The sequence below is a fragment of the Moschus berezovskii genome, chromosome 7 (assembly GCF_049115385.1).
Source record: "Moschus berezovskii isolate FMDL1 chromosome 7, NW_MosBer_1.0, whole genome shotgun sequence".
NCBI classification, from domain to species: domain Eukaryota; kingdom Metazoa; phylum Chordata; class Mammalia; order Artiodactyla; family Moschidae; genus Moschus; species Moschus berezovskii.
Window position 1 is genome coordinate 109,031,051 of NC_142466.1, and position 72,089 is coordinate 109,103,139.

Consider the following 72,089-nt stretch of genomic DNA (forward strand, 5'->3'; position numbering starts at 1 on the left):
ATGGACAGGGAAGCCTGGAGTGCTGCAGTCCATGGGCCACAAAGAGTCGGACATGACTGAGCGACTGAACTGAACTAAAACTCTTGAAAACAGAATTTCTTCAGGTCTCCCTAAAAGTATTGTGCCAGTCTCTAGTTCATTAGGGTAGCTGAGTTATGTCCAAGGTATACTACCAAAAGCAATACTAAGGCCCAGAATTCATCTTATTCCAGCACTGAGCTTGGGTATTTCCTCGCCGAGATATTGACAAAGAGTAGAAAAATCAGAGTTAACTCTGAGTTCTTCAGCTAGACTGACTACTGCAGAGCTCTGATTCAGAAGCAACTCCTCACCACAGGGATGTCTAGCTGCCGTCCGGCTGGCTTTAGTTCAGATTCAGTGGGAGAGTCGAAACGCGCTAGGAGAAGAGTGTTTATCTGCCCAGGAAAAGCGTTCCTAAGACGGGCCTCCGAGGGCGCAGTCCGCTGAGAAGCCGCATCTCAGCCCTCCAGGTCCCTAATTCGTATCTCAGACGGCCACCCCCCTGGCAAAGGAATTCTCCGAGGCGGCGGGAGACGTCCATAGGCCGGGAAAAGGCGTACTTGGCTGCTGACGCGCCCAGTACCTCTAGACGCGCAGGCTGGAGACCGATTGTCACCGTAGAGACCCCGCGGGAGGGGCGGGGCGGAGTTGTTTCTCACGGCGCTTGCGCGCAGCGCAGGTTTCCAGAGGGCAGGCTGAGGAGAGAAGGAAAACCCGCGCCGCGCGCCACCGAGGCCCACTGCGTGCGCAGGCGCACTCAGCCGCCTCCGCCGCTTGGAGCGCCCAGCACCTCCCGCAGAGTTCGGGGGGCGGGGCCTGGGGCGGGACTAAATGCTGGGGAAAAGTCAGCCTCTCTGTGCTCGCTCGTTGAGTCCGTCGTCGCCACTGACTTCGATCTGCCGCAATCATGTTGCCCAACACCGGGTAAGGGTACTTTGGCGCCATCGGGGAGGAAACCGGGCCCGGCGGAGTGGATAGCTTGGGTGGCCTGACCCGGCGGTGGGAGGTTTAATGATACTGCTCGGAGCGATCCGGAACGCTGGTTCGCCCTGGATGCAGTGTTCCTCTAACCTGCGGTCACTTGTGAAAAGTAGCGCAGAGGTGTGTACTTCAGGGTGGTAGTCGTGTTAAAATCTCATAGATAAAGAATCTGGAGTGAGTATCCCCCCGCCTCTAGGGCGGGTCCCAACTTTGGGTTTAGAGATACAGCTGCGGGTCTTGCTGGAGGCCGCGAGTTCTGGGTGAAAGGTCACCGAAACTCCTGTGCACTTAATGAGTCCCCCACTTGTTCAGAACTCTCAATTCTGGAAGGAGAAAATAAGGGGTATTTAAAAAGGGATTTCAAGTTATTAACAAACTAAGCTAACCTTAAAGGATGAGTGTCTTTTGGGGAGGCTTTTTTCTTTTACTTTGAGATGATACTGGGTTGTGCTAAAATACACATAAGGTTTGCCATCGTCACCATTTTTAAGTGTACAGTTAAGTAGTGTTAAGTATGTTTGCACTGTTGAGCAACCAGTTTCCAGAACTTTTTCGACTTGAGAAGCAAACTCTGTACCCTCCCCCCCCATCTCATTCTTTTTTCCATTGATGTACTGTATGGATATTTTGAGCTGAGTGACATGTTCGTTCTGAAGTTAGCTTGAAACATGGCCAAAAGACTTAAACAGCTCAAAAGGGTGAGTTTCCTTATTCTTAACTTTCAATCCCTACTTACTCTCTGGTGAGTTTCCAAAGATACTCTGTGTATTTATAAACATATTTGGGTACACAATCCATAAACACGTACAAACACACTCCCCACTTTACAAAATAGTAGCAAAGCCCCGTTTTGGGTCTTGCTCTTTTTACCTGTCATTTAATATGTCTTGGGACATATTTTCAGTACATTTAGATCTTTCTCACTTTTAATGTTCTATTTAATCTACCCCCAACACTGGATACCAGATCACTTCTAGTTTTTTGATACTCCATCTTTGCTGCCGTGATTATCCTTGTTTTCACCTGTTTTGCACATATTTGAGTGTATCCACATGATAAATTCTTGGCAGTGAAGTTGCTGGAGCAAAGAGTGTAAGCATTTCAAGTTTGATAGCTAATACCAAAAGCCCTCCAGAGAGGCTGCACACTAAAAAGAATTAATGCGATTTCCTAACCCAACACATTGGTAAACAGCAAAATGTCTGATAATAGAAATACTTGTTTTGATAATAAAAATCTAACTAGAGAAAAAAATGACACCTCATTATAGTTAAAATCTGCACCAGCGAGTGAGGAAGCAGATCTTTTTATATGTTTAAAGCAGCAGTTCTTGTTGAGGAGTAATTTTGACTCCCATAGGACATTAGGCAATATCTGGGAACACATTTTATTGTCACAATTGAGTGGGGTGCTACTGGCGTCTAATGAGGGGTCCGGGGATGCTGGCAAACGTCTTATAAGGCACAGGAGAGCCCCCTACATTAAAGAATTATCTTGTCGAAAATGTCAATAGTGTACAGATTGAGAAATCCTGGTTTAAAACCATCTGTGTATCTTTTCTTTTGCCTGTTTTACAGTTAGACTTTTGATTGATCTCTGAGATCTCTGTACTGAAAAGTAATTTGTTCTACATCATACATGTTAGAAATTTTTTCTCAGTGTTTTTTCATTGCATCTTGAGTTTGATTATACTATTTGTTTATTATGTAGAACCATGTGGATTTATTGAATCAGTTATCAATGATAATCAAGTTATCTTTTAAGACTGTTGTGTTTTTGTGACAAAGCTGTAAAAGGCCATCTTAAATTTTTTTTTTCAATTTGTAAGTATTCAAATTAAATTGGAATTTTTGTGGGCTTTCCCCCACCCCCAACTCAGATTTCAGCATAGGAAGTGAGTTAGGAAACCCACTTCATTTTGGTTCAAATGGCTGGCTGTACAGTTGTTTCTACACCATTGACTGACTAGTTATTTTTTCTTTCTGTTAGAAATTCCACCTCTGAATTCTTGTATGTATACGGATCTTTTTTATTCTATTACTTTGGTCTATCTGTTCATGTACCAGTGCTAAATTATGTTAATTACTCTAATTTTATAAATTGTTTTAGTATCTTGGAAGGCTAGTTCCTGCCTCATCTGGATTTTTTTTTTTTCAGAATTTTCTTTGTTACTTTCAGATGTTTATTTTCTGAAACAATTTTAAGTAAATGAACTTTAACTTGTATAGTGTTTTTTTGAAGTGATTGCTTTTTTTCTTTAAATAGTTAAAGATTCATCACATTTACCATGATTTTGAGGTACTAGGAAATTTTGGTAAATTGTAGTGCTAACTCTGCATTAGCAAGTTTTAGTCATCTACCAGTAGTAATGAGGAATTTGGAATCTTTTTGCTTTCTCACCTTCTATACTCTGGTTCTGATGCTTTAGAAATGGAGGTATAGACCCAGTGGTTTTCAGGTTAAGAGGAAAGAGGACTTTGCCCTTGTTTCTGCCAGTGCCTGAGACCTTGAGCGTGAAAATGCCCTTCATCCTACTGAGAATCAATCCAAGTGGACCAAAGGCAAAGGAGTAGAGCTTTTTTTTTTCTCATAAATTTATTTTATTAAAATATAGCTCATTTACAATGTTTTATTAATTCCTGCTGTATGACAAAGTGAGTCAATTATACATATCTATGTGTGTGTTAGTTGCTCAGTTATGTCCGACTCTTTGCAACCCCATAGACTGTAGCCCACCAGGCTCTTCTGTCCATGGAATTCTTCAGGCAAGAATACTAGAGTGTATTCAGTAACCATTCCCTTCTCCAGGGGATCTTCCTGACTCAGGGATTTAACCCAAGTATCCTGCATTGTAGACAGATTCTTTACCATCTGAGCCACCAGGGAAACCCACAAACATGTATATGTATATATATATAAATCGATAGCTTACGGTGAATGATGTCAGATTCCTGATCTCTGAAGAAGAAGAGTTAGCTTTGGTACCAGGGACCAGGCTTGATTATTCAAGAGCTTTTGTGTAGCGGGGTTTTATTAAAGTAAGAAAAGAGACAGAGAAAGCTTCTGACATAGACATCAGAAGGGGTTGGAGAATGCTTCTCTTTGCTAGTGTTAGCAAGGGAGTTATATACTTTTAAAATTAGTTATTACAGTAAATCAAAAGAATGTCTCAAGGTTGTAAAATTTTTACCAGACCCACTCCTACAATTTACATTTTAGGATAACGGATTAGAATTTAACAATAGAAAGATCCTACCAGGCCCACTCCCATAATATACATTCTAAAATATCGGGGTTAATCGGGAGGTTTTCAGGAAGGAGAAACTGTCCTCAAGCAGAATACATTGTTGTTATATAATCCCTAATACAAAGTTGAAACCGAGTTGTTTGTTGTGTTATCATCAGTTCCGGGCTTAAAGAAAAAAAAAAACATTTTATGTGATTAAGAAATGTAGAGGAAAAAAAAGTTTGTCCTTTCCTCCTCCTCGAGAACCCCAGACCCCTCTCTCCTCGGGGACCCCCAGACTTCTTCTCAACCTGCCTAGGAATTGACTCAAAACTGTAATGGAAAAGGATATGAACATTCTTTTTCATTTTCTTTTCCATTATGGTTTATCACAGGATATTGAATAAAATTCCCTGTGCTACACAGTAGGCCTTGTTGTTTATCCTTCCTATGTGTAATAGTTTGCATCTGCTATGGATAGGGCTTTTTAAAGCAATAATTGGGACATTTTCATCTAAATACTTACATTTAAAAATCACTTTAACACTATGTATACTACCTTTTTCCACAGTTTATTGTGATCCTCACAGTCAAAGGCTTAGGCCTTTGAAAGATTCTGAAAGAGATGGGAGTACCAGACCACCTGACCTGCCTGTTGAGAAACCTATATGCAGGTCAGGAAGCAACAGTTAGAACTGGACATGGAACAACAGACTGGTTCCAAATAGGAAAAGGAGTACGTCAAGGCTGTAGATTGTCACTCTGCTTATTTGACTTATATGCAGAGTACATTGTGAGAAACGCTGGGCTGGAAGAAGCACAAGCTGGAATCAAGATTGCCGGGAGAAATATCAATAACCTCAGATATGAAGATGACACCACCCTTATGGCAGAAAGTGAAGAGGAACTCAAAAGCCTCTTGATGAAAGTGAAAGAGGAGAGTGAAAAGGTTGGCTTGAAGCTCAACATTCAGAAAACTAAGATCATGGCATCTGGCCCCATCACTTCATGGGAAATAGATGGGGAAACATTGTCAGACTTTATATTTTTGGGCTCCAAAATCACTGCAGATGGTGATTGCAGCCATGAAATTAAAAGACGCTTACTCCTTGGAAGGAATGTTATGACCAACCTAGATAGCATATTAAAAAGCAGAGACATTACTTTGTCAACAAAGGTCTGTCTAGTCAAGGCTATAGTTTTTCCAGTGGTCGTGTATGGATATGAGAGTTGGACTGTGAAGAAAGCTGATCGCCGAAGAATTGATGCTTTTGAACTGTGGTGCTGGAGAAGACTCTTGAGAGTCCCTTGGACTGCTAGGAGATCCAACCAGTCCATTCTAAAGGAGATCAATCCTGGGTGTTCATCGGAAGGACTGATGCTAAAGCTGAAACTCCAATACTTTGGCCACCTCATGCGAAGAGTTGACTCACTGGAAAAGACTCTGATGCTGGGAGGGATTGGGGGCAGGAGGAGAAGGGGATGACAGAGGTTGAAATGGCTGGATGGCATCACCGACTCGATGGACATGGGTTTGATTGAACTCCGGGAGCTGGTGATGGACAGGGAGGCCTGGCGTGCTGCGATTCATGGGGTTGCAAAGAGTTGGACACGACTGAGCGACTGAACCGAACTAAACTGAACTGATACTACCTTTTGTATAAAAAGGAAGGGAAAATTATACACACACACAGGATATATTTTATATATGTGTGTGTGTCTGCATATTTTAAAAAAAGAAATATAATAAGGGTAGGTAGAAATTAAGCTATCTATAGGCAAAGGATTGAACTTCTTTAAATATACACATTTATAAGGTTTTGACTTTTTTATTGGCCACACAATGCAGCTTGTGGGACCTTAGTTCCCCCAACCAGGGATTGAACCCAGGCCCTTGACAGTGAAAGCACAGGAGTCCTAAGCACTGGACCACCAGGGAATTTCCAGATTTGACTTTTAAATCAAGTATAGGTTTTATAGCATCCCTCATCAAAGAAGAGGGGAAAGGTGATAAACTAAAGTGGACTGCCATCATAAACAGAGGACCTTAACTGTATGTCAAACTTTTCACATAAATATACATAGAAAAATAATTCAAATAATTTTAACATAGTAATTTGTATACCTTTAGAGACATCTGCTCTAAGGACAAGAGAGTACAAAGAAATCTTGAACTTTACTTGGTAGATTTATTATTGATAGTCGTATTAGTATAGTAATTTGAATACTGGTGCGTCTTACAGTATTAATAAATATTAATATACCACCTATTGTTGGTCTGATTCTTTAGCAGAAGAACCAGTGATCCTTACCCTCCCCTCTGCCATGTGTGAGAGTGTGTTCCTGGAGTCTTTTTGTCTTCTCTAACCTGTCTTTCCTTGATAGCTCAGTTGGTAAAGAATCCACCTACAATGCAGGTTCAATTCCTGGGTCAGGAAGATCTGCTGGAGAAAGCATAGGTTACCCACTCCAGTATTCTTGGGCTTCGCTGGTGGCTCCCTTGATTCCTCCCTGGTAAAGAATCTGCCTGCCAATGCAGGAGATGTAGGTTCATCCCTGGGTCAGGAAGATCCCCTGGAGTAGAAAACGGCAACCCACTCCAGTATTCTTGCCTGGAAAACCCCATGGACTGAGGAGTCTGGTGCGTTGAAGTCTATGGGGATGTAAGAGAGTCAGATATGACTTAGCAACTAAAACAACAAACAGCAGCAACAAGAATGAAATTCTTTTTTGAGGGGAAGAAAGAATGTGTTTATTTCCTGCTGCTGCTGCTAAGTCACTTCAGTCGTGTCCGACTCTGTGTGACCCCATAGACGGAAGCCCACCAAGCTGCCCCGTCCCTGGGATTCTCCAGGCAAGAACACTGGAGTGGGTTGCCATTTCCTTCTCCAATGTGTGAAAGTGAAAAGTGAAAGTGAAGTCGCTCAGTCGTGTCCGACCCTTAGCGACCCCACAGGCTGCAACCCAAAATCCATGGGATTTTCCAGGCAAGAGTACTGGAGTGGCTTGCATTTCCTAGGGTTGCCATAACAAAATACCACCGATTGAGTGGCTTCAAATGGAAATTTATTTAAGTTCTGAAGACTTGAAGTCTGAAGTCCAGATGTTAGCAGTGCCCTAGCAGTGTTAGTGTTCCCTCTGAAATTATGAGTAGAACCCTGACTTGCCTCTCCCTAGCTTCTGGTGATCATCGGCAGTCCTTGGCATTCTTAGCTGGTAGCTGCTTTACTCCGCTCTCCACCTCTGTCATCACATGGTGTCCTCCCTGCGTGTCTGTCTTTATGTAGTCTTTCCTCCTCTTATAAAGGCACAGTCATACTGAATTAAGGATCCACCCTACTCTCAAGACGGTAAAGCGTCTGCCCGCAATGCGGGAGACCCAGGTTTGATCCCTGGGTTGGGAAGATCCCCTGGAGAAGGAAATGGCAACCCACTCCGGTACTCTTGCCTAGAAACTTCCATGGATGGAGGAACCTGGTGGGCTACAGTCCATGGGGTCGCAAAGAGTTGAAAACGACTGAGCGACTTCACTTTCTTTTCTTTCTACTCCTGTATGACCTCATTGTAACTAATTACATCTGCAGCAACCCTGTTTCCAAGTAAGGTCTCATTTTGGGGATGCTGGAGGTTGCTGCTGCTAAGTCACTTCAGTCGTGTCCAACTCTGTGTGGCCCCATAGACAGAAGCCCACCAGGCTCCCCCGTCCCTGGGATTCTCCAGGCAAGAACACTGGAGTGGGTTGCCATTTCCTTCTCCAATGTGTGAAAGTGAAGAGTGAAAGTGAAGTCGCTCAGTTGTGTCCGACCCTTAGCGACCCCACAGACTGCAGCCTACCAGGCTCCTCCATCCATGGGATTTTCCAGTCAAGAGTACTGGAGTGGTTAGGACTTCAAAATATCCTAACACTTTGGTAGATAAAATTAAATCGATAACAGGGAGGTACAATTGTATTTTGGTTAATACAGTTGAATTTGTAATAGGGAAATAGTGTTTGCTGAATTGGGGTTCAAAATTGATCATACGTGTTCATACACATATGTGTTCGTCTGTGAAAACTTTTCTTAGCTCCCACACTGTACACAAACAGATGGAGGTTCGGATTTAGCCCCTGGCTTAGACATAGATAAGTAGGTATTGCTGCTGCTGCTAAGTCGCTTCAGTTGTGTCCGACTCTGTGCAACCCCATAGACAGCAGCCCACCAGGCTCCCTCCTCCCTGGGATTCTCCAGGCAAGAACACTGGAGTGGGTTGCCATTTCCTTCTCCAATACGTGAACGTGAAAAGTGAAAGTGAGGTCGCTCAGTCCTATTCGACTGAGTGACCCCATGGACTGCAGCCTACCAGGCTCCTCCGTCCATGGGATTTTCTAGGCGAGAGTACTGGAGTGGCTTGCCATTGCCTTCTCCGAAGTAGGTATTAGGAATAATAATAAAAAAGCAAGAAAATTAGTAATAATATTTAATGTAGTTGTTACTTTGTCGGTCAGGAGGAAGAAGAAGGATAGAGAGGAGTACAGAGGTGGCTTCTAGGGTACTGATGATATTCTATTTCTTGGTATGCATTTTATTTTGATCTTTAAGCTTTACACATTATATATTTTTTGTATTTTGTGTTGTTTTTTTTTTTACTAAAATAGTTGCCACCTCTTGCTCACTTTCCACTCCTCTTCCTATTAAACCGTTTATTTCTTATTTTGAAGCCCTTCTCCCACTTTTACCTCTGAACTTGCTTCTAAAGTGTAGTCTTTCTGATCTTGGCAAAAGCCTTACATTCCTTTGTTAGCAAGCCTGCTTGTCTGTTACCTTCTCTCTGGTTATTGCCCCTTTTTCTGTTTGTCATTGTCCCTTTGCGGCCCTCTCTTCAGCCTTCTCCTTTATGTGCTTTTAGAAAGTAAACAGGAAAGTGGGATTCCCACTCTGACTTAATACAGATTTTCTTCTCATCTAACACCTAAAGAAGTAGAAAGTTAAAAGTGGGTGGTTGGATATATTATAAAAAAGTGAATGGGCACAGAGAACTTTCCTCACATTTGGATCAGAGAATCTTTGAACAACACCCAGAGTTCTTTGCCAGCTTTCTATGTGTGTTTGTTTAACATCATTATTGAGATGTAATTCACGCACCACACGATTTACCCATTTAAAGTATACAATTAAGTGGTATAGTCACAGAGTTGTGTACACTTTAACTTGTTTACACAGTCAACTTTAAAATATTTTTGTCGTCCAAGAAAGAAACCCCATACCCCTCCTTCTCCCACCCCCAGTCCTGGGCAGCCACTAGTCTGTGTGTGTCTATAGGTTTGCCTCTTCTGGACATTTCGTATAAATGGAATCATCCAGTATGAAGGCCTTTGTGACTGGCTTCTTTCACTGAGCATGTTTTCAAAGTTCATCCATGTGGCACAGATCAATACTTCATTCCCTTTTATTGCTGAATATATCCCTTTGTATGTATTGATATATAACACATTTTCAGTTCAGTTCAGTTCAGTCACTCAGTCGTGTTCGACTCTTTGCGACCTCATGGACTGCAGCACTCCAGGCTTCCCTGTCCATCACCAACTTGCAGAGCTTGCTCAAACTCATGTCCATTGGGTTGGTGATGCCATCCAACCATCTCATTCTCTGTCACCCCCTTCTCCTCCTCCCTTCAATCTTTCCCAGCATCAGGGTCTTTTCCAGTGAGTCAGTTCTTTGCATCAGGTGGCCAAAGTATTAAGAGTTTCAGCTTCAGCATCAGTCCTTCCAATGAATATCCAGCACTGATCTCCTTTAGGATGGACTGGTTTGATCTTCTTGCAGTCCAAGGGATTCTCAAGAGTCTTCTCCGACACCACAGTTCAAAAGCATCAATTCTTCAGCACTCAGCTTTCTTTATAGTCCAACTCCCACACCTATACATGGCTACTGGAAAAACCATAGCTCTGACTAGACAGACCTTTGTTGGCAGAGTAATATCTCAGCTTCTTAATATGGTGTCTAAGTTGGTCATAGGTTTTCTTCCAAGGAGCAAGCATCTTTTAATTTCATGGCTGCAGTCACCATCAGTGATTTTGGAGCCCCCCAAAATGAAGTCTGTCACTGTTTCCATTGTTTCCCCATCTATCTTCCATGAAGTGATGGGACTGGAAGTTGTGATCTTAGTTTTCTGAATGTTGAGTTTTAAGACAACTTTTTCACTCTCCTCTTTCACTTTTCATCAAGTGGTCCTATAGTTCTTCGCTTTCTGCCATAAGAGTGGTGTCATCTGCATATCTGAGGTTATTGATATTTCTCCCAGCATTCTTGATTCCAGCTTGTCCTTCATCCAGCCCAGCATTTCTCATGATGTACTCTGCATATAAGTTAAATAAGCAGGGTGACAATGTCGAGCCTTGAGGTACTCTTTCTCGATTTGGAACCAGTCTGTTGTTCCATGTCTAGCTCTAACTATTGCTTCTTGACCTGCATACAGATTTCTCAGGAGGCAGGTAAGATGGTCTGATATTCCCATCTCTTTAAGAATTTTCCACAGTCTGTTGTGATCCACACAGACAAAGGCTTTGGTGTAGTCAATAAAGCAAAAGTAGATGTTTTTCTGGAACTCTCTTCCTTTTTTGATGGTCCATCGGATGTTGGCAATTTGATCTCTGGCTCCTCTGTCTTTTCTAAATCCAGGTTGAACGTCTGGAATTTCATAGTTCACATACTATTGAAGCCTGGCTTGGAGAATTTTGAGCATTACTTTGCTAGCATGTGAGATGAGTGCAATTGTGCAGTAGTTTGAACATTCTTTGGCATTGCCTTTCTTTGGGATTGGATTGAAAACTGACCTCTTCCAGTCCTGTGCCCACTGCTGAGTTTTCCAAACTTGCTGGCATATTGAGTGCAGCACTTTCACAGCATCATCTTTTAGGATTTGAAATAGCTCAACTGGAATTCCATCGCCTCCAGTAGCTTTGTTTGTAGTGATGCTTCCTAAGGCCCACTTGACTTCACATTCCAGGGTATCTGGCTCTAGGTGAATGATCACACCATCGTGGTTATGTGGGTCATGAAGATCTTTTTTGTACAGTTCTTCTGTGTATTGTTGCCACCTCTTCTTAATAACTTATGCTTCTGTTAGGTCCATACCATTTCTGTCCTTTGTTGTGCCCATCTTTGCATGAAATGTTTCCTTGGTATCTCTAATTTTCTTGAAGAGATCTCTAATCTTTCCCATTCTATTGTTTTCCTCTATTTCTTTGCTCTGACCACTGGGGAAGGCTCTCTTATCTCTCTTTGCTATTATTTGGAACTCTGCATTTAGATGGTATATCTTTCTTTTTCTGCTTTGCCTTTAGCATCTCTTCTTTTCTCAACTATTTGAAAGACCTCCTCAGACAACCATTTTGCTCTTTTGCATTTCTTTTTCTTGGGGATGGTCTTGATCACTGCGTCCTGTACAACGTCACAAACCTCCATCCATAGTTCTTCAGGTACTGTATCTATCAGATCTAATCCCTTGAATCTGTTACTTCCACTGTGTAATCATAAGGAATTTGATTTAGGTCGTACCTGATTGGTCTAGTAATTTTCCCTACTTTCTTCAATTTAAGTCTGAATTTGGCAGTAAGGAGTTCATGATCTGAGCCACAGTCAGGTCCCGGTCTTATTTTTGCTGACTATATAAGGCTTCTCCATCTTTGATTACAAAGAATATAATCAATCTGATTTTGGTATTGACCATCTAGTGATGTCCACATGTAGAGTCTTCTCTTGTGTTGTGAAAGAGGGTGTTTGCTATGACCAGTGCATTCTCTTGGCAAAACTCTTGTTAGCCTTTCCCCTGCTTCATTTCGTACTCCAAGGCCAAATTTGCCTGTTACTCCAGGTATCTCTTGACTTCCTCCTTTTGCATTCCAGTCCCCTGTAATGAAAAGGACATCTCTTTTGGATGTGAGTTTTAGAAGGTCTTGTAGGTCTTCATAGAAAACCAGTCAACTTCAGCTTCTTCAGCATTACTGGTCGGGGCATAGACTTGGATTACTGTAATATTGAATGGTTAGTCTTGCAAACGAACAGAGATCATTCTGTCATTTTTTGAGACTGCACCCAAGTTCTGCATTTCAGACGTTTTTGTTGACTATGATGGCTACTCCATTTCTTCTAAGGATTCTTTCCCGCAGTAGTAGATCTAGTGATCATCTGAGTTAAATTTCCCATTCCAGTCCATTTTAGTTCACTAGTTCCTAAAATGTCCGTGCTCACTCTTGCCATCCCCTTTTGACCACTTCCAATTCGCCTTGATTCATGGACCTAACATTCCAGGTTCCTATGCAATATTGCTGTTTACAGCATCGGACTTTACTTCCATCACCAGTCACATCCACAACTGGGCATCATTTTTACTTTGGCTCCATCTCTTCATTCTCTCTGGAGTTATTTCTCTACTCTCCTCCAGTAACATATTGTGCACCTGCTGACCTGGGGAGTTAATCTTTCAGTGTTATATCTTTTTTGCCTTTTCATACTGTTCATGGGGTTCTCAAGGCACGAACACGAAAGTGGTTTGCCGTTCCCTTCTCCAGTGGACCACGTTTTGTCAGAACGTCTTCTCCACCGTGACCCATCCATCTTGGGTGGCCCTACACGGCATGGCTCATAGTTTTATTGAGTTAGACAAGGCTACAGTCCATGTGATCAGTTATATATAACACATTTTACTTTATCTGTTCATCAGTTGATGGACATTTAAGTTGTTTCCACTCTAGCTATTATAAGCAATGATGAGGATCTGTTAAATAATTATTAGCTTTTACATAATTCCTTTTAAGTGGTATGTATTCATTGCAGAAAATGGAAAAATCCTGAAGAATATAAAGACTATGATAAAATTTATTCATAATCCCACCATTCAAAAGTAAGGTCTTTTTAAAAATTTTTCAAAAATAAACTTTAACCCTTTTTCTGTGGGGAAAAAATATATATATGTTCCTGTAGTTCATTATTTCCTCATTTCTTTTTAAGATTTACTCATTTGAGCAGATTTTGTTTGCAAAAATCATAGCAAATCTGGCCACTGCGGTTATAATAATTTATAGCTCATTATACAGTGGGAGTCATCAGGTATCAGATGGGAAGGAGCAGGGTTTAGGGAAAGTTCGATTGAAGAGGAAACCTGTTTTGTGAATATGTGTGTGAGTTTTTGGTACTGACATCAGTAAATAGAAACTTTGAGGTTTCTAATAAGGCCACATTTGTTCTGTTGTAGGAAGTTAGCAGGATGTACTATCTTCATCACAGGTGCAAGTCGTGGCATTGGCAAAGCGATTGCTTTGAAAGCGGCCAAGGATGGAGCAAACATCGTCATTGCTGCGAAGACCGCCCAGGCACACCCCAAACTCCCAGGCACCATCTATACTGCTGCTGAAGAAAGTATGTTGCAAGAAACAGAGAATTTGCTTGAAAGTTTAATTATATCTATCAGAAGTCTATCCTAAAAATAATTCTATCTGGTTAAAGAAATATTTTGTCATCCTAGAGTGGTGTTTGGGGATCATTTTTCTCCCTAGCTTTTTTAATGGGAGAGATTCCCTTTAAAAATCATATCTCATGAAGCCATGGTCTTGGATGAGAGCAAAGAGCAGAGGAGTGGAAGCAGAGAAAAGAATTTAAGAGGTGGATGGTGTGAGCGAAAAAACGCTCCATGTTACCTGTTCTTGCATAATTTGCAAGTCATTATTTTAATACCTTCAGGTCACAGATAGTTATTTTTTTTTCTTTTTTAAAAAAATTATTTACTTTTAACTGAAGGATAATTGCTTTACAGTACTGTGTTGGTTTCTCCCGTATATCATCATGAATCAGCCATAGATATACATATGTGCCTTCCCTCTTGAACCTCCCTTCCATCTCCCACCCACTCCTAACCCTCTAGGTTGTTACCGAGCCCAGGGAACACAAATATTTATTGAGTGCTTATATTCAAAGCACTGTGCCAGGAGTGAGGGCTTAAAAATTCAGTGTCAGCTGATGTGCTACTTTTGTTAGTTATGTTATTAGTACTGTGGTTATGTTAAGGGAATACATATGAAGCAATTATGAATGAAATGATGCCTGGGATTTGTTTTGAAATATACCAGCAAAAAACGAAACAGAATTGGTGGTAGATAAATTTACTGCAAGACATTATCAATCATTGAAGATAGTTGATGGATTCATGATAGTTCATTATACTTTTCTTTTTATTTTTGTCCATTTTTAGAAATTTTCCATGGTAAATATCTTTTAAATTGCTTTCCCCCCTTATTTCTTTTTAATAGCATTTTTTAAAATTGCCCTCTTTTTTGTTTGCTTTTTAAATAGAATTGACCTGGCTAGTCTGTAGATGGCTATGAATTCAGTCTGTCCTACAGTAGGACAGAGTTGCTAGTAGTTGCAAGACATAGTTATTTATATTGATTTTCTGAAAATGGGTTACTTTTTCCTTTTGACTCATGTCAGAGGTTTGGTATTGATGAAAGTTTTAATATTTGAATGCATCTTTATCCTTTGTAGTCAAAGCAGCTGGAGGAAAGGCCTTGCCATGTATTGTTGATGTAAGAGATGAAGAGCAAATCAGCAATGCTGTGGAGAAGGCAGTGGAAAAATTTGGAGGTAGTGACTTCATTCTGAGATAATTATTGAATATTGGTAAAGTATCAGTATAGCTATCGTTTTAATTTTTAACTTTCTTTTGGTATTTTTACTCTCTAAGTCTTCAGAGTATAGTATAGCCAGAAATAAGTATTTGTTCCTGCAGAAGCACAGCTTAAAACCACCTGATGAGTAATTGAAAATTGTTAAAAATTATTTTTAATATAACCAATCTCCCATCCAAGGTAAAGTTAAGACCTTGACCATGACATATGCACCAGGACCCACCCACTTGTCTTCATGTAACCCATCATTTGGTGACTTGTTAATATTTATTGAGTAAAGTTCAGATTACTTATTGGCCTTCAAGATGTTTCGCATTCTGATGTTAACAGACTTGTTTTGGCTCCATCTTCTTTCTGTACGCCTGTGTAAACTCCCTAATCCAGCCAAAAGAGTTTGCTTCCATTTCCTTACCTTAATTTTTTTTTTTGCTTTTTCACCTTTTCTCTTCCCATTCCTGAAGCTCCTCCAGTGCCCACTTCTCCACCTCTGACCCTTGCTGAAATGATCCCTTCTTTGTCTTTTGAAATTTTTTTGCTTAAATCTCATCTACTTCACAAAGCCAATTTCCTGACTATGCCAAGTAATCAGAAATGTACATTTTTCTTTCTCTGAATTTCTAAAACATTCATTTGGTCCTCTTTTTGTAAAACTTCAGATCTTAGTGTTTTTTTCTTTTCCCCCAATTAATTCATAATCTCCTAGAAGGCAAGTATCGGGAGTTGAACTAAGACTTTGATGGTGTAATAGCATGGAATCTAACTGTGTCCAAATCCTGTTGAAACCATTACCATTCTCTTCTTATAATATTCCAGAGACTCTGTATATATGCAGAGGATACTGGGGAACAAGTCTCATGCTTATAACTCCTAATGCAGAGTGCTATGTTCTTCTGGACTGGAGCACAAAGTTTGACTCAAATGGGATCTTTTCCTTTAAATTCAGAATCTTACCCCTGGCTGGCAGCCTTTCCCAAAGTAATGTGAATGCCCCTGAGAGAAGACAAGAGAGAATGCAAAATTACTGTGTATTTTCTTCTTCTTCTTCTTCTTCTTACTGTTAGGGCCCAAAATATGAAGGAAGAAGGAGAAGAAGCCACAGTCAAACGCGGGACCTTTATCTAAAATGACTTCTACCTACTAGGAAAAGTGACCAATTAGTCCCAATAAGGATTTAACCTAATTAGTTTAGCCACTCATTTTTAGGGAGGAATTAAGGGAGAAAGTGGTGAGGGTAGAAGGATAGAGCTTTTCCTTTTTCTATATTCATCCAGTTTTAGTTCTTTCCATCGGTCCGTTGGTGCTGTCAACTGAGAGTGCGTTTATCCTTTTTGGAGACCGAGATCATCAGAATTTAGGGGAGGACTGCTACCACCTTTGTCTGCGCCCTTTCTCAGTCTTAGTTTCTGGCCCCTGATCCTGTTAGAGAACATGAACAGTTCAGTTGTTGTCTGGTGTTGTCCCAAGAAACCTCTGAAATGGGTCAAGATGGACATTAATTATAGATACTGAAAGGAAAAGTGAAGTCGCTCAGTCATGTCCAACTGTTTGCAACCCCATGGAGTATAGCCTATCAGGCTCCTCCATCCATGGGATTTTCCAGGCAAGAGTACTGGAGTGGGGTGCCATTTCCTTCTCCAGGAGATCTTCCCAACCCAGGGATCGAACCCTGGTCTCCCACATTGCAGGCAGACGCTTTACTGTCTGAGCCACCAGGGAAGCCCATAGATACTGAAGATATATAAGCCCAGAATTCACCTCCTTTTTAACTTCCCATCTTGAATTCTAGCTGTGTTGTCTGATCTGCTTCACCAGAAGGAGTTACGCATTGTGTATTAGTGACAGCATAGTCTGAAAATATGCACCTGACTGGGTGTCAAAATGTGAGGACCTCCACTTTCCAGGTTGGGGCTCTTACAGAGTAGCTGGCATCTCACAGGTTTGTTTCTTCTCCTGTTGTTGCCACAGAGAATTTAAAGAGCCAAACTGAAACCTCTTTCTTGGAAGAATTAAAGCCCAGAAATCTCTCCTCTCCAATTTCCTAACTCTGTTTTGTCCCAGCCAAGGAAGTTTCACTCAGATTCTGGATGGTCTCGACTGGTTTAGCCACTGTGGCTTAGATTGTCTTCCATTGAACCTGGCATCATTCCTTCAGCATCTTCAGTGTGCAGTTGATCTAGCTTTATTTATCAAGTGATCTACTTTCCCAGGAGCAGACAGAGAAGATGAAAGGGACAAAAGCAAATCTTGTTTTTTGTTTCTTCAGAAGCCAGTTGATCCATATTAATTGATTTGGCATTCATGTCCTGGAACTTAGCTGAGTTGGTAGATATCTTCAGTCAAGAAGGTATGCTTTGGACTTCCCTGGTGGTCCAGTGGTTAGGACTTTGCCTTCCAGTGCAGGGAGTGCAGGTTCAATCCCTGGTCAGGGAGCTACGGTCCCGTATGCCTCGCGGCCAGAAAACCAAAACATGAATCAAGCGGTATGATAAGAAGTTCAGTGAAGACTTTAGAAAAAGAGAAGATACACTTTTCATATCTTTGGGGGAAGAAAATATGCCAGTGTGTTTTGCTACCTGTTGTTGAGATGGGCATCTGAAACACTTCTGTTTTCTTGCTAAAGTGCAAACTGGTGGTGGAGTTACCTCTCTTTTGGAATCTTCCCTAACGTTTCCTTCCCTTCTCCTTAGGATCCACATTGATGTATTTAAAATATTTTGCTTTCCATTTGCCCATGAACTTCTGCTTTTCTGGCATAACGATACAGAATCTTAATTCTTTGGTGAGCTCTGCTCAGCAACTCAACTGCTGCTACCTCCTAATCAGGATGGATGTCACATTTATGAGATGATTCATGGCCTGCTCTTTTCTTCTCTCTGTACTTGTTTTCCTCTAGAACTTCCAAGCCTTTGTTTATTTTTTTTTTAAGCAACCCAAGTTTTTGGTAATTTATTATGCTGTGACAGAAAACAAATACACACTGTTGTGGTAGGTCACAATCAAGTCTCCATTTCCTCAGCCTGACCACTGATGCCACCTTCCACCAGAATCTTCAGAATCTCATATTCACATGCATACTTCTGAGGTCAGCTGAAGCCTTGAGGCTTCTTTTCTAGAAGATTCTTTCCAGGATTTCCCCTTGCTTCTTCGGGTTCTTTGACAAACCGAAATTCATTCCAAAGATGTGGAATCAAACACTTATCTTTTCCTTTGAATTCAAGTTACCTTGCCATGAAAAGCCACACAAATTCAAGTCTTTCCTAATGTAGTATCCTTATTTTATTTTTTATTTTTTTGCATGAAATTAGTATGCATTCTTTTTATTTTTATTGGAGGCTAATTATTTTACAATATTATATTGGTTGGTTTTATTATATTGGTTGATCCAGCAATCACACTCCTGGGCATACACACCGAGGAGACCAGAATTGAAAGAGACACATGTACTCCAATGTTCATTGCAGCACTGTTTATAATAGCCAGGACATGGAAGCAACCTAGATGTCCATCTGCAGACGAATGGATAAGAAAGCTTTGGTACATATACACAATGAAGTATTTCTCAGCCATTAAAAAGAATGCATTTGAACCAGTTCTAATGAGGTGGATGAAACTAGAGCTTATTATACAGAGTGAAGTAAGCCAGAAAGAAAAACACCAATACAATATACTAACGCATATATATGGAATTTAGAAAGATGCAAATGATAACCCTGTATACCAGATAGCAAAAGAGACACAGATGTATAAAACAGTCTTTGGGACTCTATGGGAGAGGGTGAGGGCGGGATGGTTTGGGAGAATGGCATTGAAACATGTATATTATCATATGTGAAACGAATCACCAGTTCAGGGTTGATGCATGTTACAGGATGCTCAGGGCTGGTATGCGGGGATGACCCAGAGGGAGGATAAGGGGAGGAGGGAAGTGGGAGAGGGATTCGGGAGGGGGAACTCATGTACACCTGGGGCGGATTCATGTCAATGTATGGCAAGCCTTTATTTTTTGTTTGTTTGGTTTCAGTTCCATACTGTGGTTGCTGCTGTTATGGTGTGGTTTGGAGTTTTGTAGGGCTTTGAAGTCTGCCTTTTAGAGAAGACTTTACCTTTCTCCTGACTTTTCTCTCTGCCAGGGAGTTATCCATAACAAAGTCCTGAGCAGTGGATGATGCTTTCCTTGTGCCACTGGGGGACCCCTGCCACATAGTACTGCCTATCACCTTGCCTTCCTTCATCTTCAGAGTTTTTAGGCCTTGAGTAGATTATGGTGTTTCATAAACCTCAGATATAATCTTTGCTGCCATCTTTTTCTGCAGCAGGCATACGTACATGCCTTTTCTTCTGTATCATTTCCCACCATTGTGCCCTGATTCGTTAAAAAAAAATTTTTTTTGGCTGCACCACGTGGCATGTGGAATCTTAGTTCCCCAACCAGGGACTGAATCTGCGCCCCTTGCACTGGAAGCCTGGAGCCTTAACCACTGGACCACCAGGGAATTCCCATCCCTGATCTATTAGGTTGGTGCAAAAGTAATTATGGTTTCAGACCCTGAATCTTTATTAATCAAAATAGGAACTATTACAATCAACACAATTTTGCCAATAAGAAATAAGTTTGTTTATTCCTGTAGTATAAAAATCTATGCTTCGGGATTCAACGAACTCTGGGAAAGAATTTTCTTCATCTTGCTGGTTGTAGAAGCATTTCCCCAGCAAAATGTTGTCGAGATGCTTGAAGAAGTGATAGTCGGCTAGAGGACAAGTGACTATGGTAGATGACGCAAAACTTTGTAGCCCAGTTCATTCAGCTTTTCAAACGTTGGTTGTGCTATGTGCAGTCAGGTGTTGTTGTAAAGAAGAATCGGGCCCTTTCTGTTGACCTGTGCTGGCTGCAGTCATTGAGGTTTTCTGTGCATCTCATCGATTTGCTGAGCATATTTCTCAGATGTAATGGTTTTGCTGAGATTGAGAAAGCTGCAGTGGACCAGGCTCGTAGCAGACCACCAAACGGTTACTAAGACCCTATTTCTGGTGCAGGTTTGGCTTTGGGAAGTGCTTTGGAGTTTCTTTTCGGTTCAGCCACTGAGCTGGTCTTGGCCAGTTGTTGTATAAAATCCACTTTTTTGTCACGTCACAATCCAATCGAGAAATGGTTTGTTGTTGCATATAACAAGAGAAGACAGCACTTAAATGATTTTTCTGATTTGCGGTCAGCTCATGAGGCACCCACTTGTCAAGCTTTTTCATTTTCACATTTCTAATTTGCTTCAGCTGCCACACGACTACAGAATGGTCGATGTTGAGTTCTTGGGCAACTTCTTGTGTAGTTTGAAGAGGACCAGCTTCAATTATCCTCTCAGTTGGCCACTGTCAACTTCTGATGGTTGGCCACTACTCTCCTCATCTTGAAGGCTCTCATCTCCTTTGCAAAACTTCTTGAACCACCACCGCACTGAACATTCATTAGTAGTTCCTGGGCCAAATGCATTGTTGATGCTGGGAGTTGTCTCTGCTGCTTTATGATACATTTTGAACTCAAATAAGAAAATCTCTTGAGTTTTGCTTTTTGTCTAACATTATTTCCATAGTCTAAAATACATATAAAATAAACAGCAAGTAATAACTCATTAGCAAGAAGTGTGCATTAAAACGATGTATAACATAACCACATTTATTTAAGAATGTATTTCAATATCAAATAGCAAAGTTCAAAAATGCAAAACCTAAATTACTTTTGCACCAACCTAATATTTTCATTTGGCTCATCTGAGTCTAAAAATCTTGGTACCTCGTAATTGGCCCTGGTGTTTTTTCCTTTACCGTTGGCAAGTCAGATCCAGTTTGCGCAGTCAGTCTCGTTTCAGTCCTCATCTACTTTCATTTGCTTTGGGGCCCACTGGAGGATTTATTTGGCAAAAACAGAACTATATTCAGCAACATGAAACTGTACATTATTTTTCATGCAAAGTTAAAAGCACGTTATATTTCCTTTCTGACCACTTGCCCAGTCCCCATCTCTTTGAGAGATAAAGCTTCATCTAACTTACTTCATCTGATTGTTGATTGTCGTTTATAACTTTATTGCTACTTCAGTCTTGGGTATTCCTTTGGAAAAGGTGTATGGATTCATTACATATTCTAATGTATTATCTATGGATTATAAGATAAAGTCAAGCATGTATCTGCTAATACTTTTTAAGGTGACCTGTCTTTAAACTTAGAAATGCCTCTTAATAGTAGGCTTCCCTGGTGGCCCAGATGGTAAAGAATCTGCTTGCAGTGCAGGAGACCTGTGTTCTATTCCTGGGTCGGGAAGATCCCCTGGAGAAGGAAATGGCAACCCACTCCAGTATTCTTGCCTGGAGAATTCCATGGACAGAGGAGCCTGGCAGGCTACAGTCCATGGGGTTGCAAAGAGTCAAACATGACTGAGCGACTATCACTCATTCACTCATAATAACATCCTTTAAACCATTATTCACACAATGTGAGAGAGGAGCAAAGCAAAGTAAAGAGAATAGTAAAAGATGTTTATGGCAACAGTCTAACCCCAGCAATAGAAATTGTCATATATCTAATTGACAGAATATTAAATGTTCTTTAAAAAGGATTATGGCAGCAATGTGGATGCAACTAGAGATTATCATACTAAATGAAGTAAGTCAGAAAGAGACATACCCTATAGTATTACTTATATGTGGGATCTAAAATATGATACAAATGAACTTATCTGTGGAACAGAAACAGACTCACAGACATAGAGAACAGACCTGTGGTTGCCAAGTGGGAGAGGGGTGGGGAGGGAAGGACTGGGAGTTTGGTATTAGCAGGTACAAACCATTACATATAAAATGGATAAGCAACAAGATCCAACTGTGGGGAACTATATTCAGTATCCTGAGATAAAGCATAATGGAAAAGAATATAAAAAAGAATGTATATATATGTAAAACTGAGTCACTTTACTGTATATCAGAAATTGACATTGCAAATCAACTACTGTAGTTTGAAAAAAAAGAATTATGAAGGCCATGTAGAAGTGCAAAAATGTGTTGAGATGCTTTTGTATTTTATCATTTTCATTTAACATTATTTAAGCTTGTAGCCATAAATGTTACATATGGATAAGGACTAGATAGAATATGCAGAAGTAATTATGATTCTAGATTTAATTTATTTTGTGTATAAGTTTATCTACTTTGATGATTTGCCTAGAATTGAAACTCTTGAGTCATTTCTCTTTTCCTAGTTCCCAAGACCAGCAAAGAGCTCTTACATTTAAGTAAGGGCCTTTGAGGGGGAAGGGAGACCTATGTCCTTGGAAGGAAGGCAGACCTTGGAAAGATGCTGGAGAGGAGGGAAAATTTTGAGGAAGTTGACTTAAGGTTCTTGGAGACAAAGAGGAATTAAGAAATCAGGAACTAAGAGAACAGATAAGGACAGAAGCTACAAACTACTGAGGACTAAGCTTCCTTGTAGTTTCCTGTGGAACCCTGATGATGGGCTGTCTTCATAGTGCCAGTAAAAATCATTTACGTACTGTTTTGACATAGCTACTGAGTCCTGCATTGGTAAATTGGTCAGTCATATTATCTAAAAGAAGTGTTTGTGAACTCAGGATTCAACTATATAAATATTTTTTATTTCTTACTGTTGTAAAGTCTAAATGAATTACTAAGAAGTTGATTATTTGAAAACAGGAATTGATATTTTGGTGAATAATGCCAGTGCTATTAGCTTGACCAACACACTGGACACACCTACGAAGAAAGTGGATTTGATGATGAATGTCAACACCAGAGGCACCTATCTTACGTAAGTTGAAGAGCTGTGGAAGAGACTTTCCTGGTGGTCCAATAGCTAAGACTACTTGCTCCTAATGCAGGAGGCCCAGGTTCGATCCCTGGTCAGGAACTAGATGGCCACGTGATGCAGCTAATACCTTGAGCAACCAAATAAATAAATATTTAAAACAAAACAAAAAAATAGCTATGAAAGAGAATGTTGCAGTTCTTTGTCCGAGAACTAGTTGTGAACGTATTTGAATAGGTTAGCAATCAGTTTGAAATCTAGTCAATCCTTATTTGTATTTTGGTAATGTGTTGGGAGTTAATGTTATTAACTTACAGTTCCTTTGTTGTAGGAATACCACACCTACTAAGATGAAAACAATCAGAATGTGTAATAATAATAATTTCAGTTGTTTATTTCATGTTTAATATATGTACTGTTGTAAGTACCTCATATATATTGTCTCATTTTAATCCCTTGGTCAGTCCTAGATAGTAGCAAGTATTACCAGCATTTGCAAATGAGAAAACTGAGAATCAGAATACTATATATATTTGCCCCAGATCACACAATGAAGGGCAGAAGGAGACTTTGAACCCAGGTCTGTCTGACTTGGAATGATGTAGTTGGAGATAATCTAAGATGGATTTAAGGCTAATGTGCTACTTACTTGATTGTTTTCATCAGGCAGATCATATTGTCAGGCCATTATATAAAGTTTCTTTTTTTTTTTATATATAAAGTTTCAAAAGGATGAATATTAGTTGCTTTTGCTATCTTCATTCTCGATAAATGGAAAAAAACCAACAAAAGTATCCTACAATTTACTGAACAAGTTCAGTTGCTTTGTAGATGTAGTTTAACATACAATTTTATAAAGTAATGAAGCTATTAGAAAGATAGCAGTTTGACTTGTGTTTTCTTTTGCTTTCAGATCTAAAGCATGCATTCCTTACTTGAAAAAGAGTAAAATTGCTCATATCCTCAATCTCAGCCCACCTCTGAACCTGAATCCACTGTGGTTCAAACAGCACTGTGGTAGGTGGTAGGGTGAGGGGATGACTTGTTTAGTCAATCTGTTTTACATTAAATCAGTGTATCGATGATGTAATCACAATTCGTACCTAGTGTTAACAATTTGTACAAAAAAAAAAAATTTTGTACATAGTGTTAACATTAAATTTTATCTGCAGAAGTTGGTAGCATTTTGGTAAGTAGATTCTTAATCTTTTATCTGTCATTTTTTAAATGGAGGTATAATTTACATTAAATAAAATGCATAGTTGTTAATGGTTCAGTCTGATGAGTTTTGACAAATAGATACGCCTGAATAACCAATACTCAAATGAAGATATGGATATCCACCATCCTGGAAAGCTCCCTCAAGTACCAGTGGGTGTATTTTACTGTATGTAACTTATTCTTCAATAAAGTTGATTAAGACTACCATGATCGACATGTATGCATTGCTGTGTTTAGAATGGATAGCCAACAGCAACCTGCTGTCTGGATCAGGGAACTCTACTCAATATTATGTGACACCCTAAATGGGTAAGGAATTTGAAAGGGAGTGGATATGTTTATATGCGTAACTGAATCACTTTGCTGTATACCTAAAACTAGCACAGCATTGTTGATAAACCATATAAAATAAAATTAAAAAAAAAAACTATCCATGAAACACTTTATTTTTCACACCTAACTAATGATGTAAGATGAGTATGCTAAATAACAGGCCTTCCCCAGTAGCTCAGTGGTAAAGAATTCACCTGCAATACAGGAGACATAGGTTCGATCCCTGGGTCAGGAAGGTCCCCTGAAAGAGGGCATGGCAACCCACTCCACTATTCTTGCCTGGAGAATCTCGTGGACAGAGGAGCCTGGCAGGTTATAGTCCATAGGGTTGCAAAGAGTCGGACATGACTGAAGTGACTGAGCACACACACACATGCTAAATAACAAGATTTAGGTATAGGTGCCTCTTTTGAGATTATTGTATCAGATACTTACTCCTTATTTCAACATAATTCCATAAAATTTGGAAAGGAGGACATTTGGAATAAGAACCCATAGAACAAAACTAAAACAAGTTCTGTTTTAATTGACTCAGTTAAATGAATTTGCAACCTTTTGTTTATGTTTAAGTAGAAGTAGTTTTCCTTTAAATGGCCAGTTTCATTGAAAAAAGGATGAAAAAAGAAACAATAATGTAATTTATCTCCATAATGTTCAGAGGAATAAAAGTTTATTACTGTCTCTTTTCTTTTAAACAATTTGCGATGAGTTGACTCACTGGAAAAGACTCTGATGCTGGGAAGGATTGAGGGCAGGAGGAGAAGGGGACGACAGAGAATGAGATGGCTGGATGGCATCACCGACTCTATGGACATGAGTTTGAGTGAACTCCGGGAGTTGGTGATGGACAGGGAGGCCTGGTGTGCTGTGATTCATGGGGTCGCAAAGAGTCGGACACAACTGAGCGACTGAACTGAACTAGGATGGAAGCATGTTAAAGTAGTTCATCCCTGATATATATAAAACTGTTTACTTAGAAAACTGTTCTCTTAAAAACAGTACATTAGAAGTTTTTGTACTAATATAAATATTAAATAATTCTGGAAAATGTATCAAGGAAAAACAGTAATAGAAGGAAATGGGTTGTTTATACTCACAAATTAATTTGTTTCTTAATTAAATTCTTGATGGTTTCTTTCAGCTTACACTATTGCTAAATATGGTATGTCTATGTGTGTACTTGGAATGGCAGAAGAATTTAAAGGTGAAATTGCAGTCAATGCGTTGTGGCCTAAAACAGGTATGTACTTATAAAAGAAATCCATTGTTGGATTCTCATTTATTGTCTTAGACACTCTTAGGTGGGTGGGGTGGGTGCAAATGAGTAGACCATCAAAAGGCAACCTCAGGATGTCTATTTGGAAACCAGTCCAGCCTTTTATTGTACATGAAAGACCCTTTTCAGTCATGTTCTCTATGACTACATGGTTGCTGTACTAGAAACACGAACACTGGAAGCGTCTCATAAAAGCCAGTAGGAGGCCAGCTGCGCTTCCCTAACCTTTTCCCACCCTTGTCTTTGGTGCCTTAAATTCTGCAGATTCTCTTGCAGTTACTTTTATTTTCTCCTCACACATCCCAGCAAATGCTTCTTTACTTTCTTGTACTCTTACTAATTTGTCTTTTTCCTTTACGAAAAGCTGACTTTTCTGTACTTTCACATAAGTTCTGAGTTCACAGAGTGTCTGGATCCCCTTTAGGTGACAGGGTAACCTGCCTATGGCTGGGCTTTGTATGCAGCTTTTGAGTTAAACGTACAGTGGAAGCTGATGGCTTGCAGGTTAGGGAATATGTTGTATAAACATGAGGAGAGGGAAATGACAGAAAGGGAAGGCTTGTCCTACTTACCTCCACTTACATATCAGAACAGCTTAAAGGAGGAAAAAGAAAAAAAACTATTCTTATTATACCTTTCTTAATATATTTAATAGTGCCTAGGAAAACCTTAACTTCTTTTATTATCTTCACTCAAAATGACAATCCTGCCCCACAAAAGTATGAAAAACAGAAAGCATAGTGGGAATCACTTTTTCATTTCACTTAAGGAAAAGTGAATAGAACCTTTGTTGCACTAACATCAGGACTCCAACATGTAAGTTAGTGTGACCCCTTTCCAGGGAAGCTCCTTAGGGTCAATATAGGAATTTCCTGATTCTCCCCATTGGGTCATTTAGTGTATTCCTATATCTTCTAAGGACTTGGATATTGTTTATTCCCATTCTTCTTCCTTCTGGCATTGTTTTCTTTGTTCATTCATCACTCAACAAATACCCAGTGGACAGTTGCCATGGGGCAGACACTGTGCGGGGGTTCAGGGGACACCTCTTTGACCTTTTCACCTCGTAAATGAGTCAGTTGGTAGAGCTGTCTGCAAAAGAACATTTAATTCAGTATTTTGGCAAATTATAATAGCCCTAGAGGTACTCTTGAATGGAACTGCCACGTGTGGCAGTATGGAATGTCCTCAGAGTTGTAGCTTAGGAGCAAAGAAGGGGATTCTTTCACTTCCCATCTGCTGTGTGCTAGGTGAGGAGATTTCCTCAGCCCCAGGCACTAGTGAGAGGCCTAATGGTCTGTAGGGGACTGTGGGGCAGAGTTTACGGAGCCCTGGGATGTGTTGCTAATGTAACTGTTAGGAGAATTTAGTCATTGCACCCAGCTCTCTAATCACCATCTTTGTTTTCCAATAAGAACTCCAGGAATTTAAAAAAAAATGGTTTTTATGTGAAGTATAGTTGATGAAGGGCTTCCTTGGTTGTTTAGTGGTAAAGAGTCCGCCTGCCAATGCAGGAGATGCAGGTTTGATCCCTGGGTTGGGAAAATACCCTGGAGAAGGAAATGGCAACTCACTCCAGTATTCTTGTCTGGGAAATCCCATGGATAGAGGAGCATGGTGGGCTACAGTCCATGGGGTTGCAAAAAAGTCAGACACAACCTAGTGACTAAAAAGCAGCATCATGGTTGATTTACAGTGTTCTGTTAGTTTCCTGCATTGTCACTTGATACTTGCGTACATCACTGTGATAAGTCTAGTAACCATCTGTCCCCATGCACAGTTATTACACGAATATTGACCATATTCGTTTGCTACATGTTATATTCCTATGGCTTATTTATTTTATAACTGGAGGTCTGTATCTCTTAATCGCTTTCAGCTATTTTGCCCCACCCTGTACCCCACTCTCCTCTGGCAGCCACTGTTTGTTCTCTGTATCTGTCAGTCTGTCTTTGTTTTGTTTTGTTAATTTATTTTGTTCTTCAGATTCCATACATAGGTGAAACCATATGATATTTGTCTTTCTCTGTCTGACATTTCATTTATCATAATATGCTGTAAATCCATCCTTGTTGCCACAGGTAGCAAGATTTCATTTTTTTAATGGCTGAATAATGTTCCATTGTGTGTGTATGTATTATATATCACCACGTCTTATTTATCCATTGATGGCCTTTTAGGTTGCTTCCATATCTGGGTTATTGTAAGTAATGCTGCAGTGACCATTGGTATGCATATTTATTTTTGAATTGGTGTTTTCATTTTCTTTGGGTAAATACCCAGAAGTGAAATTGCTGGATCATGTGGCAGTTCTATTATTACCTTTTTTTTAAGAGGAATCAGTTTTTTTTAAATATTCCATCTGCAGTTTGACTAAGATTCCTTTATTTCCTGATCTACCAGGGTATCAGAACCATGATTTTTTGCTTCTTCGTTTCCCTTATGTTACTCTAGCAGACAAAATTCTTTTAAGATTTTCTGGAGAGTGGTATTTGTTGCAATGAGGCAAGAGATGAGAGTGGAAAAACTGCTTCTACGGTATTTTCAAACTACATGTCAGGACTCAATAGTGAGTCATGAAATCAATTTAGTGAGACATGAAATCAATCTGGTGGATTGTGAAATTGATTTAGTAGATAGCAGCCAGAAATTTGTTGTTGTTTCATTTTATTTTTAATTGAATGAAAGAGAGAATATTAGAGAGCATTGCACATTGTAATTGTGTTGTTTGGTAAACTTTAAAACTTATAGATGAATATCATATATAAATGAAATATGCATATGTTTATGAGTGTTTATGTGTTGGTATTATGTGTTTTTAGTTTTGCTCATAAGAACTGTTACTTATTGTGAATCACAGTAAAACAGTTTAAAGCTCAGACTTTTCTGTGCCTATTTTTTTCAGCTTCTTTTCTTTCATCCTTTCTCAGCCTCCTCCCCCTGCCTCAATCACTGCTGTTAAAGTTGATAAGAGTCAGAAAGTTAGTATCTGTACATCTCCTTCACAACACTTACAGCATCTGAATTTAAATTACTGATAACAGTAACAATAGTTGTTTAATGTCTTTCTTGCTAGAAAAGCTTCTTAAAGATATAGTATCTGTTTTGTCCATTTTATTATCATCATTGCAGACATTCATATAAGTATTAATATTTGATGAATGAATGAATACAGTATGATTAGCTTCATATAGGTCCATAACAGACATTCCAAATAAAAGGTTTATTTAAGAAAGGGGAAGAATATTGTATGACTTGGAATGTGAAGGACATTATCAGGATTGGCAGGAGAAATCATCTCACTGCCTAGATCTTTGCTTTAGTTGAGATGTTCATTTTATTAACAGAAGGTTTACTTGGCATCTTGGAACCATTGGTATCATTTGGGTCCTAAATTTGTATAACATAGTGAATTGAATTTACGGTCATGCTCCTTATGATACATGGTTTGATGAATTACATATAGGATACTTTTGAAACATAGCAAGAGGACCATATAGCTCAGATTAAAAGTCAGAAAGGGTGGTCGTTTAATGAAGCAATTGAAATGAGACTGAGGATGTCGGAATTGACATGGAGAACTGAACAAGGCACTCTTGGCAGCGGGAACAACAGAGTCTGAGGTATGGGAAAATACTGGCTGTTTGGTGGAACTACACAATAACTACACAACAACTACACAACACCATAACAACAAGAAGTTGTTATGGTGTATCTATGATGGGGTGTGAACTTTTTATTTCCCTCTGAACTGGAGCAACTGCGAATAGTTTGGATTGGCCTGAATGTTGGGTGCGTGTGAGGTTGTGGGAGAGATGGACAGAGGGTTTTGATTGCCATGTTTAGGAGCTTGAACTTTAACCTGTATTCAGTAGAGAGTCACTTTAGAATTTTAGAGGCAGGAGAGCAATAATAAACAGAAGGCGAAGAGGAGCGGTGGTTTGTTGACGAAGTTTAGGAAGTTTAATTTGGCATCTGAATAGGCTGACTTGTAAGATTGTGGGAAAAGGAGGCAGGAAACCTAGCTAGAATATTGCATTATTTAAGATGGAGGCAATGAAAATGGATTTGAGAGGGTGTTCAGGCTCCTCACTTTTTCTGAGGCCTCTATTTAAAAGACACATCTTTTCTTTCTGGACCGTATAGCGTGGTTCTCTCTTTATGCTTGCTGGAACCAGCAGCAGACTCCCAACATTATTGCCCTTCCAGGAAGAGTTTTGTTGCACTTAACAAAATGAGTGCATATATTATCTACATATCTACAGTGTGACCTATATTATCTACAATCAAAACTGTCCTGGTCCAATGTTTGTCCCCTCTGGCGTGGTTTTCCTTCTCCTCACTGGCTACATTGCCCCTTCTGGGTCTAGAACTTTCACCCCAGTGAATGCCACAAATCCAGAAAGTGGACCAGCAGTCATGCCTTTAGTAGTTTCCCAATATGAGGACCTCAGGCCCCCCAACTCTGTCACCTTCAGAAATACAATTTTATCCTTTTACAAGACACATTTTATAGTTTCTACTGAAGTGGAGGGCGGGGAGGGGAGGAGGGATGAAGGCTGCTGTTGAAAAATGCCTGTTCCTCTTGCCTCTGGACCGATCAGAAGTGTGGTAGAAGAGCACAGTCCGCTTTTGGATAGGTTTCGTGTGAGCTGGGGTGAGGAGTCTGCAACTGGTGGCCACTTATCTTGGTAATGGCAGTAGAGAGGGAGATAACAAAGGCGTCTCAGAACAGCTGCAGTCATCTGTCACCTGGCCCACATTACACACAGACATGGAAACTCAGCTAACCAGGGGGGTCAGGGTGGCAGCCGGCCTCTATGGTACTGGAAAACTGAACTGGTTTCCGTTTTCAAGGGACCTACTTATCAACTAGGTTAAGCAGTTTCTACCATATTTCATTGATTCTGAGATGCCCATGCTTTCACGCTTACATCTTTGATACCAGGTTGCTCTTATATAGTTGATGTATTACAGTTTAATTGGCAGGTTTTTTCCTCCTTGGTGGTTGCACTTCATAATCAGTGGTATCTTTGGTTCAGTGAGCACACACAAGAATATATGTGTATGTGCAGATAGAGAAAACAGAGTAGCGGGTACCAGAGGGGAAGGGGAGGGGGAGGCTGAAACAGGTAAAGGGGATTAACTGGATGGTAATGGATGGAAGCTAAGCTTGTGGTGGCTCGCATGCTGTGGTGTATACAGAAGTCGAAATATAAACACCTGAAACATCTATACTATTATAAACCAATTTATTGAGATAATTTTTTTAAAGATATTTTTAAAAGTTTTGGGAATGGGTGGCAGTGATAGTGGCACAGCATTGTGAATGTACTTAATGCCAAAGAACTGTACACTTAAAAATGGTTAATTTGAAATAAAAGTAAAAATAAATGGGACCTAATTAAACTTAAAAGATTTTGCGCAACGAAGGAAACTATAAGCAAGGTGATAAGAGCCTTTGGAATGGGAGAAGATATTAGCAAATGAAGCAACTGACAATCAGTCTCAAAAATATACAGGCAGCTCCTGCAGCTCAATTCGAGAAAAATAAATGACCCAATCAAAAAATGGGCCAAAGGACTAAACAGACATTTCTCTGAAGAAGACATAGAGATGGCTAACAAACACATGAAAAGATGCTCAACATCACTCATTATCAGAGAAATGCAAATCAAAACCACAATGAAGTAACATCTCACGCCAGTCAGAATGGCTGCTATCCAAGTCTACAAGCAGTAAATGCTGGAGAGGGTGTGGAGAAAAGGGAATCCTCTTACACTGTTGGTGGGAATGCAAACTAGTATAGCCACTATGGAGAACAGTGTGGAGATTCCTTAAAAAACTGGAAATAGAACTGCCATCCGACACAGCAAGCCTACTGCTGGGCATACCCACCAAGGAAACCAGAATTGAAAGAGACACGTGTACCCCAATGTTCATCGCAGCACTGTTTGTAATAGCCAGGACATGGAAGCAACCTAGATGTCCATCTGCAGACGAATGGATAAGAAAGCTTTGGTACATATACACAATGGAGTATTACTCAGCCATTAAAAAGAATGCATTTGAATCAGTTCTAATAAGGTGAATGAAACTGGAGTCTATTATACAGAGTGAAGAAAGTCAAAAAGAAAAACACCAATACAGTATACTAACGCACATATATGGGATTTAGAAAGATGGTAACGATGACCCTGTATGCAAGACAGCAAAAGAGACACAGATGTAAAGAACAGTCTTCTGGACTCTGTGGGAGAGGGCGAGGGTGGGATGATTTGGGAGGGTAGCATTGAAATATGTATATTATCATATGTGAAGCGGAGTGCCGGTCCAGGTTTGATGCATGAGACAGGGTGCTCAGGGCTGATGCCAAGGGATGACCCTGGGGGATGGGATGTGGAGGGAGGTAGGAGGAGGGTTCTGGATGGGGAACACATGTGCACCCGTGGCTGATTCATGTTGATGTATAGCAAAAACCACTATAGTATTGTAAAGTAATTAGCCTCCAATTAAAATAATTTAAAAAAAAAGGTTAATTGAAAGAAAACCATTAAAATGCACCTACGTTATCAAAAGGGCTTCTCCAGTGGTGCTAGTGGTATAGAACCTGCCTGCCAGTGCAGGAGACATAGGAGATGTGGGTTCAATCCCTGGGTCAGGAAGGTCCCCTGGAGAAGGGCATGGCAACCCACTCCAGTATTCTTACCTGGAGAATCCCATGAACAAAGGAGCCTGGCGGGCTACAGTCCATAGCGTTGCAGAGTCGAACCCAACTGAAGCGACTTTGCATGCACTCCAGCAAAAAAGTGGTTAAAATATATATACATATGATTGAAAATGGTTAAAATATGTATTCATCTCTTCAATAAAGTATTTTTTAAAAAAGGAAAAACTAAAATTATTTCTTGTGCTTAGAAGACATAAATTTTTTTCATATACCAAGCTGTAATCAGGAGAGCCACTCAGAAGCTAGTAGATATTTTCCAGTTATTGCTTAATAAGACTTAAGTTTCAGGGTTGCTTTTTGGATTCTTGTGATCCAAGGCATATCAGCTTTCATTATAAATCTTGATTTTTTTTTTTTTTTGCCGGAAATCATCAGGGAATTTGGTTTGATTCATCCTGTTATTAATCTGTTTTTATTGTCAGTTGTAGAACCTGTTGGGTTGACCTGTTGAGATTGCAAAACGTTTGTTGAGAACTGCATGGCTCACTTCCTGATTTAGGGGGTTTATTTATGCCTTGTTTGTATCTTCCATAGAAAAGTCATTAAAGTAATGATAGGTTGTTTGGGAAACCATCCCTTATGCTTATATTGCGTGTGTGTGTAAATACACACATACGTACATGGCATGTATATACTTACATGACATATTCTTAATAATTTTTAAGACTGCATACACTACTATTGCCTAGAAAATCCCATGGATGGAGGAGCCTGGTAGGCTGCAGTCCGTGGGGTCGCTAAGGGTCGGACACAACTGAGCGACTTCACTTTCATTTTTCACTTTCACACATTGGTGAAGGAAATGGCAGCCCACTCAAGTGTTCTTGCCTGGAGAATCCCAGGGACGGGGGAGCCTGGTGGGCTTCCATCTATGGGGTCACACAGAGTCGGACACGACTGAAGTGACTTAGCAGCAGCAGCAGCACCATTCATATAGTATACAGTGAGAGTGAAGTTTATATGTATGCATACGGTCTCATTGTCTGTATTGAAATATTTATAGAAAAGTTCAGTTTATGGGAGTAAGATGATAACTGAACTCTACAAATGTTGATTAACAAAGTATAACCCATTAATCACATAGCGGCTAAGAGCCTGGCTCTGAAGTCGAGCTGCCAGCTATTTGAATCCTAGCTCCTGTAACCTTGGACGGTTACTTAACCCCTCTGTGCCTGAGTACTGTCATCTGCAAAATGAGGATAATAATGGTACATACCTTGTGGAGTTAATTCAGATAATGTATATAAATTATGTAGCAGCATGCCCAGCATAGGGTACACTTAATAAATGTTAGCTGCTATTTTTTATTCATAAGGTACTACTTCAAGAGTGAGGCCAGAGCTCTTGAGCTATTGGTAAAGTTAAAAAATATATTCCCAGAAAAGGAATTTTAGTTATAATGTGGAGAAGTATCTTCTAATTCCGTGCACTTGAGAAATTCCCCAAGTTCATGGGTGTGCTCTGAAAGAGGGACGTGTGCTGGGAGGTAATTGCCATGAAAGCAGGAGCTTTGTCTACTCTGTCCACTCATCTGTCCCTGTTACCTCCAGCAGTGCCTGACTTTTTTAAATAACATTCAATAACTGTTGAATGAGAAAGAGTCAATGGCTCTTAAAAACTACAAGCTTTTCATCTTGTGGACTGAATTACATAGGTTATTTCAGTAAGTAATGATTTCAAATGGTGGTTTAACAGTAGAATGGAGAGGCGTTTATCTAAATTGCTAGAAACTGAAGCCTAAAATACATTTAAACAAACAGATTTTCATTGCTTTAAAGGTAAATTGAGATAAGTTACTATTCACAACTTTGACAATGCATAATTAATAATGTAGTATTAATGGTAGAGTTTCAGGTTACTTCACAGAAACATAATTTAAAAATTATATGTATGGGACTTCCCGGATGGCGCAGTGTATAAGTATCCACCTGCCATTGCAGGAGATACGGGTTCAACCCCTGGTCCAGGATGACCCCACATGCCTCAGAGTAACTAAGCCTGAGGGCCACAGCTACTGAGCCCACGAGCCTTAGAACCTGCGTTCCACAGCCAGAGAAGACACCACGGTGAGAAGCCCTTGCACCGCAAGGAAAAGCAGCCTCCTCTCGCCACGACTAGAGAAAGCCTGCACAAAGCAATGAAGGCTCGGTGCAACCAAAAATTAACTAATCAAAAATCATTTGCACCGAAAACTGGAAATTATATACAGACATTAATAATAACTTTCTCTGGGGAGAAGGATTATAAATACTTTTAAAATTCTTCCTTGGGACTTCCCTGGTGGTTCAGTGGTTAAGACTCCGAGCTTCCACTGGATGGGGCATGGTCAGGGAACAAAACTGTGAGGTGAGGTGCAGTCAAAAAAAAAACCACAAAAACACTTTTTTTTCTATTTCCTTCTCTTTATTTTCTAGTATTTCATAAATGAAAGTAGTATCTGGATGTAAAAGAGCCCTCAAGTCCAACCAGTATTTATCAAATGTTTATGGTATATTTGTCATTGTTTTAGGCACTAGGGCTATAGTGATGAACAAGAAAGACAAAAGTTTCTTTATTCTAGTAGAGGGAAAAGAGAAAATAAGCTTAGGAAAGGGACTCCATATTTTAGGGACAGGAAACTGAAGCCAAAAGATGTTAAAGTAGCCTGCCAAAAATCTCAGTGAAGTTGGCATGAAAATATCACTGACCTGATTTACAGCTCAGCGCTCTTGCTAATATTCCTCACCGGCTTTCTTGTCTGTCAAGAATGGTATGCAAATTCTTTGAGCATTCTTAATCAGCAGTATAATTTCGCTTTGAGTCTCATGAAGGAGACCTGTATAAGGAAGCGTTGTGTAGAGTAAGGAACATGCGTTGTCTACCTCGTTATGTCAGTAAAACACTTGGCAAATCCTTTAAGCTCTCTGGACTGTGTTTTCATCACCTGAGTTATAAAGAGGGAAATTGTCTTGCTTGTCCTCGCACAGTTCTGTTACTCAGTGTAAAGTTATGTTTGTGTGTGTTTGTTTCCTGTACAGCCATACACACTGCTGCTATGGATATGCTGGGAGGATATGGTATCGAAAGCCAGTGCAGAAAGGTTGATATCATCGCAGATGCTGCATATTGCATTTTCAAAAAGCCAAAAAGTTTTACGGGCAACTTTATTATCGATGAAAATATCTTAAAAGAAGAAGGAATAAAAAATTTTGATGTCTATGCCATTACACCAGGTAATACATTTAGTTTTAAAAAAGTAGTGATGTGTTTGTCCACGTTGTCTGCAATGGACATACATCTGTTTTGTGTACATGTTTATGTGATTATAACATTGATACACTCTTTTTTAAAAAACTGTCTTCCCAGGGAAGGGAAAGACCCAGACTAACACAACGTTCAAAAAAGAGAAAGGGAAAACAGAAGTGAGCCCAAAGATTTTTTAACAGATACACAGAAAAGGCCCCATCAGCTTCTAACCCTTTCTGAATCTTGAACCCAGAAATGAAAACCAGTTTCTGAAGTTGGTCGTAAAATAACAATAGTAGAGATTTTGTTCAGGGACATGGTACAGATGATTCAGTGATAAGTTTCCTACAAAAACTTTGTTGTCTCTTTCCAGATGTTATCTCTTAAGTGCAGTCTGAGTGTAGCTTCATGATGAATGGTGAAGGTGACTGAATAGGGTCTACCTCACATACAAGGTGGGGATTTGAGAAGTTCTCAGAAGACCCCTTGTTCAAAAATAATTCTTCCTGTTGTAACTGCAGGGGATGATAGTGATGATAATGCATTTTTACTTTACATATAATATGTATAATAGACAATCATGGTCCCAAGTGGGAACTGTATTTGTGCAGTAGTGTATTTTAAATATTAGTAATTAAGTTGAGCTCCTTGGTGACAGAAACCACATGTTTCTATTTGTATCATCACTTCAGTCTGAAACAAACTGAATGAAGTAGCTCTATATAGTTTTACAGAACATTTTTACATATAGTATCTATTTAACTTTCATAGCAGCCCTGTGAAGGAAGCAGTATTGTACAGAGATTAGGAATTGTGGAGTTTGGGAGGAGACAACCCAGTTCCCACTTCTGTTTAGCTGCTCACTAGCGGGGCGGCCTTAGGCAGGTCACCTGTTTCCTCTGAGCCTCACTTTATCGGTTAAAATACGGGAAAGATAACTTCTACACAGGGTTTTTGTAAGAATTAAATGCAAAAATGTATATCATGTGCTTGGCACAGTGCCTGGCTTGTGGTACAATCAGAGTATTTGTAGTGGAAAGAGATTTCAAAGAGATTAAGCCTTTGCCTAAGAGCAGTCAGCTAATAAGTGTCAGAACCTGAACCATACCCAGGTCTTCTGGATTCTTGTATAGTGTAACTATCACTTTAGGTTTTAAAGATACAGTGTCAGTGTACACAAAATTTTAAATTCTATTTAAATTAAAAATTCTGTCATATTGAATTGAAAACAATATGATCATGTGCTACAATTAAGTTTTGCTGCTGCTGCTGCTGCTAAGTCGCTTTAGTCGTGTCCGACTCTGTGCAACCCCATAGACAGCAGCCCACCAGGCTCCCCCGTCCCTGGGATTCTCCAGGCAAGAACACTGGAGTGGGTTTCCATTTCCTTCTCCAATGCATGAAAGTGAAAAGTGAAAGTGAAGTCGCTCAGTCGTGTCCGACTCTTAGCGACCCTATGGACTGCAGCCTACCAGGCTCCTCCACCCCTGGGATTTTCCAGGCAAGAGTACTGGAGTGGGGTGCCATTGCCTTCTCCAACAATTAAGTGTTAGGATATAACAAAGACTGGTGCATCCCTGCCCTCCAGTTTTTTTAATCTTCTGAGAGGGAAAGACAGACATACTTCGACAGAGATGGAAAACAAGTTCTTCTTAATGAGGAACCCCCTTGTCTCAGGGGGCCAGGTAAGAAATGAGCCCTGAGTGTTTTGGAGGGACGTGGGACAGAAGGGTTGCATGGGTAGGGAGAAGGGGTAGAAAGCTCTTGGGAGAGCAATTGAGGGCTTAACAACTCTTTGGTTGGATCTTGAAGATGAAATTTTCCATAGGAGAGGAAGATAACTAGGTTACTAGAAAAGTGTTTTAGCTTAATGAAGGTCAGAGTTTGATACTTCTCCTGGGAGTCTTTTCCACAGCTCCAGAATGATCAATATAATAAAAACATAATGTTTCTTAAACAAATGTTAAAATCTGAATGCAGAAGTTGTTCCATTCACGTTATTGTTTGGGGATTAATTTTTCAGGTTATCCTTTGTTACCAGATTTCTTCTTAGATGAACAGCCGGCTACAGTTACAAAGAAAGCAGATTCATATGGTAAGATGTAGACCGGATTTTCTGTGGGAAAATAAAGTTACTAATGTACGTATATCTTCCAAAATGTAGAATTGGACATTTCTGCTTTTAAACTATTTTGTATTTGGCGGGAAGCGGGGGCAGCACACCGTACGGCTTAAGGGATCTTAGAGCTGAATCCTAACCACTGGACCACTGGGGAATTCCTTATTTTTGTAATTTAAGCTAGACACGTAATGTCGTAGTTAATTCTAGCAAAGGAGGTGTTTTTTTTTTTCCTTCTACTGGTAAGAAGTTTTCAGTATATTCATTTAAGGGGAAAAAAAAAGTTGTCTTTAAAATGCACCTTTTTAACGGTTTTCTTTCTTTTCCTTGGCACCATTTTTAGGTGTTTTGTGATGATATTTTATTTTGAGGAAAAATGTGTCATGTTATAGTACATCTGACACCATTCACAGAGTTTGTGCTGTGAAATTAACTTCAAAGGAGGTTGGGTTTCTTTGTTTCATTTTTGCAGTTTAGAAGCAATAGCTCCCTTAAATTGGTGCAGAGTTTACATTTTAACTTTTGTGTTCTGGCATTATGCCACTAACTTACTGAAAGCTGTCAGAAGAAACACTCTTCAGTGAAAACCCATGAGGATTTCTCTCATAGTTTATTAACAAGAATAGCAGTGCTTCCTCTGGACCCTCACCTTATTTTTATATTATAGACTCTGTGAACCTCCTAAGTGACCATAGATTTTTTTAGATGGCAATTAGAAAGTTGAAGACAGCGTTTCTTCTGTACCTTTTGCAAACCTATAGAACCTTACTGCAATGCATTTTAGCCCCAAACCTTATTTCCAGCTTAATCTTTTTATTAAATTAGTTAATAGTTTTGGCTGCACTGGGTCTTCGTTGCTGCTCTTGGGTTTTCTGTAACTGCGGTGAATGGACTCTTCACTGCAGTGCATGGACTTCTCATTCCAGTGACTTCTCTTGCTGCAGTGTATGGGCCCTGGAGAGTGGGCTTAGGATTTGTGGCACACCGGCTTAGTTGCCCCTGGCATGTGGGATCTTCCCAAGGGATCAAACCTGTGTTCCCCGAATTGGCAGGTGGACTCTCAACCACTGGACTACTAGGGAAGTCCTCTGTGACATTTCCAGGTTGTAGTTTTGGGAGTCAGGAGGTCTCTGGTTTAGGATTCTCTGGTCAGGTGGTCCATGGCTCAGAGGACTGTTAGCTCATCTCGTGTGTTAATGATATCTACAGTAGCATTTTTAATACATCAGTGATGTTACCAACAGCAGCAATTTTAGTCGACTCTAGTTAATTGGTATTCAGTTAGCACAGAATTGAGATCAGAGGAAACAAGCACAGGAATGAAGTTTTGGATGTAGAGATTAACATAAACTTACTAAACTCATTTTAGGAGAACTTCATTTCATTTCCTTCCCAAAAGTTTCCATATTTGCTGTCTACTGACTGTCCCTTTGAAATATACTACTGCTTTGTTTTTTTGTCTCCTGTAGTTTTATCCTCTTGTGCAGTCATCATGCTCTGCTTAAATAGTCTAGGTGATAAATGATGCAGTTTATCCCTTGGCAAGTGTCTTTCAAGACTACACTGAAGTTTTCATTGCCATCTCCTTGGAACCTCAGATGATACAGATGATGTATCTTGATTAATGGACAAGTCACCTGAAGTAGTCACCTATTAGTAAGAGAGGTGTTCCAGCAGTTACTATTTGATAAACTTAGTTCTGTCTGATGTGCCTTCTAAAACCAAATACATCCCTGTATGTTTCCTGCCTCCAGAAACGTGAAGCAAGCCTATGGCTTTGTCTTCTTCAGTTTTAGCAGCTTCTGCTGGGTCCAGTTCTGCCGAGTTCATGTCAGTGCTATGCTTAGCCTGTATGTCGGCTATATAAAAATTACACAGTTAGATATCGAACACAGTGTAGAGGAATATTACCCAGTCGGGCTGCCTGGGTTGGAATTCCTGCTGTGCCACTTACTGCTGTGTAACCCTTGGATGGGTATTTCAGTTGCCATTTTTAGAACCTCACTCACTTCTTTTCACTTTAATCTTGAATTGTGTTTATTTTATTAAGCATACTGAAGTGCTTTCTGAAACAAGATATGTTATAAACAATAAGGAAAAACTTTTTGTATTGACTTTATATCTGGTCACCCTCATGACTTTTTGTTTTGTTTTGTTTTAGACGTCTAGTAGTTTCTCATAGAGAGACAGGTACTGAAAGCATAGACTTTGGAGTAAGACAGATCTGGCTACAAGTCCTGTCCCTGCCACTTTTGTCTCTGATCTTGGACAAGTCACTTCAGCTCTCTGAAACAGTTTTCTTATCTCTTACTTTCCTTATATAAGTATCATGAGATTAGGTATGATAGAGTATCATGTTGTGAATTTTATATAGCAGATTCTCTATACACATCAGTTCAGTTCAGTTCAGTCGCTCAGTCGTGTCTAATCTTTTCGACCCCATGAATCACAGCACACCAGGCCTCCCTGTCCATCACCAACTCCCGGAGTCCACTCAATAAGTTGGTATAATTATCACTGAGTAATTTCTTGAATTTCCTAAGTGGTCGAACTTATTATCTGCATATAATAGTATCTTACAGGATTATTTCTGGCATGTATCTTAATATACTGACTCAAACTTCCAGAAGCATTTGGAAATATTTATTGAAATTATTTGTTTGAGGTATTCTTCTTTTATTCTTAATTTTATTGAGAAAATCTTTAGATTTTATCTAAAGTAAGTAAGATGTTAGATGTTGGTTAAGATTTTTTTATCAGTTATTTAGATTAATGTCTCCGTTCCGTTCAGTCGCTCAGTCGTGTCCGACTCTTTGCGACCCCGTGGACTGTAGCCTACCAGGCTTCTCCGTCCATGGGATTCTCCAGGCAAGAATACTGGAGTGGGTTACCATTTCCTTCTCCAGGGGATCTTCCCGACCCAGGGATCGAACCTGGGTCTCCCACATTGGAGGCAGACGCTTTAACCTCTGAGCCACCAGGGAGTCTAAATTTTTGTTATTGTTTCCTATATTTTATTTTTTGTTCTGTTTTGAATATGGCAATCAATTGTGTAACTTTCTTTTTCCATGTTCTTTTTCTTGAAGGTTTGAAATGTCTAAGTCATTTGAGTCTTTTCTGAAGTTGTTTCTTTGAAAATATTTTTATTTTCTCAGTCAATAAATGTTTTTTTCTAAAATAAAATACCTAGAACCAGCCATTTAAAGTTTTAAAATTTATTCAAGTGTTGTCATGTAGTATCCATTTATAATTTAAGTTTTTTTGTGTATTTTATCCCTTTTTATTTTTTTTTAAATTTTTATTTAATAAATGGTACAAAGCACAATGCCAAAAACATTAACAGTTAAAATTTCACCAAATGAAAAAATACTATAGAATACACAGTTGCAAAAAGCTACATTAAGTTATTTTACAACTGCCTCAGGCTGCAAAAAGAAAAAAAACCCAATGCCATACCTAAGTTATCCCTCTCTCAAAATAATGCCATTTATGTTATAAACCATGAGCACCCCATCAAAAGACGGGAGCTGCTTTTGTTAATTCATATATATATATATGACTGTATCAGTTTGCTATACACCTGAAACAAACACAACACTGTAAATAAAATATAGTACAATATAAAATAAAAATAAGTAACAAACCTTTGGGGCTTTACACCGAGTTAGAGTTCCTATCAGAGCGATAACAGCACCACAGCCGTACTGAATCCTCATGAAGGAGGCACACGAATGACTGGATTACAAGAGTTACAGGAATGAGAGCTGCTCATTTCCCAGAAACTACAGCTCACAGAAAGCCAACAAAGGCACAAGATACAGACCATTCACTTACGAATGTGTAAAACTCAAGAAAGTCCATGTTATTCCTACAACATGTTGAAAGTGCTTCAGAATTCACACAATACTAATTTTCTTATGGTTCTGGTTAAATTATATATACCAGTTTATAACAAATGGTAAAATCTGTAACTCTGTTCAAAGTTTTAAAAGATTACTTAAGAATAGTTTCTTGTATTTCTATGCCACCTTTATAGTTCTGGTTTCTCATTTCTTAATTAGTAAATTCAAAATGCAGCTTCTATCCCAGGCTAATTTATACACTTCCGGAAGGAACGGCCTCTTAAATCCACAGAGTGTTGAGGTGGGGAGCCCCCAACCACGTCAGATTCGTTTCACACATGATACATGTTTCAATCCATTCTCCCAAATTATCCCACCCTCGCCCTCTCCCACAGAGTCTGAAAGACTGCTCCACACATCCCTTTTTAGAGTTTATTTTTCTCTCCTTTTTTTTGGATTAGTTTTCTAGAAAGTTTTCAATTTTAGTGTATTTTATTATTTTTTGCTCTTAAGAACCAGGTTTTAAATTTTATTTCATTTTTCATACTTTTGCTTTTTTCTTTACTGATTCATTACTTCTGTTACAACTTTAAGGCATGATCTACATATACCCCAAACTCACCATTTTAAAGTATATAGTTAAGTAATTTTTAGTATATTCACAAAATTCTGCAACCATTTGATTCATTAATTTAAAATTTTCTTGCTTTATTTCTTTCTTTTCGAGATTGCATATTTTTGTTCTTTTCTTGCTTGTTAGGCTAATACTTTATTTTATTTCTTTAAAAATAATAATTTTGACTGTGCATTTACCCCCTTAATATAACTTTGTCCACATCCAATAGATTTTGTAATGTACTTTAATCAATTTGATATCATTTTAAATTAATTTATATATAAAAAGCTTAGTATAGAAAGAATAAAGAAAAATTTAAAAACCACTTATAACCTGCCATCCAAATATAAATACTATTTGTGTCTTGGTTTATTTCTTTCCAGTCACTTACATTTTCTGAAAATGTAACTTAAAATTCATATCCACAAATGTATATTTCACCTGATTGGATCATATTGTATTTAATTGTGTATGCTTCATTGTACTTAATATTATATCCTGACTATTATCCATGTCTTCAAAAACAAATTTTTGAAATGGCAACTTAGTGTTGAGTGAATGTACTGTCATATGAATGTACTGTTTATTTTAGTGGTTCATAATTGTTTCATTGTATAAATGTTACAGGATTTTCTTTTAGTGGATAACTAAAAGTAGATGATCAGGCAATGGGAGAGTTCCTGACACATATTACCAAGTTTCCTTCCAGAATTATAAATACTGCCTGTATATGAGTATCTCCCTCACTGCACTGTCAGCATTAAATATTGAAATATATATCTCAATTTTTAAATTGGCTTCTAAATAATAATACCATAGTCATTGGATCTTAAGTATTTCACCTTTAATATCTGCTGAACTTTTAGAAAAGGAGAAGGCTTTTACTGTTTTTTAAATTTGTCTGTGGAAGGTAATTTGTATTCAACAAATTTAAGATACTTTTAATTGATTATATTGTCCTAGGTATATCTTTGTGCTGCTGATTAGATTTTATTTAATAGTCTTTGGTGAGTTATATTGGGCAGTATGACTGGGTGTATTTTGAGTTGGGAAATAGATGGAAATAGATGGAGAACTGATCTTCAGCCTAAAGTACAGATTGTCCTTTGAGTTAAATAACAAATTATTCTCACCTGTTTCTGAGTGCAGCCAAACTGCCCACAAATGATTCCAAGAGGATAAATAAGGACAGTTCATATTGAGGGACAGCTGCATGCTAAGGGATCTGAACAGTGCTGTGCACTACGCATCTTCTCCCCTGGTCCATCATATGCTGAATGGTCACGGCCAATGGTTTAAGTGAATACACAACGTTGCAACCTGTATTCCCGCGGCCTTGGTTTCTAGGCAGTGGGGCCTTCATGAAACTAATACGTGGTTTGATCTCTCTCTTCATCAAATGGGAGGGACCAATTGGACTGAAATTGGGATAAGTAATGAGTTTGTGTGATTTAAGACATTTTGAGCCTTCTTTCTTTCAGAGTAGGCTATTCTTAGTCTTCACATGATTTTTACTTAAAGAAGCATTTCCATTCCCTGAAAGAAGGAGGCAGGTTCAATCCAGGGATGAAGTGAAAGTGAAAGTCGCTCAGTCATATCTGACTCTTTGCTACCCCAAGGACTATACAGTCCATGGAATTCTCCAGGCCAGAGTACCGGAGTGGGTAGCCTTTCCCTTCTCCAGGAGATCTTCCCAACCCAGGGATGAAGAGACTAGGTGAATAAGTTTAATTTACAGGTAAAATTGTTGAGGAGTTCACTTGGCTGTTGATTCAAGCTGCAGTTTCCGGTTCATTTCCACTAATTTATATAGTGATATTCTGATCTCCATCTTTCTGACACTATGGTGTTCTTTGCTCGTTTGGTTTTAGAACTCAGAGGCAATGATAAAGGAGTGATTAATTGTTACCACTAAAACTCCAGTAGTTTGTTTAGATCTATTTACTATAAACACTATATAGTTTGGAATTTTTTTAACCTAATCTTGAGAGCTTTTTACTTGAAGAGTATAAACCATTTACATTTGCAATCATAACTGATGTGTTTGGTTGTTATTCCATATGTTTGATTTGTGCTTTTAAAATGCCACTGAACATATTTAAGGTCATTTTGGTCAAATGGTAGCAAGTCTGTTCTGCTAATTAATTAATTTTGTGTGGGACCTTACATTGCCTGGGCCTGAAAGGCATTTACATCAATAACATTTTATAGGTGCTGTTCCAGAATTGAAAGAAGAGAAGACGCAGCCACCACCACAACCACGTTCTGGAGCCGTGGCAGAAACTTTCAGAATTGTTAAGGACTCACTCAGTGATGACATCGTTAAAGCCACTCAAGCCATCTATCAGTTTCAACTCTCAGGTAAGGGTTACTTCTGGTAATCTGTAGCTTTTATTGAAACAACGTAGGGTATTTTCTTTAAAAGTATATCAGCTTCCAGTAGTAATCACCTCGATAGATGGCTATATCTAGAAACTTTACCCTAGAATGTAGACATTCAAGAGTAGCAGATAACTACTGATTTGTATTTTTGTGTTTTGTTTTTGGTTTTTGTGAGTCTATCAAAGCTTAGTTGGTAAATCATCTGCCTGCAATGCAGGAGACCCAGGTTCCATTCCTGGGTTGGGAAGATCCCCTGGAGAAAGAAATGGCAACCCACTCCAGTATTCTTGCCTGGAGAATCCCATGGGCAGAGGAGCCTGGTGGGCACAGTCCATGGGATCGCAAGAATCAGACATGACTTAGCGACTAAAGCACCACCATCAAAGCTTTGGATTTGTGGTTACCTTGGAGTTCATATGTGTCAACCTATAGTTATATCTACTTGTTTTAAACTGGTAGTTCCACATATAAGTGATACGCTTGTTTTCTACTTGTTTTTGTAGTTGTTCTGATTTGTACTTTTAAGTTAATATCAGTGCATATTCAGTTCAGTTCAGTCACTCAGTTGTGTCCGACTCTTTGAGACCCCATGAACTGCAGCACACCAGGCCTCCCTGTCCGTCACCAACTCCCAGAGTCCACCTAAACCCATGTCCATTGAGTCGGTGATGCCATCCAGCCATCTCATCCTCTGTCATCCCCTTCTCCTCCCGCCCCCAGTCCCTCCCAGCATCAGGGTCTTTTCAAATGAGTCAGCTCTTCGCATCAGGTGGCCAAAGTACTGGAGTTTCAGCTTCAGCATCAGTCCTTCCAGTGAATATTCAGGACTGATCTCCTTTAGAATGAACTGGTTGGATCTCCTTGCAGTCCAAGGGACTCTCAAAGGGTCTTCTCCAACGTCAGTTCAAAAGCATCAATTCTTTGGCAATCAGCTTTCTTCACAGTCCAACTCTCACATCCATACATGACCACTGGGAAAACCATAGCCTTGACTAGACGGACCTTTGTTGGCAAAGTAATGTCTCTGCTTTTTAATATGCTGTCTAGGTTGGTCATGACTTTCCTTCCAAGGAGTAAGCATCTTTTAATTTCATGCCTGCAGTCACCATCTGCAGTGATTTTGGAACCCAATAAAATAAAGTCAGCCACTGTTTCCTCATCTACTTCTCATGAAGTGATGGGACCAGATGCCATGATCTTAGTTTTCTGAATGTTGAGCTTTAAGCAAACTTTTTCACTCTCCTCTTTCACTTTCATCAAGAAGCTCTTTAGTTCTTCTTCACTTTCTGCCATAAGGGTGGAGTCATCTGCATATCTGCATATCAGTGCATATGGACATATATAAAATAAAATTTTCTTACAGATTCTTCCAGTGTTAACATCTTGGTGTATGAAATTGAGAGAAAATCCTATTTAGAAGACAGGTAGTATAATGCAGTAATTTATTAACCATGGGCACCTTGCCTTTTTTTTTTTTTTTTCGGCTGCACCACACACGGCTTGTGGGATTTTACTTCCCTGACAAAGGACTTACCCTGAGCCCACAGCAGTGATCAGCACTGAGTCCTAACCACTGGACTGCCAGGGAACTCTCTTGCTATTTTTTAATCTTTGAGGTTATTCTGATCAGTCTAAATGCAGTCAGCTTTTAAAATCTCTCAATGTTTTTCTTAGTACAGTTTTAATACATGTTAATGATAGTTTTAAGAATTAGCTACCACAGTCCCATTGCACACAAACTTTGACATTACCAATTCTTTTATCCTTTATCACCTCTACTTCATCTTAATCTATCTGCATCTTCTTGTTTTTACTTTCTTTCCCTACAACCCATAGTCCATTGCTTCAATTACTGTCATGCCTGTATCCTAAACTTCCTTGACCTGCTGCTTGTGTTACCAACTGTCAAAATCCTAGTCCTGGGTGATCAAACTATCTGCCTGCTCCACACTTGAGTCCAGGCTGCCAAGTCTTGCTGGGAAAATGTGGGAAGGGGAGTCACACCAACCAGTGAATCTGTACCAATAAAAATTCATCATTGGCCCTCTCCACCTGGGGTCTAAGCAGCACATCAGAATTCATTGTTTCCGTAGTCAGCTTCCTGTCTCATTTTCCACAGTGACTATTTATACCTTTCAGTGTTCCTCAAATCTCCTATCTCTCTCTTTATCACTTTCCTGCACATTTCTGCAGATAATCCCACCTCCTTTTTCACAGAGATAAAGGAAGCAAACAGATAGAAATTTATTCAGCTTCCTGCCATCCAATACCAAACCTCTCATCTTCCCCTCCCAGCAGGTCGAGCTCAACTCCAGATATATGCATCTTAAGCTTTAAGATCCATACTGATCCCCATCAGTTCAGTTCAGTTCAGTCGCTCAGTCGTGTCCGACTCTTTGCGACCCCATGAATCACAGCACGCCAGGCCTCCCTGTCCATCACCAACTGATCCCCATAGGACATGCTAAAATGCAGAATCTGATTCATTAGGTCTGCTGCTGCTGCTGCTAAGTCACTTCAGTCATGTCCGACTCTGTGCGACCCCATAGATGGCAGCCCACCAGGCTCCCCTGTCCCTGGGATTCTCCAGGCAAGAACACTGGAGTGGGTTGCCATTTCCTTCTCTAATGTGTGAAAGTGAAAAGTGAAAGTGAAGTTGCTCAGTCGTGTCAGACCCTTAGTGACCCCACGGACTGCAGCCTACCAGGCTCCTCCATCCATGGGGTTTTCCAGGCAAGAGTACTGGAGTGGCTTGCCATTGCCTTCTAGTTAGGGTCTAAAGTCTGCATTTCTGACGTGATGACAGTATTGCAGTTCAGGGATCACATTTGAGTAGCCAAGTTCTAGATCTCATTTTCTCTGGCCTCCTCAGGGAATAGGTGCTGTATCTTCCACCTGTTTGTCCTGAAGTGTCCTTCCCAGAGGCTTTTTAACATTCCCAAAGTCTATTCTATCTTTAAAAAAAAATACACAGCAGTAACAACCCTTCCAATCACATCTTTTTTCTCCCTTTCAGAGCCAAACTCATTTTCACATACAGTTCTCTCTGCTCTGGTGTCATTTTCCTCCATTCCACTGGATTTGCTCTCACCAAGGTCCTCAGTGACTTCTGTGTCACCAGTGGGCCTTTGTCATTCTTGCCTTGTCACCACTCTGCAACATTTGATGCTGTTGACCACGCTTTCCTTCTGGAAATGTCCGTTTGCTTTTCTTCTCTGTCTGTAATCATGCCTTGTCAGTCTCCTCTACTAGATGCTTCTCCATCCTTTTCTTAAAAGTGAATATTCTGCAGGTCACTGTCTTGGAATTCTTTGTCTTCTGCAGACTTTATCTAGGAAAACCCCAACAACTCACATGGCTTCAGTGACCATCAGAGCTGGTTCCTTATGTATCTCTCTTTCTAGCCTGGTCAGACTTCATGTGACATTTTCACCCAGCTATCACAAAGATGCCTTAGTCTGAAAATGTTCGTAATCATCGTTCCCAATACCCAACTTTGGCACTACTTGTTAAATCTACTCTTTCAATAGTCCTCTCTCAGAAACACACACACACACACACACACACACCATTATTTATCCAGCTTCCCACGCCAAAAACTAGCAAAGAAAATCATTCTTCTGCACCCTCCTTACCTTTCCCTCTTCATATGCAATCAGTTACCTAATTCTGTGATACTGCTTTGGTGAGTTCTCACTCACATATGCCAACTCTTCTCCATTTTCACTGCTGTGATCCTGACCCAGGCATACATCCTCAAGCTCCTGAACAACCCCAACCCCTTCCTAAATTGTCCTCTGCATCCTCTATTTATTTACTTATGACTGCACTGGGCCTTTGCTGTCGCACACGGCCTTTCTCCAGTTGTGCCGAGCGGGGACTCTTCTCTAGTTCTGGTGTGGGGGCTCTCACTGCGGTGGCTTTTCTTGTGGAGCGTGGGCTCTACGGCAGGCAGGCTTCAGTAGTTGGGGCTCATGGGCTTAGTTGCCCTGCAGCATGTGAAATCTTCCCAGACCAGGGATTGAACCCGTGTCCCCTGCACTGGCAGGCAGATTTGTTACCACTGGACCATCAGGGAAGTCCCTCTGCATCCTCTTTATCCCTCTCCAACGTAGTACTCTCTACACTGCTGTTAGGGTGATCTATGTAAAATGCAAACCTAATGCCATTCTTCTTCCATAGAATATCCCGTAGAGACAGGGGCTGCCTTATGAGTTCCTCTGAGGCCACTGTCCACTGTTTCTATCTTCTATACTTTTTCAGTTCCTCTTCTAGCAAATTCCTACCTAACTTTTAAATCTCTCCTTTGGCTGGACTTCCCTGACTCCACATTGCCCTCCATTTTGTCTTTTGTATGAACCATGTTATTGCAGAGTCTTCAGAGCCTAGCCTAGTGCCTGGCACATAATAAGTTCTTAAATATTGAATTTTAGAGAGGCCTGGGAATTTCAGCTTGGGTAACAGCCTTATGTATGATTATTCTAACTGTAAAGTTATTAAGAAGAACAGAGCTTCTTTGACATTTATTTCTATATCTTTGTTTTCTGTGTAGGTGAAGATGGTGGAACATGGTTTCTTGATCTTAAAAGCAAGGGTGGTAATGTTGGATATGGAGAGCCTTCTGATCAGGCAGATGTGGTAATGAGTATGTCTACTGATGATTTTGTAAAAATGTTTTCAGGTGAGTTTTAAAATGTTACTAGTTGACTGCTCAAGAAAAATTTTGTTCTAACATTTTGCTTTCAGTTCAGTCACTCAGTCATGTCCAACTCTTTGCGACCCCATGGACTGCAGCATGCCAAGCTTCCCTGTCCATTGCCAACTCCCGGAGCTTGCTCAAGCTCATGTCCATCAAGTTGGTGACGCCATCCAACCATCTCATTCTCTGTTGTACCCTTCTCCTCCTGCCTTCAATCTTTCCCAGCATCGTCTTTTCTAATGACTCAGTTCTTTACATCAGGTGGCCAAAGTGTTGGAGTTTCAACTTCAGCATCAGTCCTTCCAAAGAATATTCAGCACTGCTTTCCTTTATGATTGACTGGTTGGATCTCCTTGCAGTCCAAGGGACTCTCAAGAGTCTTTTCCAACACCACAGTTCAAAAGCATCAGTTCTTGAGTGCTCAGCTTTCTTTATAGTCCAACTCTCACATCCATACATGACTACTGGAAAAACCACAGCTTCAACTAGAGGGACCTTTGTTGGCAAAGTAATGTCTCTGCTTTTTAATATTCTGCTTTACATTTACATTTTGCTTTATTCCTTTTCAAATAATCAAGAGTCGAATATGTTGTAGCAGTGCAGTCTTAGTGACTATTTATGTTGATCTGAGGAGATCCAACCAGTCCATCATAAAGGAAATCAGTCCTGGGTGTTCATTGGAAGGACTGATGCTAAAGCTGAAACTCCAGTACTTTGGCCACCTGATATGAAGAGCTGACTCATTTGAAAAGACCCTGATGCTGGAAAAATTGAGGGCAGGAGGAGAAGGGGACGACAGAGGATGAGACGGTTGGATGGCATCACCAACTCGATGGACGTGGGTTTGGGTGGACTCTGGGAATTGGTGATGGACAGGGAGGCCTGGCATGCTGTGATTCATGGGGTCGCAAATAGTTGGACATGACTGAGCGACTGAACTGAACTGAAGAGTACATAGTTTTGGAATGGTGATTCTTACTGTTACCTCTACGGACCCTTCTACTTCATCCAACAATGGGGGGCAGATGTCAAAATACTCTTTTTGCATGACTGAAAAGCTAATAAGGCAGTATTGGGAACTGAGAGATAAATCAGAAGAACTCCTAGGTAGACTTCATTTCTGCCAATTGGACTAAGATATCATTTCCAATAACAGCTTGGAAACTGGAGGTGCTGAACTTAGCTGCAGCTCATCTATAGAGAGTAAGATCATGCTTCAGTCTTGCAGCTACTGTAATAGGAAACTGTAGCCATCTCCCATGGCCCAGTGACCCTGTTTCTGAGGGATCCATAACCAAGAGAAGCTTATCCATCATTTTCTATTCTGCCTATGTATCTTTACTTGTACTAGAAAAATGTTAGGGTAATCTTTTCTATTTTCTACTCTGCAACACAACTCCAGATGGGTAGTTAATTAACACCTGTATTTATAGAGTGAAGTTGCTCAGTTGTGTCCTACTCTTTGCAACCCCATGGTATGTAGCCTGCCAGACTCCTCCATCCATGGGATTTTCCAGGCAAGAATACTGGAGTGGGTTGCCATTTCTCCAGGGGATCTTCCTGGGTTTGAACCCAGGAAGACCCAGGGATTGAACCTGGGTCTCCCGCATTGCAGGCAGACTCTTTATCATCTGAGCCACCAGCTCAAATACTGAAGTAGTAGCACTTTAAACAAAAGTATTATAATATTTTAACCTCGAGATCCTAAAGATTCATTTGAGTTATGAATGTTATTCTTTGTTCTCTTTTAATCTTCATAAATTGAAGATCAATCAGAATATACTCTGTGCTGTGTAAGTCTTGTTTTCCATTTCTAGCCCGGGATGCTCATGGCCTACCTACTATCAAAGCCAGTTTGTGTTTGATGTGTATGATGTTACTAATGATCGAGGTTTCTTCAACATCTGCCCCCACCCCATCCCCAGTTTTTAAACAGTAGTGCTAAATATTCGTGGTACAAAAATTAGAAAATATGCTTAGGAATAAGGAAAGTAAATAAAAATATTTTTATTGTACTACTGAAGGATGACCATCAGTTGATTTTTGGTTTAAAGCTTAAACACAATATTTTTGGTTTAAACGCATTCTCCTTTAAGAAACCATAGCCATGTCTGTGACCTAATCTGTATAGTGGATATGTTATAAATATAAAATATATATTTTTTTTCAGTGTATATAAATACGTATGTATGCTTATAAAAACATGGTTATAGCATTACTACTGTTTGGTAACCTTTTTCACTTATTACATTATAACATCTTTTAATGTTAATGAAAAGTTATCTTTGTAATCATTTTTAATGGTTTCTTTATTGTTTGTTTCGTATTTCAAAATCTGTTTCCCTGTAGGGCTTAAACACAGTGCTTTGGATGCTCAATAAATATTTGGAGATTTTGAACCTTATAAATATGTAATATTTTGAACTTAAAGATCTTTAAAAAGAAAAAAATATTATTGTCATTTTACAAACAGAAATAACAGTAGTTAAAGTTCACATGTATATGATTACTGTTGAGTTAAGCAGTATTCCCAATAATGGCTTGAGATAAAAGATTTTCTCCATTTTATAAAAAGAAGGACTGAGGTATTGATGAATTAAATAATAAACACAGAGTCACTTGGTAGGTGAGTCAATGTTGGAGTTAGGATTAGAATCCAAGCTAACTCACAGGCTTTTGCTCTTCTAAATCATTATGCTATTTTGCCCTTGAGAGGAGAAAGAGTCCAGTGACCTCTTTAATTTACATTTTATTTATGTAGAATAAACTTGTAACAATGAACTTTACATTTATGTCTTTCTGTGAATGTGCCTCTGGATTGACTGGGGGATGTCAGTCAGCTAAATAAGTAATAAGTAATACAAGATTTACAAGAGTTATAGCAGCAGTTCAGATTGGGAACAGATAAGCTTTGTTTCTGTTTCTTATGTCTTTTCATTCTTACTGTTTATCCCATCTATTCTCCTTTGAATTGGTGCAATTTAGGCCTTATACCTGGAGAAGGAAATGGCAACCCACTCCAATATTCTTGCCTGGAGAATCCCAGGGACGGAGGATCCTGGTTGGCTGCCATCTATAGGGTCGCACAGAGTTGGACATGACTGAAGCGACTTAGCAGCAACAGCAGCAGGCCTTATAAGCCTTTTAAATGCTTTTAAAAGCATTCTCCTTTAAGAAACCATAGCCATGTCGGTGACCTAATCTATATAGTGGATGTGTTATTAATATCAAAAAATCTCTCCTTTTGGCCAGTAGAGGCCACTGTATGGTAAAGCATTATAATAGAAAGAAAATAAATATATATAGTGGATGTGTTATTAATATAAAAAACCTCTCCTTTTGGCCAGTAGAGGCCACTATATGGTAAAACATTATAATAGAAAGAAAATAAATTGTACAAGATTCACCTGATTAGTATTTTGGGAGGAGAAACACACACACACACACATGCATACATATAAAATTGTGCTTGCTAGCAGTATTTCTCAGAACAGTTTTGTTAAAGTATAATTTACATACCATAAAAATCCACTCCTTGTCAGTGTATATGATTTTTAGTAAATTTATAGGGTTGTACAACATCACTTATAATCCAGTTTGAGAACATTTCTGTAACTTCCTCCAAAATTCTCTTTGCAGTCAGTTCCTCTTTACTGCTCATCCAGCCCACACTGACTTGCTGTTTATAGATTTGCTGTTTCTGAACATTTCATATAAGTGAAATTAAACAATATAGTCTTTCATTTTCTTTTACTTCATCCATCATGTTGTAGCATGTATCAATAGTTCAGTTCCTTTTAATTGCTGAATAATATTCCATTATGTGGGTATACCTCATACTAACCTACTCACCAGCTGGCAGGCATTTGGGTTGTTTTAAACAGCTTCCTTTGTGGCTCAGCTGGTAAAGAAGCTGCCTGCAACGTGGAGACCTGGGTTCGATCCCTGGGTTGGGAAGATTCCCCTGGAGAAGGGAAAGGCTACCCACTACAGTATTCTGGCCTGGAGAATTCCATGGACTGTATCGTCCTTGGGGTCGCAAAGAGTCGGACTTTCACTTTCAAATAGTTCTTAGCTATTATGAATAATGCTGCTGTGAATATTTTCATACACATATTTGTATAGATATATATTTTCATTTCTGTTGCGTTGATTCCTAAGAGTAGAATTGATTATTTTCTGGGTAGAGATTTCCTGGTTGAAATTCATTTTGCCTTAGGATTTTGAAGTCATTGCTCCATCTTCTAAGATTACCATGGAGGATTTGATATTATTCTTTATTCTTAATCTTTTGTATCAACTCCTCCTCTTTCTGAAAGTTTTGGAATCAAAACGGTCTCTTTCTCTGTAGTGTTCTGAAACTTCACAATGATCCTAGGTGGTCTGGTCATTTTTCATTCATCTACTAGAGTGAGAGATCAAGGAGCAGTTTTTTATCTGAAGGCTAACAGTGAAAAGACTGGGAAGTAAAAGCTGCAGTGGCTTCTATTTATTGCATGTTATTATTAGCTACAATTCTGTTTTAATGCTCACCATTTTATATTCTGGCATTTCTGTGGTTAAAATGCTGTTGAGACATACTTTGTTTCCATACACTATACTTTTACTGTCATTTCTTAAAAATATTTTACTCATTTATGCCATTTGAGTTTTTGAACCTAAACTTGAAATATTAAGAGTTTTAATGAACTATAAAGGTTGAAAAATTAATTAAAATAGATAGTATTTGTTTACTACAACTCATTTGAGGGCCATCTATTCTTTAGTGTTGTGTAACTAACATATAAATGTTGCATCTTCAGCTTTTTGACATCTTTTGTTGTTGTTTTTATATTATCTCTCATAAGATACTGTTAAAATCTAAATCGAGTTGGGATTCCCAAGATACTGATAAAAAAAATGGTATAAAAGAAATTTCTGTGCTTCAGAGGTTTATAGAACTCAGAAATTCTATTTTATAATGCATGTTCTTGAAGTGGTATATCCCTAAGGGCATTAATGCTGCTTTTTCCTCTCTCATTTTCTCATTTTAGGGAAACTAAAACCAACAATGGCATTCATGTCAGGAAAATTGAAGATTAAAGGAAACATGGCCCTGGCAATCAAATTGGAGAAGCTAATGAATCAGATGAACTCCAAGCTATAAAGAGAAAAGAAAATATGTTGACTGCTAAGCTCAAAAAGTAAAAGGGCTCAACAGTTAAAATTGAATGTTTCTTTTCATCCCTATATTATTACAAGGATATGCATGTTTGTTCTGGAAAAAAATAGAATTTCTGTATCTATAAGATTTGAAATTGTAATTAAAACAGCTATCCAACCAAACATAAGCATCATTAAGTAGTCCTGTATCTCATATACTTTTCTAGGAAAAGTATTATTAGTGATCAGTCAGGGTCAGGCAGTAACATTAACTCTTTTCATATCTTCTTTCCATGTAAAATGAGACTGGTCTGTTAAAAATTTTCAGTTTAGGATTATATACTAATGATATTTTAGGTTTATAAATTTGTTTTAAAGAAGATCTTTTATAGTGCATTTTCAGAGAAATCATATAATAGACTACTTAATAAATACTATTTGTGAAGAAGAATTGAAAACAGTTTTTCATTTTGTTAACTGCCTTTCTAAATGTAAGTTACCTATAGGAAAATATTGTTGATATAATTCAACTAATTGCAGTATAGATCCTATTTTAAATTATGTGAAGATATTCTAAAATAAAATAATTTCTTTCCAGAAGCATGCACTTGGTTGCAGTGTTTTGAAATGTGAATGTTAAAATAGATGGTTATGGGCTGAATGGTATGTCCCCTTCATATACTGAAGTCCTAACCCTGAGAATCTTAGAATGTGACTGTGTTTGGAGACAAGGCATTTAAACAAGTGATTTAAGTTAAAACCAGGCTTTTAGGGTGGGTCATAATCCATTCTGACTGGTATCCTTATAAGAGGAAATTTGGACACACATAAACCAAGGAGGCACAGAGGAATGACCATGTGGACGAGCAAGATGGCAGTCATCTGCAAGCCAAGGAGAGGCCTCAGAAGAAACCAAACCTACTGACACCTTGATCTCAGGTGAGTCTCCAGAAGTGTAAGAAATGTCTGCTGCTTTAGCCACCCAGTTTGTGGCATTTTGCTATTGTAGTTCTAGCAAAGTAATACAGTGTAGTTTGCATTTATGTTACAAACACAGGTTCCTGTGCCTGACACACAGTGGAGGCCAAAGAAACTGAAGCACTGGAGTTTGGAGAAGAGAAAGGTTTATTACAGGGCCAACCAAACAAGGAGAATGGGTGGTTCATGCTCAGAAAACCCAAACTCCCCGATTATCTTCAGGGAGAAGTTGTTAACAGGCAAAATTCGGGGTGAGGGCTGCAGGGTTGTGTGACTTTATTCTGATTAGTTGGTAGTGAGGTAACAGGGAGGTGTTTCAGGAATCTTGATCTCAGTCTGAAGTTAACCATCCTCCACCTGGGAGGGGGAGCCTTCGTTCCTGCAGTAAAATCAAAGGTATTGTTATATATGTATCCCTGAACCAGGACCCTGCCCCAAGGTTGCACTATTGCTTATTTAAGATTTTTTTTTTTTTTGATGTGGACCATTTTTAAAGTCTTTATTGAATTTGATACAATATTGCTTCTGTTATGTTTTAGTTTTTTGGCCTCCAGGAATATGGGATCTTAGCACCCCAACCAGGGATCAAACCTGAACTCCCTGCATTGGAAGTTGAAGTCCTAACCACTGGACCACCAAGCACTATTGTTTCTTGACTATTGGCCTTGCCTGCCCTCCATTCTCTGATTAGCAACTGTTTCAATCTGCCCTTTGTAATTCAGTAAAGGTCAAGGAGGCTGAATGGAGCCTATAGAACACAGGAAGGTTTTGTACCTGGGACAGTCACATAGGGTCGTCCTTTGTTTCATTTATTTCTTTAAAAAAGCAAAACTTAATTTTTTTTTAAATGCTCCTACTTTTTGTTGTTGTTCACTGTTCAGACTCTTAAGTTGTGACTCTTTGTGACTGTGTGCTGTGGACTGCAGCACACCAGGCTTCCCTGTCCTTCACTATCTCCCAGAGTTTGCTCAAACTCATGTCCATTGAGTCAATGATGCCATCTAACCATCTAATCCTCTCTTGCCCCTTTCTCCTCCTGCCCTCAGTCTTTCCCAGCATCAGGGTATTTTTCAGTGATCCTTGACGAAGGGATTGAACCCATGTCTCTTATATCTCCTGCATTGGCAGGTGGGTTTCTTTACCACTAGTGCCACCTAGGTTACAAGGGTGGGAGTCCTCATGATAAAGATTAGTGCCCTTATAAGAGACCCCAGAGAGTCAGCCAATCCCTTTCACCAAGTGAGGACACAACAACTGTTTGAATCTTGAATTTTAATGGAATCATACAGTATATATTCTTCTGTTTGACTTCTTTCAATCTGCACAATTACTTTGAGATTTATTCTTGTCATTATATCAATAGTTAATTCCTTCTTAATACTGCTGAGTACTTTGTTATTATAGGAATATACCACAATTTGTTTATACATTTACCTGTTGATAGACATTTGGGTAGTTTCTAGCTTTTAGCTATTAAAAATAAAGCTGATATGAATATCCATGTACTGAGTCCTTATATTCTCTTGGGTATGAAATGACTGGATCATATGGTATCTGTATATTTAACTTTCTAAGAAATTGCAGACTTTTTCCAAATCGGTTGTACTATTTTTACATTTCATTAATAATGTATAGGATTTCATTTCTCCACATGCTCATTAACACTTGTTATTCAGTCTTTAAAATTTTAGCCATTCTAACACCGAGGAAACCAGAATTGAAAGAGACACATGTACTCCAATGTTCATTGCAGCACTGTTTATAATAGCCAGGACATGGAAGCAACCTAGATGTCCATCTGCAGACGAATGGATAAGAAAGCTTTGGTACATATACACAATGGAGTATTATTCAGCCATTAAAAAAATACATTTGAATCAGTTCTAATGAGATGGATGAAACTGGAGCCTATTATACAGAGTGAAGTAAGCCAGAAAGAAAAACACCAATACAGTATACTAATGCATATATATGGACTTTAGAAAGATGCAAATGATAACCCTGTATACGAGACAGCAAAAGAGACACAGATGTATAGAACAGTCTTTGGGACTCTGTGGGAGAGGGTGAGGGTGGGATGATTTGGGAGAATGGCATTGAAACACGTATGTTGTCATATGTGAAACGAATCACTAGTTCAGGGTCGACGCATGTTATAGGATGCTCGGGGCTGGCGTGCAGGGATGACCCAGAGGGAGGATAAAGGGAGGAGGGAGGTGGGAGGGGGGTTCAGGAGGGGGGACTTATGTAAACCCGGGGCGAATTCATGTCAATATATGGCAAAACCAACCAATAAAATATTGTAAAATAATTTGCCTCCAATAAAAAATAAATTACTTAAAAAAAATAAAATTTTAGCCATTCTAATAAATATGTATTGGTATCTCATTGTATTTTAACTTCCATATCTCTGATGCAATTGAGCATCTTTGCTGTGCTTAGTTGCTCTGTCATGTTGGACTCTTTGCGACCCCATGGACTGTAGCCCATCAGGCTCCTCTGCCATGGGGATTCTCCAGGCAAGAATACTGGAGTGGGTTGCCATGCCCTCCTCCAGGGGATTTTCCCAACCCAGGGACTGAACTCAGGTCTCCCGCATTGCAGAGAGATTCTTTACCATCTGAGCCACTTTACATGTGCATTATTTGACATGTGTATATCTTCTTGATGAAGTGTCTGCTCAAATCTTTGCCCACATTATATTCCATTGTTTGCTTTTATTATTGAATTTTGGGAGCTCGACATATATGTGAAGAACTGACTCATTGGAAAAGAAGACCCTGATGCTGAGAAAGACTGAAGGCGGGAGGAGAAGGGGACAACAGAGGATGAGATGGTTGGATGGCATCACTGACTCGATGGACATGAGTTTGAGTAAACTCCGGGAGTTGGTGATGGACAGGGAATCCTGGTGTGCTGCAGTCCATGGGTTTGCAAAGAGTCGGACATGACTGAGCGACTGAACTCATATATATTCAGGATATATGTCATTTTCAGGTATTTGCAAATACTTTTGCCCTTTCAATAACTTGTTTTTTTATTCTTACCAGTGATACAATAACCATGAGATGGTCAAATATTTCTTAGATATTTTTTTCTCTTAACAAACTGCTTTCTGCTTTACTTCCTAACTTATTGACCCTTCCATGAACAGGTTCAGTTCAGTTCAGTTCAGTCGCTCAGTCCTGCCCGACTCTTTGCGACCCCATGAATCACAGCACGCCAGGCCTCCCTGTCCATTACCAACTCCCAGAGTTCACTCAAACTCATGTCCATCGAGTCGGTGATGCCATCCAGCCATCTCATTCTCTATCGTCCCCGCCTCCTCCCGCCCCCAATCCCTCCCGGCATTAGAGTCTTTTCCAGTGCGTCAACTCTTCGCATGAGGTGGCCAAAGTATTGGAGTTTCAGCTTTAGCATCAGTCCTTCCAATGAACACCCAGGCCGGATCTCCTTTAGAATGGACTGGCTGGATCTCCTTGCAGTCCAAGGGACTCTCAAGAGTCTTCTCCAACACCACAGTTCAAAAGCATCAATTCTTCGGCGATCAGCTTTCTTCACAGTCCAACTCTCACATCCATACGTGACCACGGGAAAAACCATAGCCTTGACTAGACGGACCTTGGTTGGCAAAGTAATGTCTCTGCTTTTTAATATGCTATCTAGGTTGGTCATAACTTTCCTTCCAGGATTAAGTGAATCAGTATTCGCTAAGCACTTTGTGAACCCCAAGCACATAGTACGTGCCACATTTGCTAGATAAATAAAGGTGGAGGGCACCTAGTCCAGCCTCACCTCCGTTGTGCCCAAGTGGTGTTACTGTATGCTTCCCAGGTTTTAGTGTGTTTTAGGTGTTATTCAGCGATCCGGCTCCCCCCATGGGATGGGTGCTTGTGGTTGTAGTTGGATTAGAAACTTCCACCGCGCAACGTGACTGTGGGTGGCACATCTGTCGATGGGAGGTGTTCTTGCCAATGCCTGGCTGTAGAGGTGACTCCACTCAGCGCCTTAAAACAGGTGTCACACGCCTGACCAACGGAGTTTCTTGCAAGGAGGTCTGATCCTGGCTTTTAGGGTGCAGCTGTACAGAGCTGCGAGGGGCAGCGGGGACCGCTGGCCCGGGAAGTGGGACAGAAAGGGGTGCTGCCCGCTTAAGAACGCAGTGGGGATCGTGGCTCCCACACCTGTCGGGCTGCGGAGACCGCGCTGGTGCGCGCGCGCGTGCGTGTAGCAGGAAGGTCGGTGCACACCGCCTCCGGGCAGCGACGGCCGTCCGCCCGGTGCGCGGCGTGGGAGGTGCCGTTACTCACTTCCTGTGGGTCTCGCGGACCACGGCGCGTTTCCGGTGCCGGCTGGAGCCCGGGGTCCGAGCCCCCGCCCCGCGCGCCGGCCCCGCCCCGCGCGCGCCCCGCCCCCCGCCTGCCCGCCGCGCTCCGAGCCCGGCGCGCGGAGCCCGGGGCGCACGGAGCGGCGCGCGGCGGTCGGCCGAGTCAGGCTGGCGCCCCGCGCCCCGCCGCCCGTGGCGCGCCGGTGGCCTTCCCTGTGCCGCTCGCCTGCGCCCCCCGGCCCCGCGGCCGCGCTCGCTCCGTCCCGCCCCGTCCAGCGCGCTCTGCCCGGCTCTCGCAGGCCCCCCCGGCTGCCCGCGTTCCTATGGACAGACGCACAGACACCTGCAGGTGGGTGCGAGCCCGCGCGCGGGGCGGGGACGAGCGCGCCGACGCCGCGCCCGGGGCCGGCGGCCCCTTTGTGCGGGGGGCGGCCGCGCCAGGGTCCGCGCCGCCGCCCCCTCGGCGGCCCGGCGGCGACCCGGCTGCACCCGCCTTTTGTTCCTCTGCGGGGGCGCGGGGCGGGGGCGTGGAAAGGCGAGGGACAGGCCGAGCGCCGGGCGGCCGGACGCGGCCCGCGACGGGCTCGGGGGCGGGAAGCGGGTCGAGACCCGCGGCGGGCGGCGGCGGGGCCGCGGCTCCGGGCTGCCTCTTCGGGGCCGGCCCGCTGTCTCCGGTCGCGGCGGCCGCGGGCGCGCGGCGGGGCTGGCTTGCCGGCGGCAGCTCCAGGCTCTGCTGGAGGTGGGCAGGAGGGCGGGAAGGGGAGAGGAGAGATCTGCTCTCTTAGTTTCCAAGTCTCGAGGAGGTTTCGGGGGAGAGCGGGGGAGAGGTGCTTTCGGAGCTCTGCCCGACTTGTTCCCCTCAGGCGAGGCCGGCCGAGGTGCGTTTTGGGGCGTGTGTGAAGGAACGTGCAGCGCTTCGGCCCCCTATTTATTGTTTCTAACGGAGGAGGGCTTCCTCCGAGGGGCTCTCCCGCCCCCCCACGGTCTGAGGCTGCGCACAGTGGCTCGTGTTTGTTATCAAATACACCGAGATACAGATTTCCCTCGGTAGGAGGAGGTTGGGCTGACGAAAATCACATCAAAACCGAAGAGCGTTGTGTAGTTTTCCTTTTTTCTTTCTTTTTTGTGTTTTCAAGATTAAGTGGGGACTTAAAGGCAAGAAATAAAAGATGAATATGGCCGTGAATTGACGTAGATGTGTATCTTGTATATGTATAACTTTAGGGGGTAAAGTTTTGTTATTTCCCACACCCCTTAGGATTAACATGACAGAATCTTCTACCTATTAAATAGTTAACAAGCAAATCAGGTAGAGACAGCTTCCCTAGTGGAGATTAGTTAAACTGGAGTGTGATAAACAATTATCTAGCTTTCTGTTCAGGCTAAAACCTTTATTTTCGCTGATTTAAGATACGAGACCTTTCACGACATGTGGGGAGAATGTATGTTACAGCTAATCATTTCCCCCTGTGATTATGCCCTCCCTGTTTAATTAGATGTATTTCTGTATTCTCTGCTTATAACCTATTGGGCTGTGTATGGTGGATAAAATTTTTGAAAAGTGTCGTGGGTGATGTTTCAGATTTATATTATTTATATCAGTTCTTTATGGACGGTTGCTGTGTATTTTTAGATACTCAATAAAGTTGGGTAAGCGCCCAGGAAATTAATTGTTCAGATTTTTAATGCAGGTATGGATTTACATCTTTGCATTAACCTCCATCTACCTGCTCATTTCTGGAGTTTTTGGGTTTTTTTGCCTATTGTGTGAGAAGCCTTATTGACAAATCTGATGATTACCAAGGAGATTTAAAAAAAACAGTTTTGTGGACACCGTTGGTGATGGACAGGGAGGCCTGGCGAGCTGTGGTTCATGGGGGTCGCAAAGAGTCGGACACGACTGAGCAACTGAACTGAAGTTATATCTATAGCTATTTGTAGGAAATGGAATGTTTCTTAAAAAATAAAAAGTATTATCATCCAAACATGAAGGAATATTATGATGGTGGGAAAATATTTGCTATTTAACTTTTTGTTAAGTGAAATGTAGAAATTCGTCAGAAAACAATATACAGTAGCGTCAACTAGTACTAACGACAAACTTTTTGTCGTTATAGAGGAGACAGTTTAAGTATGCCTGAAATAGTGGTCTTTTTCTAGGAGAAAAAGGTATCCTAGATTCCTGTCCTAGTTTTACATTAACAGATTAATATTATTGCATGCCTGATTTTGTATATGCCTGGAGTGTACATTATTGTACTTTTAAAACTTAGAAGAGGCTACATCTAACAAAGATCATGCCAGCCTCTTTGATTAGTTCCTGCTTTGACTTCTGTCCTAGATTAGATAAATGAATTTAAACTCTGCACTCCGTGCCAGGCATTGGTAAAACCCTTGAGCAGAATGCCTCTTCCTTTTCTAATAAAGATGGCCAGAAAGAGGTTAAGTATAGAAATTTGTTCAGGTTTTATCACGAATGATGGAATGGAATTCTAAAACACTCCCATGGTTTCAGCTCTGAGATACACACTCTTCATCAGCTCTTCCCAGTATTAAGAAAGGTAAGCTAACACATCGTATTGGTTTACATGGCTGTCAGTTGTAGCATTAAGGTTTAACAAAGAGTCTCTGTGTAAACTAAACATTAAGAAAGTGTGGCCTTGCATTGAGAATTGCTTGGCAGAGTTGCAGCTGTGTCTAACAGTTTTCTGGGATTGGCATGGGGTGTTTATTTGGGCTGTCTAAAAGATAACACCTAGTTTTTTTGTCTGTTTTTGTTTTTTGACTGTGATATGTAGATATTACTATTAAATATTTTGCTTTTTTATAATTAACAGTACTGTTTTAGTTAATCAGAGCATTCCAGACAATCTCATATTTCAACTGATTTTTCTTCTGGTATATTGGTGTTTAGGAAGATGTAAATTATTTCTCACATCTCATGGTTTAAACTTTTTCTGCTGCTTTTGATTATCACAAATGCTACTTCAGAAATTGTGAATTTGTGCAAATCTGGATTTTTAAATGTAGCTGAGTAGTAGGATCTGATATTTATCAGTTCTTTTTTTTTAAACACTAAGTTGTCCATGGTTAAATTTGATAGGCTTTAAAATCCATAGGCTTTTCTATTCTTTTCCTGTTTGTTAGTGACTAGTGTGTTGCTGTTAAAGGACACTCAAAATGGCCACTTGATGTTACCTGGAACCCTCAAATGACTAGTGTTATCATTAGTAATCACCATGGGGAAAGCTGCAAAGTTAACAATTATATTCTTTATATAAGTTCTGTGACTTTCAAGTTCTTTTCAGGCAGCCTTTTGTAGATTGGGGAAGCAGGCCTGACTGTCAGAGGCGCAGACAGTGACCTCTCATTCCAGCCTTTATTGCCCTGCATTGTTTAAGAGCAGTACATACTCTTGCTTCTCATGGAAAAATGCAGAATTCATTCTTGGATTAATATTCTGCTACCAGATGTATGAGGCTGGCTCTAAAGAAGCTTTTTCTCTTAAATACTGTCAAAAATAGAGAAGCTGAAGACTGGAGAGAAGCCATTTATTTTGAACAGTTTACTTTTTGACAGTTTGTGTTTGTAAAGAAACCTGCTCATAATATTTGCTGAAGAGATCCACATAGTTGCGTGAAGAAACCCCACAGGTTTTCTTTTTTGCCTTGAAAAAAGTTTCCATAGAGCTTAACCCTTCTGTGGTACTTCTTGACTTAGCTTCTGACTAGTTGATTTATGGACTTTATTTACCAGCATGATTGGAGAATTCTTTAACTATACTGAAATTGCACTCTGCCTGTGCTCTCTTCTGTTTCCTAGGTAACAAATGCACTGCATAGATTCCATAATGAGGACTGTGGTTGGCTAGTTACAGTGTAAATTCTGTTGTTTGATAAAGCTTAGTCTCAAATTCAAATAAAGGTCAAGAAACTAAAAGTACTGAAAATGCAAATTTTTGCATTTTATTTTGTAGCCAGTGTCAACAAAGTTTAATACCCTTTTCTAGAGAAAGACAATTTATGCAGCATTATTCGGGTTTGTCTTGCACAGTCTCACACTTAAGCAGTTAAAGAGATTTTTGAGTATTGCATATTGGTAAAACCAGTGTCTCTAGTGACAAAGAAGATGTATTTCAGCAACACTTTATCACACTTAATATAGAAAGCAAAGGGATCAGTAATTGGTCCTTTTGTACTGAAAGAGAAGTAGCATCAAAAGATGTTTCAAAAGATAAATTATGCAACTTTATGTGAAAAAGAACTTTTAAAAACTTTAAGAAGGCATTAAATCATTTAAGAAACTTTTTAAAACATTAAAAGTCTTACCATAAAATGGTGCATTTTTCTCCTAGCTTTTTCCTCCTTCTGATCTGCTTGAATGTGGACTGGCCTGGCATCAGTCAGGGAGCAAGTCTTCAGGTTGGAGAATAACTTTCCCTTCCACCTTACTTTCCTCTTGGCCTCTGTAGCTCTGAATGCAGGGCAAGAAGTAGTGCAATTGCTGGTAATTGTTACTTGTTTGTTTTGTGTGTGTGTGTTTTTAAAACCCACACAAATAACTTCCAAAGAATTCCATAAATTGTTGTTTTTGTTCGGTGGCTAAGCTGTGTCTGACTCTTTGAGACCCCATGGACTGTAGCACACCAGTCTCCCCTGTCCTTCGCTGTCTCCCAGAGTTTGCTCAGATTCATGTCCATTGAGTCGGTGATGCTGTATAACCAGCTTGTCCTCTGCTGCTGTCTTTTCCTCTTGCTGTCTGTCTTTTAATACCCATTGCAAGTATCTTTTCATTTGATGCCTGAAAATTGATTTTTATTTGTTAATCACAAGGATTCCATTAGCTGAAATTTTTTAAAAAATTCTTTTGAATTCTGGAGAATTATCCAGAATTGCCCCCATTGGGCTTCTCTGATAGCTCAGTTGGTAAAGAATCTGCCTGCAGTGCAGGAGACCCAGTTTCTATCCCTGGGTCAGAAAGATCCCCAGGAGACGGAATTGACAACCCACTCTAGTATTCTTGCCTGGAAAATCCCATGGACAGAGGAGCCTGGTAGACTACAGTCCATGGGGTCACAAAGAGTCAGGCATGGCTGAGCAACTAACACTTCGTTTCACTCTCCCTTGCTTGGCTGAATTGTTTTTGGATTATTTATCTTTTTACTTAATTCAGATTTCAGGAATAGGACACATCTTGGTTGGATTTGTCTGTCTCTTCTTGGTTTTCCTCAAAACTGTCCCTTTAACCTTTTCTGTCCTCTTCTAATTGCCAGTATCGCATCCCTTCACTTTCCCCTTGTCAATATCTTCCCTGGTTTCCCTTGTAAATATTTACCGTTTAAACATTTTCATTGCTGCATGTAAGCCATAGTCACCACATAGAAAAAACTCTACTTTGCTGTTATTATCACCAGTATCTGTGAGCTCCTACCCAGCTAGGACACTGCTTTCTCTCGCCAGCCTTTATTCATTTGCAGGGGCTGCTGAAACAAAATAAGATAGACTGGGTCGCTTAAACAACAAAGATTTATTCGTTTTTTATTGTTCTGAAAGCTTTTAGTCCCAGATTAAGATGTTGGCAGCGCTGGGTTCTTCCAAGGCCCCTCTCTTTGGCTTGTAGATACCTGTTCTCCTAAGATGTCTTCACATGGTCCTTCCTATGTGCCTCTCTGTGTCCTAATCTCCCCTCTTCTAACGAGACATCATTCTGTATCCTTAGGACTCACCTAAATGACCTCATTTTATCTTAATGCCCCCTTTAAGGCCCGATCTCCAAATACAGTCTCCTTCTGAAGTGTACTGGGGGTTAGGACATCAGTGTATGATGTGGGGGGAACACAGTTACAGCTCATAACAGCCTGTTCTTTCACCATTGTCCTTCATGGGTTTCCCTGGTGGCTCAGATGGCAAAGAATCTGCCAGCAGTGCAGGAGACCTGGATTTGATCCCTGGGTGGGGAAGATCCACATGGAGGAGAAAATGGCTGCCCATTCTGAGTATTCTTGCCTGGAGAATTCCATGGACAGTGGAGCTTGGCGGGTTACAGTTCATGGAGTTGCAGAGAGTTGGACACAACTGAGCAACTTTCACTCACTTTGTCTTTCATACATACATGCATACATATGTACTTCACTCCATGTGTGTAATTTTATAGTCGTTTTCATCTTTTTAATGCCTTTTTACTCAGCATTTTTTCACTTGAGTGCAGGGCCCAATAGCAACATCATCAACTGTGTACGCATTAAAAATAACCAAAATGGGTAAAGGCTTTATTTTGTTTTTATTCACTCTTTATATTATTTTTGAATGCTTTATTTTGAATAGTTTTAAGTAGAAAAGTCTTAATCATTGGTTTCAAATGCAAGAGAATCTCAGTGTAGCCAAATATGATGAGACTGCAAATGCTGTTTTCTTAAGAATTCTGAGAACCTGTTTCTTTTGGTGGTGTTTTTCGGATGTTGGTCTTGATAACTTGCATGGTAAATTACACACCATTCTGATCACTTCACACCTTCCTTGGCTGATGACTCTTGAATCTGATAACCGCTCAGGGCATTTCTGCTGAATTCCAGATGTATATACCAACCAGCTGGAGACAGTCATTTGATATTCCACAAACACGTCACATTCAGCATGTCCCAAACTTGACTTACCTTTCTCTTAAAATCTGTGTCTTTTCTTGTATTCCCTAGCTTAGTGAATGGTTCTTTCCATCCATTTTCCCAGTCCAGAAATTGAGAAGTTATTTGTGACTTCTCTGTTATTCTCGGTCCTATTTTCCGTATATAATCAAGCTCCTAAATCAGTCAGTTCCTGCTCCCGGAGATTTCTTAGTTCTGCTGTTTGCCCCAGACAAATCACATACTACTCTGTCACCTTTGCCCATCATTGCTTTAGTTCTGCAGTTGCATATATTTAGTTTATAGCATAATTCCTTAGGTTAAGCCTTCTGTAATCATTTGATAGTCTGAAACTCTATGAATCCTCATAAATAGCTCATGTGAGTATTATCTCTGTCTTTCATATTTAAAACTATTTATCTGTGGCTTTTGTACTTGAAGGTCAGTTTGTCTGAATATAATTACTTGGCCTGCATTTCCTTCCCTCAGAAATCTTAAATATGCTATTCTGTTTTAGGATTTGGCAAATATTTTCTTAAAAAGACCAAATAGTAATTATTTTAGACTTTGTGGGCCATAGGTCACTGTCACAATTATTTAACTGTGCCATATCAGTGCAAAAAAATCCTCCTGCCAAGTGCGGGAAATGCAAGAGACACGGACGAGTTCAGTCCCTGGGTCAGAAAGGTCCCCTGGGGTAGGAAATGGCAACACACTCCAGTATTCTTGCTTGGAAAATTCCATGGGCAGAGGAGCCTGGGGGACTATAGTCCATGGGGTCGCAAAGAGTCAGGCACAATTCAGCGTGAACATGAGCATCCGTCAAAAAGCAGCCTTAGAGAATATATAAATGAACAAGCATGTCTGTGTTCCAATCAAAACTTTATTTACAGAACTGAAAAGTTGGCTATATTTGGCCTATAAGCTGTAGTTTGCTAAGTCTTACTGTATTGTATTCTGATAAAAAATGTTGTTGTCAGAGTCTAATACCAGTATGATTTTCTTTGTTGTTAAGTGTCTTTATCTTTTTCCCTAGATGCCCAAAAGACCTTTTCCCCGCATCTTTAAAGTTAGATACTTTTACTAGAATATATCTTAAATGTTGTCTGTTCCGTTAAGTTTTCCAGATACAGTGCATTTTATTATGTTGGCTCAATTTTTTAAAATTACTATTTTCATCAGTTCTATATTTTAGTATTTATTCATTTTCATTCTTTTTCTTCTTTGAGGTCTTCTGTTAAATTTATGTTGGATCTTCTTTGCTTATCTTTTACGTCTCTTCAAATTCTTTTTAATTTTTTATATTTGCTATGTTTTTATATTTAATGTTTACTTACTTGACTGTTGGGTCTTAGTTGTGGCCCGTGGGGTCTTTCGGTGCGGTGCACAAACTCTCTAGTTGTAGCACATAGCTTTAGTTGCCCCGCAGCAGGTGGGATCTTAGTGCTCGGACCATGGATGAAGCCTGTGTCCCCTGCATTGGCAGGCAGATTCTTAATCACTGTGTCACCAGGGGAATCCACAGGTTTAATTTTTTAAGTAACTACCAGACTTTTCCAGAGTGCCTGTACCGTTTTATATTCCCACCAGCCAGTACATAAGTGATCCAATCTCTCCCCATCATTGTTAGCATTTGGTGTTGTTGCTGTTTTTTATTTTAATTGTTCTGATGTGTGTTTAATAATATTGTGGTTTTAATTTGCATTTTCTTAGTGGCTGATGTTGCGCATCTTTCCATATGCCTATTTGCCATCTGTATATCCTGTTCTGTGAAATGTCTGTTTATGTCTTTTGTCTATTTCCTAATTGGATTTTTTTGTTTGTTTGTTTTGCTCTTTTGAGAGTTCTTTATATGTTTTAGATACTAATCCTTTGTCAGAGATTTGGTTTGCAGATTCTTTCTTCCAGTCTGTAGTTGTCTTTTGATGCTCTTCACTTGGGCTTTGACAGAGCAAAAGTTTTAGTATTACCAATTTTTCCTTTTATGGATCTTGCATTTGGTTCAAGTCTAAGAACTCTCTGCCGTGCCCTAAATCTCAGAGATTTTTCTCCTGTGTTGTTTTGCAGTTAAGTGTATGATCCAATTTGTGCTAATTTTTATTTAAGGTATGAGGTTTAGGTTGCGGTTCATTTTTGCCTGTGGATATCCAGTTATTCCTGTAGCATTTGTTGAAAAGGCTATCCTTCCTCCATTGAATTGCTTTTGCACCTTTGTAAAAAGTTAGTTGAGCATATGTGTGGGTCTGTATCTTGATCTGCTCCATCTGTTTTTATGAGTAGATTTGAGGAGAGTCCAAAACTAAGCTTCTGCCACTATCCTGCTTGCTTAGAACTCCTTACTCTTTCTTTGAATGATTTTTTGTTATTAGATTGGATATTATTTTTTTTCCTATTGATCGAGGAGGACAGGTATCTGTGTAGGTTTAAAAAGAAGATAAGCAGTAATTTAACAACTTTTGTAGTTTGTCTGTTTTATAATATAGTGATAAGCCCTTATATATTTGCTTCAGAGAATTTAATTCTTTTCTAACTTAGGTTGTTAACATTTTCATGACAATTATGATTCAGTAATATTATTTATTTATGTGGCATCTTGAGAAAACAAGAAACTCAGAAATGCATTAAAGCATTTCTGTATAACTAAAATTTAACTCCTGGATAAAACTTAAGATTTTAAACCTTTTAATGAAAATGGACCCCACGTGTAGTTTAAGTAAAGGTGGCATTTCAGTTGCTTTTGGAAATTTGCTAGAGGAATCATCTCCTGGCATCTGGATGAATAGTAGAGACATTTTCAAGATTTTTTCACTGCCCCCAAGTTCTCTTTTCTTACAGCTAATCCAAGGAAAGACTAATGCAACTCCTGGCCTAGGAGTTAAACTGATACAAGACAAATGAATAGGAGAAAAGCATACAAATTTGGCTGATATTTTTATGTGCACACAGGAGTCTTCATAAGGAAATTGAAGACCCAAAGAAGCAGTTAGGATTGAGAGCCTTTGTGTATTGTTAACAAATGATAAATTTGTAGAGAAGACTTAGGGCAAAGGAGTTTTAGCTAGGGCCTGTAAATTGTCAGACTAGGAAGTAAATAGGGGACACTTAATTGAAGATAAGGGTTATTTTAGTAGGTTTGTTTGTTTAGATCCATTCTGACATTGACGCCTAGTTACCAGTGATAAGAATGTTCTTCTTTTCCTGTATAAAGAGGGCATCTTTCTCACGGGAAACTTTATGACCTGCTTTTAGGTAGAAAGAGGGAGGTCAGAGAGCCTTTTGTGCATGTGATAATTCTCAAATGCCATCAGTTCAAAATAATCAGTATGCCAAAGCAGCTTTTTTTAGGGGATGGCACATTATGAACCCCTTTGAAATATAATTTACATCCAGAAACGAATGTGTCATTGTATAGTTGATAGATTTTTACAGATTGAACCTGTGACTAGCACTGTGATCAATAAGCAGTGTTATCTGCATCCCTGCAGAACCTCTTATATTCCCTCCAGTATCTAACACAGCCTTTTTGAAGAAAAACAGATACTCTGACTGCTGAGCAATGGGGTATATATTATATGTGTTCAGCTTTAGTAAATACCGTTTGTTTTTCAAAGTAGTCGTATCTATTGACACCACCACCATCAAGTGTGTGTCTGTTCTTGTTTCCCTTCCTCATGTTAATCATTTTGAAAAGCAGTTTAATAAAATATATCAAGAACCATAAATGTATTCATACCTATTTATCTAGTGATTCTAGTAATTGCAAAGATAGAAAAAGATACTAGAGAAGTGGATTGAGGGAAGCAGAGACCAGGGACCACAGGCTAAATCGGCCTGACGCAGCCCCAATCCAGTCACAACCATTCCTTGTCTATGGCTGTTTTTGTGCTGTTTTGGTGGCAGATTTAAGTTGTTATAGAAAATGTCTGCCACCTAACCATCTCCAGAAAAAATTAGATGACCCTTGCAATAAAGCATTATATGGAATAGTGCAAGATTGGCAATAACCAATATATCCATCATAAAGGTAATTATTAGATAAATCCTGGTGTAAACATTTGATGGACTAGAACATAGCCATTTTAAATGGTGATTATAGAGGTTATTCATCCAGCGAATATTTATTGGGCATTTGCTATTTTAGGCACTTTTTCTAAGTGTCAGGAAATTAGTAGAAAAATTCCTTCCCTCATTGAATTTTCAGTAGAGGAGACAGAATAAACAAGATAAATATGGAAAATAACACAGAAGCGGGGGTAAGTGCTAAGATGGAACAAAGTAAAGCGGGGAAGAGAGATGTGAAACATTTCAGGGTGAGGGCTTGACATTTCAGTTGCTAAAGAAGACTTCACTGAGAAATGGCTTTTGAGTAAGGACCTAAAATAAGTGTATGGACTTGACACTGAGGTAGATGAACTTCTGAGGCAGAGGAAACAAAGTGCAAAAGGCCAGAGTTGGAAATGTGACTCCAGTGTTCTAGGAATAGCAATAAGGCAAAGGGCTGCTGTAGAGAGGAGGGAAGAGTTACGAGGGATGGGCTTGGGCAGGTTATTGGGGGCTGGGGTGATGACAGATCATGTAGGCCCTTGTGCAGCGTGAAAAGTCCCTGCTATAAATTGTTCAGGTTTTAAAAAAAGCTCTTTCTCTCTTCTACTTTCCCTCCCTTTTTCTCTGTTTAATAATGATAGTTATGTAAAGCAATGCATAAGGAAAAGATTAGAAGAAAACACCCTAAAATGCTAATGTCTTGGGTTGTGAATTATATTTTTCTTTTTGTTAAACGTTCTATAATTTGGAAGGCAGCTATGCTCACCACTATAGCACCAATGCTTATAATTTGGCTATATGTTATAATAAACATTTTAAAATTTAAAAGGATTTTAAAGAAACCTAAAGGATATCTTTGTCTTTGAATACTTTAGAAATTAAGTACTTTAGATCCTCCTGAAGTTGACTGTAATCTGCTGGTAGGCAGCACTGTCTTAAATCATCTGATGAGTTGCTGCATTTTGAGGGTTTTTTTTGGCTGTTCCACTCTGGTGGCTCAGCCGGTAAAGAATCCACCTGCAATGCAGGAGGTCCCAGCTTGATCCCTGGTTTGGGAAGATCCCCTGGAGAAAGGAATGGCAATCCATTCCAGTATTCTTGCCTGGAGAATTCCCTGGACAGAGGAGCCTGGCAGGTTGCAGTCCATGGGGTCACAAAGAGTTGAACATGATTGAATGACTAAGACAGGCAGACAGACACACTCACTCACTCACTCACCCACACGTACACGTATGGCAGAATCTTAACTCCCCAACCAGGGACTGAACCCAGGCCCTCGGCAATGAAAGCTAGGAGTTCTAATTACTGGGCCTGCAGGGGGTTCCCCATAACTGTTTTCTTAATGATTAATTTTTCAGTGTTTGTACATTGTAGAAATGATCTGTTTTACATTTTAGCCCCTATATTTTATGGATAAGAATACGATCAAGAGGAGAGAAAGTACTTGGGCTTCTAATTCTTTTTTGTAGGTGTTTGTATGCTTCAGCACCATTTAATCTGAGGTTTTCTAACACCTTAGTGATTTTTATGATTAATAATTTACTGAATTTTTAAATTGAAAATCCTTGCAGATAATAATGTCTAAATCTGTTCTGTTGATTCCTTCTCAGCACAGAACTGTTGCAGCAAATATGGCGATAGTGATGGATTCTTTTGACTAGCACCCTGGTTAAGAAATGGGTTTGGGACTCAGACTGCCTGGGTTTACATTTTGTTTCTGGTCCTTACTAGTACTTAACTTCTCTGTGCTTTAGTTTCACATTTATAAAAAGGATATAACACTAATTATTGGAGAAGGAAATGGCAACTCACTCTAATATTCTTGTCTGGAGAATC

At 39.9% G+C, this 72,089-nt stretch overlaps 1 protein-coding gene across 1 annotated transcript; it reads left to right on the forward strand.

Moving 5' to 3' along the window:
- Positions 1 to 802: 802 nt before the first annotated feature.
- On the forward strand, positions 803 to 57,307 carry HSDL2 (hydroxysteroid dehydrogenase like 2). Its single transcript, XM_055427595.2, has 11 exons — positions 803 to 945; positions 13,463 to 13,626; positions 14,749 to 14,847; positions 22,589 to 22,703; positions 23,614 to 23,717; positions 25,396 to 25,494; positions 35,278 to 35,472; positions 37,509 to 37,580; positions 44,274 to 44,423; positions 48,997 to 49,125; positions 54,177 to 57,307. The coding sequence occupies exons 1-11, from the start codon at positions 929 to 931 to the stop codon at positions 54,287 to 54,289; spliced, it is 1,257 nt and encodes a 418-aa protein (XP_055283570.1). The 5' UTR covers positions 803 to 928; the 3' UTR covers positions 54,290 to 57,307.
- The last annotated feature ends 14,782 nt before the right edge of the window (positions 57,308 to 72,089 follow it).

Bases quoted from the DNA above. Each gene is read 5' to 3' on its own strand.
- HSDL2 (XM_055427595.2), top strand. The intron at 44,424-48,996 runs GTAAGGGTTACT...TTTTCTGTGTAG, and splicing joins CTATCAGTTTCAACTCTCAG to GTGAAGATGGTGGAACATGG. The intron at 49,126-54,176 runs GTGAGTTTTAAA...TTCTCATTTTAG, and splicing joins TTTTGTAAAAATGTTTTCAG to GGAAACTAAAACCAACAATG.